The sequence below is a fragment of the Myotis myotis genome, unplaced genomic scaffold, assembly GCF_014108235.1.
Source record: "Myotis myotis isolate mMyoMyo1 unplaced genomic scaffold, mMyoMyo1.p scaffold_m19_p_2, whole genome shotgun sequence".
Classification (NCBI taxonomy): Eukaryota; Metazoa; Chordata; class Mammalia; order Chiroptera; family Vespertilionidae; genus Myotis; species Myotis myotis.
In genome coordinates, this window is record NW_023416324.1 from 64,740,556 (window position 1) to 64,812,644 (window position 72,089).

General features: G+C 38.1%; 1 long non-coding RNA gene across 2 annotated transcripts; it reads left to right on the top strand.

The window, feature by feature from the left end:
• The first annotated feature begins 13,437 nt into the window (after positions 1-13,437).
• Positions 13,438-28,791, top strand: LOC118677601. Of its 2 annotated transcripts, XR_004974429.1 has the most exons (5): positions 13,438-13,585; positions 17,464-17,529; positions 24,966-25,060; positions 26,066-26,220; positions 28,744-28,791. It is a non-coding gene; the product is annotated as an uncharacterized LOC118677601 (long non-coding RNA). The 2 variants fall into 2 exon arrangements; XR_004974430.1 differs by lacking the exon at positions 24,966-25,060.
• The last annotated feature ends 43,298 nt before the right edge of the window (positions 28,792-72,089 follow it).

The window sequence follows — 72,089 nt, forward strand, 5'->3', positions numbered from 1 at the left end:
CTCCGGAGGGTCTTCCTGTGCAATCCATAGGGGCAGCTGCGGGGTGCAGTGGGGCTCTAGCTGGGCAGTCCCTGGAGGCCATGACCCCTCTGCAGACACCACCAGGGCTATACCAGACACAGCTGCTGTCAGTTCTGCCGGTGACACTGTGGCACTTTTCATTCAGACCCTTCTGGAGACGGCATTGACAGAAAGCAACAAGAGGGGGAAAAAAAATCCCAACAGAAACCACAGCCAGTGAATTAGTGCCATGAAACTACAAGCATTAGCTGGTAATAGTTCAGGGCAAAGCACCTAAGTGATGATTCACATCTAACAATAAATATATGAATAGCTGTTGAAAGCTTGTTTGATTTTCACAAAGAGGTTTAAACAAACATTCGTTTGTTCATTAGTCTTAAGCAACACTTTTATGGCAGGGGATGCATTAAAGCTAACAGATGTCTGTGACCAAGATATTTGGTAGTTTTAAAGATGAAGACACAAAGCCATGCATATCGTTTATGCAGAGTGGCCTTGAAGTACCTGTAATAGAGTGAGATACAGTTATTATGTATTAATGCTGTGAATCTTCATCCAGCGAGAGAAAACGGATAGGCGAGAAGGAATGCCGTGTCTTTGGAGATAAAGACTTAGAGGGCCCCATTCTGCAATTGGTCCTGTGTTTGCATAAACTCATTTTGTTGTTGTTGTTGCATAATTTCTAAAAACACAAGTGGTTTAAATCTGTTCCCTGAGGTAGTTTATGCTAAACTGGCATTCTAACACCATAAATTCCCAGCTTATGGCAATCTCGGCTTGGGTGTCAGGTCGGGCTGGGTTACTGAGGAAATGGCCGCTTCAAAATTTTAGGGTAATTGCCTCTAAAACTCATTTAGCGTGGGCCCTGTCAGGAAATCTCTAATTGTCATGGAGGCCCTGTTCCCTTTTCCCTTCCCCTTGTTTTCCACACAGGTTTTGTACTGATGGCCGCTCTCTGTGAAGAATGGCATCGGGCCTTTCATCTTCTGGAGCACGTGGCTTTCGTCACTGTCAAAGCCTTTGCTCGTGACAAGACTTTGCTTGTGATGTCATCCTTGATGAGGCCCAGAGGGCAGTGGTTTGGCTGAGCACATTTTTGCCCCAGCCAGGCCCCATCCTTGCCCAAGAAACCAGCAGTTAACAGAGGATGGGTCATGGTGATGAGGTTGGTGTACAATGAAGAGCAAATGACCCTAAGCCCTATTGTCCCAAGGTTTTATGAATGTCGGGTTATTGATGTCTACCCAAACAGTGTGAGCAATTTCAGCAGCATGCTCTGATGTCCTCTCTCATCTTGTGTGCGGGAGCCTTGGTAGGAAGGGTGTCATTGGGTTTGTATATTAGCTCACAGCTTTGAGCTTCTATTGATACGCCTCTACCGATGGGGATTTTTCATCAAACTGCATTATAAAATATGTTAAATACTCAGTTCGTAAATCCAATTCATTCATTATCTTGCTTAAAATACCTTTCAAATATATCACATTTGACACCCTATGTCACTGATAGTAGAGAAAGATGATTACACATAAAAATCAAAAAATGTTTTGAATTTATTTTACTTATTATCGTTGTTGTAATATTTTGACACGGAGGGCTGACATGCCAACAGTGCCATTGTCACCATGTGAACCAATGGGATTGAACTGTCTCACCTTCTTTCCGTGCTGCTGTTGCAGGGTAAAATGGGCCCCAGAGAGAATACAGCTAGATCGCCACGGAAGCCTCTGCTTAAGGAGTCAGTTCAGATCATCCCTGAATAAAGCAGCCTCACGTGAAACAAAAGCTGGGGGGAAAGTCCACAGTCTAATCTGAGACCTGGCTCCCAGTGGCCTCAAAAATAATAGCAGCTAAAGTGTCTGGAGTGCTTTCTATGTGCCAGACCTTGGGCAAAGTGCTTCAGGTATTTTATCTCATTTCAACCTTTGAGGTGAGGTGCATTCACCCTGATTTAGAGATGAGAAAACAGAGGCTCCCAAAGGAACATGTACAAGGTCACAAATCTCATAGGTGGCAAGGCCGGGGTTTGGATGGGTCAATGATTGGCTCGTCTCAGACACCAAAGCCACCACTGTTCTGTGTGGTTTAGAACTAAAGTTGATTCTGGCTCCTGGCTCATCCTGACTTCCCACCAGAATTCTGTCTCTTGCCCAGGTTCTCACCTGGGAATCATACATCAGTCATGATTCTGCAGTAGCACTTGCATGTGGACAGTGGGTTGGAGTTTACAGAATGCTTTCATACCCCTGGAGAAGATAGGCTTGGAGGCAGTCTACACTCTTCTCTTCGTCTCCAAGCTTTAGAGGTTAAAGGCAGGTTCAAAGAAAACTTCAAGAAAGGAGGTTTTGAGAGCCATGTTTTTCCTGTTATTTAGGACACAGGCAAAGCCAGATTTTTTAAAAGGCTAAATGTAGGTTTGACCCTGCGTGAACTAAGCACCAAAGCAATGGGTAATAGATGTGACTTGGAATCATTCGCAGCAGCGGTATTCTCTATGCCCAGCTAATTAAAGTCCAGCAAAGAGCTCCCGGTGGGCAGGGCTGATGTCTTCTCAACTCAGTCTCCGTTTTGTGCAGAGTGGGTGCCCAACCAATATTTGTTGAATGTGGTTATTCATCCACAGCCAGAGATCAGCAACGTGTTACTTTCTTAACCCCTCTCTTCTCAGCTATTGATTTGTTTATAGTGTGTTTTTGTTTTTATCAGCAGGCCTACACTAACATCTGAACAATTAGCCTTGGCAACTAAAAACTAGTCATTTGTTCAACTAATATGTATTTACTATTATTTTTATGGACAAAGCTCTGTGTTACTCACTGGAAACATAGCAGAAGTGAATAAAATAGACAATTGTGGGAGATATACGTTAGTCATAAATAATCCAATTAGTGATTATTTAATTATCATGGTGGCAAGTCTTACAAAGTATAAGTGGCATGGGTGCACATAATAACAACTTGATCTAGATTGAGAGCTTTCTTGGAGAAATGATGTTTGAGCTGAATTGTTAAGGGTGAATGCGAATGAACCGGGCAGGCAGAGTAGGGAAATGATCGGAGGAAAGGTGCTGAGCAAATAGTCCAGGGAAAGAGAGTGCATCGGTGAGAACAGTGCAAGCGGAAGCTCAGTAGTGTTCTGAAACAGAAGCCAGGTCAGTTTGACTGGAATGGGGGCTAAGGAAGTAGGGAAAGTACAGCAAAATATGACTTTCTTTTTTTGACTAGTGAAGACGTTTTGGTTGCAATAATAAAGGAAATGTATAGGCTGAGTAAAAAGGAAAATCCAGAGGTAGGATGGCACCAGTCATAACTTTATTAGAACTCTTTATTCCTCTTTAGTTTTCTTGGCTCTAATCTTCCTCACATATTGACTTGTGACCCCTAAGGTAGTGAAGTAGTTGCTGCAGCTCCAGCCCTCACAACTGCCTTCCACATCAAATTTGTCACAGCGTTCCTATCAGAGGCCTGAGATTTAACCTGACAGGAGCAGTGGAGTCACATGCCCTGCCCCGAACACAATATTGAGAAGGCAGAAAGGGTCTGCTTACCTTGGCCTGGGCCAGGTGGTCTGTCTCCGGAGCTGGAGCCAAGGGAAGAGTGAGCTATCCTGGAAGCACAGAGATTATAAAACAGAAATCAGGGCTTCAGGGGAGATAGAATTGGTGATGGAGAGGCCACAGTGTCCTCTACAAGGCTGAAGAGAAGATAGGCCTGTGCTATCTTCTGTGGATTTGGGGCTTATTATAACCACAGGGAGTCATTAAAGATTATTTATTTTTATGATTATTTTTTAAAAGATATATTTTTATTGATTTCAGAGAGGAAGAGAGAGGGAGAGAAAGATGGGAACATCAATGATGAGAGATGCCTCGCACTAGAGATCAAACCTGCAACCTGGGCATGTGCCCTGACCAGGAATCGAACCATGATCTCCGGGTTCATAGGTCAATACTCAACCACTGAGCCACATCGGCTGGGCCATTAAAGGATTTTTGAACAGGTCAGTAAGGCCATTAAACTAAAATTACACATTTAAAAACATCACTAGGAACTCTACCTTGTATCTATAGCTCCCAAGAAGACAATCATTGTCAGGTAAATATACAAAACACTACTTGGTAGGTTAGGACCCAAAATGTAAATCATTTTTCTAGTCTTCCTAATAGTATTAATAGCTAATTCTTATTTAATCTTAAACATAGCTAATGATACAAATGCCACTCTGAAAATAGTTTTATAAGCATTATCTCGTACAATTTAGGAGGTAGGTCCCACTCTTATTCCCATGTTACTGATGGGGAAGTTGAGGTATAGTTTAACTTAGCCAAGGTTATAGAACTAGTAAATAGCACGACTTCTAGCTGCCTGAATTGAAATATTGTGTTATTTTCATTAAACTCTGGAATATCATAGAGGTAGGGAAAATTCTGTCTTTATTTAATTTGTAAACAATTATTGAACAAAGCCTTGTGCCAAGATTCAGGAATCTCAACTGGCCAGCCAAATCGTGTGGAACCTGCCAGCATTAAAAAAAAAAATTATTGTGGTAAAATTATATATATATAATATAAAATTTGTCTTTTTAACCTTTTTAAGTGTACAATTCAGTGGCATTAATTACATTTACAACATTGTATAACCATCACCACTATCTATTTCCCAAACTTTTTAAACACTACAAACAGAAACAATTCAGCAACTACTAATTCCCCATTCCCTCTCCCCCTAGCCTCTGATAAACTCTGTGTTTATGAATTTCTCTATTCTAGATACTTTATATAAATGCAACTGTACAGTATCTGTTCTTTTGTGTCTTATTTTATTTTGTACTTATTTCATTTAGCATAATTAAAAAAAATTTCTTTATCTTTTTTTTTAGCACAATATTTTCAAGGTTTATCCACGTTGTAATATATTTGAGAACTTCATTCCTTCTCAAGGATGAATAATCTACCAGAAATTTGACAAAACTGTTCTTGTTAGTACAATGGTTACAAAATATTTGAAGCTGAATAATTACATTTTTATGCAAGCATTGCATCCTCTAATTTCCACTATCCCTGTGGTACTTTATTGCCCTAAAATCAGGAGCCCACTTCCATTTAATAACGTTTTCTGCCTGGCTCACAAGGCATTTGCAACTGCACACATTGCCCTTGTAATCCGTGGTGATGGAGCTCGAGGAGACTGATAGACTGAGTTCTCTCCTCAAGAAGGTAGCGACTTGTCTCTATACCTTTTTGCCATTACCTATTAGCATGGTGACTCATATAGTAGGTGCTTAATATATATATTTGTGAATTCGAATTTGAATTCAATGTAGCATATCTTAATCCAACATGTATAATGTTCCCGGCACTGTGCTGAGGGACATGGGCACAAAGAAAGCAAAAGAAATGTGGTTGCTGTTCTGTTGAAGAGAATGCTCCAGGTAAAATAAAAAAGATGATAAGAGCCAATGATCTTAAACATACTGATGTCTGCTACTTTTATGGTTTTTTGTTTCCAAAGAATGTTCACATATATTAGCTCATTTAGTGCTATGGTGTTTGGCATACATTTACTTTGGAAAATGAATGGCTATTTCTTAGTATATTTCAAATGGAACAAGTTGGAAGAGGTTATTGGTTAACCAAGATTTTAAGGTTTCATTTAATGGGTGGTAAGTGATGAATTAATTCTTTAAGAAAAAGATTTCTTTAACTCTAAAAATAGTTTGTACAAAGTACATTGTTCCTCAGCCAAGTTGGGAAAGGTGCCAATTTTTGCCATGCTCTAAGAATCCTCACCAACTTTCATGCCATTTCATGAACTTAACTCTCTGGATAGCTCTGGGATTTAAGTTAAAAGGGTGACTTAAAACAAAATCCAGAGCACATTACCCTTGTCTCTTCATGTGTACAGTATGTCCCTGGCTCCGCCGGGAAGGCTTTTAGAGAGTGAATAATTTCAGAGTTTCCTTAAGCGGGTTTCCTGAATTCACCAGACTTGTCACCTGGACCTGTCCCACTTTTTTGGTTGTCAACAACATGCTAATGGGAAAGGGGATAATGCAGCAAGAGCGGCCACGCAGATCTCAACAACTTTCCGTCTTGCGATGGAGCTGACAGTGTGGGTCTCTGTCTTCATTTGTCACAAGCCTCCCCACCCCAGGGATCTGTGGGAAGAACATAAGCGGAGAGAGCCAGCATTTAGTTAGTACGATGACTAGAGGAGATGGTGTCTTTCTGAATCTTCTATTAAGCACTTATAAGGATAAAAGGGGCCCATGAAGAGCAGTGGACTAGCATCCCTCAAAGAATCCGCATGCAAATCACAGTTACAGAAAGTGCTGTTTGTCAAATATTAGGGAAGAACATTGCTACATTCCAACAAACCTACCTAAGAACACTGTAGGAGGCAGGGAAGGAGACTCTTGGAATGGGAGGAAATTCCAGTTCAGTCTGGTTTATAGAAACTTCAACCACAAGCTCCTTTCAAAAGGATATCAGGATTCAAGCATTACATCACTTAAAGAAATTCTCATTGGTGTTCAGACCCTGACTGGCTGGAATCTGGGTCTCTGTATTTAATCCCGTCTCAGCAGAGGCATTGCCTGTTTAACTTTGGGAATATACTTTTCCTGTTGTTGCCACAGCAGTTAGCATTGGAAGGAAGTTACTTTCTATACTTACTCATCTCAGAGTAAGTTTTTATATTTAGAGTGTCAAAAGTTATTTCAAATGCTTTGTAACTATATAATGTAAAAGCAGCATTACCAAGAGAAATGCTTCAATAAAAGCCTTTGAAAAATAGAGAACACAAGTCATTGTATGATTAACTTTCCCACACCTCAGTCCTCTTTCTCTTAATCCCCCTGATTTATTGAGATATAAGTGACACATAATATTGTCTAAGTTTAAGGTATACAATGTGATGGTTTGATATACGTATTTATTGCAAAATGATGATTGAAGTTTAGTTAATGCTCCATTATTTCACTTAACTACCATTTTCTTTTTGTAGTGAGAATATTTAAGAGTTATTCTAGTAACTTTAAAGTATATAATATACTAGAGGCCTGGTGCACAAAATCTGTGCACGGGTGGAGTCCCTAGGCTTGGCTGATGATCAGAGCCAATTGGGGCCTTCCTGCCAGCCGCCAGCTGCTGGCCGGGGCCTTCCTGCCTGCTGCTGGCTGGGGAGGGACCAGGGAGGTTGGCTGGCCTGGGAGGTTGGCAGTAGGAGCACACTGACCATGAGGGGACAGCTCCTGTGTTGAGCATCTGCCCCCTGGTGGTCAGTACATGTCATAGCAACTGGTCGTTCCAGTTGTTCCAGCGTTCTGGTTGCTTAGGCATATATATATATATATATATATATATATATATATATATATATATATATATATATTATAGTTAACTATAGTTACCCTGCTGTACTTAGCACCCCAGAACTTATTCATCTTGTAACTGGAAGTTTATACCCTTTGGCCAACAACTCCCAATTCCCCCTACTCTCCTGTAACTGGAAACCATCATTCTATTCCTTGTTTCCATACCTCCGCTATTGTGAGTAATGAATGCTGCAATAAACATGGGAGTGCAAATATCTCTTCAAGATAGGGATTTCATTTCCTTCAGATGCATAGCCAGAGGTGAGATTGTTGGATCAAATGGTAGTTCTATTTTTAATGTTTTAGGGAACTTCTATACTGTTTTTCATAATGGCTATGACAATTTACACTCCCACCAACAGTACAAAAGGGTTACCTTTTCTCCACATATTCACCAACACTTACTTCTTGTATTTTTTATGACTGCCATTATAGCAGGTGTGAGGTGATATCTCATTGTTGTTTTGATGTATATTTCCTTGATTACACTGAAGCTGAGCATCTTTTCATGTGTACATTGGCCATTTGTATGTCTCTTAGAAAAATGTATATCCAGGTTCTCTGCCCATTTTAAAACTGGACTATTTGTTGTTGTTTTTTGCTAGTGAGTTGTATGGGCTCCTTATATATTTTGGATATTAACCTTGTATCAGATATATGGTTCACAAATATTTTCTCCCATCCATAGGTTAACTTTTCATTTCGTTGATTGTTTCCTTTGCTGCATAGAAGTTTTTAGTTTGATATAGTCCCACTTGTTTATTTTTACTTTTATTGCTTATGCTTTTGGTATCTTATTCAAAAAATTGTTGCCAAGATCAATGCAAGGAGATTTTTTCCCCTATATTTTCTTCTAGGAGTCTTATAGTTTCAGGTCTTACATCTAAGTATTTGATTTTTTTCAATTTAATTTTTGCAGGTGAATATCCAGTTATCTCAGCACCATTTATTGAAGAGACTATTCTTTGCCCATTGAGTATTCTTGGCTTCCTTGTGAAATATTAGTTGGCCATGTATAAATGGGCTTATTTCTGGATTCTTGATTCTGTTCCATTGCTCTATGTGTCTGTTTTTATGCCAGTACCATACTGTTTTTATTACTATAGCATTGTGATATTGTTTGAAATCAGGAAGTGTGATGCTTCTAGATTTGGTCTTCTTTCTCAGGATTGCTTTGGCTATTTGTGGTCCTATGTAGTTCCCCACAAATTTTAAGATTCTTTTTTCCATTTCTATGAAAAATGCCTTTAAAATTTTGATAGGGATTGCACTGAATCTATAGATAACTTTAGGTAGTATAATCAGTCCCTTTCTGTTATAATCATACTCTTAACATTTGGATCAACAGGTATGTTAGATTGTTGCTTTACCCTGTCATTATGGAAGAATATTAAAATTATAGGCTTATAACTAAGCAGCCATCTACAAAAATGGAAGTAACATACCATGGCCACCAAAGAGACATGTAAGTATTTTGGCTAAATGGTGACAATATTATTTCAGTATTTTCCACTTTATCTAGAAAAGGGCATTGATATAGTTAATGGTTTAAAAAATATACCATTCTGGAATTGGCTTGTAGTCTTTCCACTGGATTCTTGAATGGAACCAGATAGATACAGATAGTAATTGTGGGTCAGAGTGGTAAAATGACTCATAGCAGCTTGGGAATTGTGAAACTGTTATCTTGATTTCATATCTCTGTCCCTTATTTCTAATGGTGATGTAGATAATATATGTTTTCCAGTAAACAAATTAAAACCCTTTCTAGTTCAAACATTTTTGTTCTTTATAACATCCCTGGAGATAAATGGAGACAATACCAGAGGAAGGAAACATAGGCATAGAGAAATGAAGAATTATAAAGGATAGAGGAACATAGGGAAGAGAACATGGGCCCCCATTTGCAGGAGGAATGGGGCGGAGACATAACTACCAGCCAGTACATTAGGGAGCAAGGAGGTACTTCTTGGGCTTCTCAAACCTGATGTGCTTATTCTCTCTTCTGGTTCTATTACTCCCCCCATAAATAATAAGATTTTTTACTTCCTTAGTCAGGATTTTGTCTCTAAAGATATGAAAGGGAGGGCAGTGTAAAACCCCCAAATGGCTGACCGTCAGAGAAGGCAGGAAGTTCATAAAAAGAGTGCATATGAGTAGCTGAGGCGTATTAGCTCTCTCTTTACCCATTGCACACAAGGACCTACATTTCAACTGGTACAGAATTGGCAGTTGACTCCAAATGATATACTGGTTAATACTGTAAAATTAGTTGTATTTCAAAGAGTAACACATATATTTCTTACCTAGCTCACCAATGTTCCCTTGTCACTTTTTAAACCATTTTCTAGAATGAAGGCTCTCTCTAGCTCAAAGCTCAAAATTATCAGTCACATTGAAAAGAAGAGTAAAAACAAGCCAACAAACTGTGCAGTATCTTTCAAATATCCATACTGTAAGTCAGGTTCCTCAGGACTCAGAGAAGGGCCTGCCTTTGGGGGAAAAGAAAAGTCTGGGGGAAGTCAAACCGTGGTGCAGTTCCACCAACAAAGGCCTCAGGATCCTGTGACCCTTATCATGTGGCCCTTTAAGGATCTCTAATACTGGCTTAGACTTGCAGAGAGGGCCTCAGCTGAGAGCTGTAGCGCTCAACACCGCTGGTCGATGAGGGAATGAATCTTTCAGTCTCAGATCTGGGCAGCACACCACAGCACCCACTACAATGCAGATAAAAGGTCTCAGCAAAATGGACTTCTAAGATTATCCATTTCTTTGAAAGATTGCCAAAGTAAACTTAGGATGATAAAGATTTCAAAGACAGCCCTCACTGGGCCAGTGATGGCAGATTCTTTACAAGTTTTGAGGCAAGGCTCTTGCTTGGTGCCTCATCACTGAGGTCATCCCAGGAGCTGCTTTTCCATATATCAGTAATAGCAGCGAGGACACAGGGGCTGCTCTGATTTTTGATGTGCAGGATGGTGGGCATAGGGGTAGGAGTGTTGCCACCTTCATCTCAATCTACTTGAAAGATTGACCTTAACCTTCTCCACTCCAGTTTGAGCCCACATTCTTACAGGATGAGGGAACGGTTGCATTTCGAATCTTTCTGTGTAAGAGAGGGCTCAAATTTGCTGCCAAGTACAGGAGCATCAGAGCCCTGAAATGGTACCTAAGAACTGGTTGTGCGTTTGGAACAATGCCTAATGTGGCATCATTGCTCAGAGCCACTTCAGGGAGCTGGGGGATCACCGTGGCATTGCCCGTGATAATCAAGGGCTGTCTGAGATTCAGGAGGTGAAGCAAGAAGATATGTGTGCCTAATGTTGAAGAAAAGCATTTTTATGTCTGTTAACATTTATGGTGTCCGATTGAGTGGGTTAGCAAAATAAAGACAGATGGCAACAGATTAATGCGAACACTTACAATACCTACAATATTGCACCCGCTCCAGCTGAAGCTCTCCTGCTCAACTTCCTCTACAACTCACAGTCAAATGTCGCTTAGTGACCCTGAAGAGAAGAGCAGTTTATGATGGATCAGGAATCAGGATTAACCACGCATTTATCATGGAATGAAGAATCAGAAACTTTATTTAATGTATAACTGTGATGTTTGTCTGGGTCTGGTGGATCATTACTTTGCAATCACTCCTTGTGTTAGGAAGCAGGAATTGATTAGCCTAGGGTCATTAAGTCCATCCCCTGCCTCCAGGCTGTACAGTCGGTGTAAATGGTTCCAGCTGGATATGCCCTTATGCTATTCTTAAGGAGCTCCTGAAGAGGAAATTACGAGATGTCCCAGCAGAGCACATTGTGAGGGTCTCACAGCCTCAAGCTTTAAGAAGTTCTTTTCCATATTTAAGGAGCACTGGACTAGGGAGTCATGGAACCTGGGCTCTTCTGTCAGCCCTAATTCTTAGCAGTGGTTATACCTTGGCATAGCCATTTTTTGACTTTTTTTTTTTTCAACAGAAGAGGAGAACAATAGTATTTCTCCTGACACGGCTGACACCTCCCACAAGACTGTCAGAGGATCAAAGGAGACAGTGATAGGTAGAGCGCTGTTGCGTTTCTGAATTAAGTTGTGATTTACCAGTTCTAGGGGACAAATTGAGATCAGTTAGACACAATTAAGGCCTGATGAGGACATGGAGAAGCAGATGCGATTAAGAGTTTAAAGCCTCAGTGAGTTTAGATGGAGAGAATAGGTATAAGGTGGAATCTATCCTGCTTATGGTTGAACATAAACTTCATTTGACTAGGTCATGTTCAAGCCTATTGCCCTCATCACAATGCAATACCAACAGTTAAGTTGTCTGATATGGGGGTTTCAGTTTTCATTGTATTTAAGTAGCATTTGGAATGATTTTTGTTTCTAGCTTTAAGATGTTTGATGACCTGGAGTGCCCTGTCCTGTATTTGGCTGAACCCAATTACTAGTAGTCTAGTGTGGATTTGATGTTGTAGAGAAACCCACCCACTCGTTGCACATGTGTTTCCATATCACATAATGAAAAATACATTGTAGCTTCAAGCTTCTGATTAGTGATGATAAATTTTTTCCAATGTTGGAATTTTTTAATGTGTGATAAATGTCTTTCATAATTCACCCAAGCTTTCTGAGTACAAGAGAACATCCATTATCAAGCAGAGATATGAATTTTCCTTGTATATGCCTTCTGCCATGATCCCACCTTTGCTTTGGGGGTGTTTGAGTTGAGGTCGGTTTGTTGTTGCTGCCCCATGGGTTACGTGGCTGCACTGGAAGAGTTGTGACCCTTTCTCCCTCCACACTCGGACACAATTTGTCCTGTGTCTTTCACCCTGGGAGAGCCTCACAGCTGGTCTGCATGATACCGATATCATTTTTATGATAAATGAAGGCCTTTTGAAAAGCATAGTGTCTCTATCCTGCTATGGTGAATGAAATGCCTCCTCCAAGGACAATGCACTGCCTATTAGTTGCAGCAGTTGCACAGCCATTTCTGCTCTTTGATTTTTGCCTCTCTGATTTGGGTATGTTTCTTTCCTTCCTTTTCTATTTGATTCCTGGGGCTTTCCAGAAGAGTTTGCTTGAGACTCCTGTCCTTCAGAGGCTTTTTAAAGTTTTTGTTTGTTTTGTTTTTTAAGTAGTGAATGGAGGCTATGGCTCAATGAACTCACTGTTTTGTTTATTTTCATATTTCTAGCAAGTAATGGTGCCAGGATTCAAACTCAAGTCTTCTGATTATTCATCCCATATCCTTTGAACTTGAACACAGTGTTTAGCACAAACTAAAACTTATAATAACGTTTATTTGACACATTTAACTACATAACTACATGAATATTGGTGATTGGGCTGCCTAGCCATTAGGCATCCATGGTAGGTTATAGAAATGAAAAGGGTGAATATGTTTGAGGCACAAAGTCAACATTTGTAGGCTGAGGGGTGAGCAGAGAAGGAGAATAAAGAGATTGTGGTTCCCCACAGGGCTTCCCTGCAGGCACCAGGGGCTCATTTTAGGGAGGTGTTGTCCTGCAGGCTTGGGGCCTCAGGCTTGGGAAGTGAGACAAGGCAGAGGCTGGGAGTGGCGAACATCTTCCTTTTCACAGCACCTGCTCTGGGACGCCATCATTAAGTTCTAGGGGAAAAAAAGAAAGTATGGTAAATGCCTCAGAGAAGCAATAAGCTAAAACAATGAATATTTAGGCAGGTGGCTAAGGTGACAAGTTCATACTGTGCTGATTAGTTTTACCTGTCAACTTGACTGGGCCACCGAGTACCCAGATACTGGGTTAAACGTTATTCTGGGTGTGTCTATGTTATAGTTATGATTGTATGAGTATGTAGTGACCCCCATATTTCAATATTAAGTTGTAACCCAATGTGAGACCCACAAAACCCGAATGTGCTTTCCCAAATGAGTGAAGGCCCAGAACTTGTACCCTAGACCCATATCGCACCAGTACAGCACACCACAGCTGGCGGCCACCGATAAGGACCGTCGTGTTTACTTGACCACATAAAAAGCCCGGACTTTTGACACTCAGTGTCCCCTGCCCCAAGAGAAGAGCACTCCACATCACTCTGCAAGATGACCCCGAGACGCTCCGCCGAGACGGAGACCGGCTGCTCCCGTTTTCATCTTCGTCCTTGTTGGTGTGCATCGCCGGGTGGCCGCACTGGTGCTAGGGTCCACTAGGAACTGGTAATAAACCCCTGTGTGGTGGCAGATTGACGCCTGCCTCTGTGTGTTGATGTTTATGACTTGGCTCTGTTGCCTTAGGCCTTAAAGATCTGAGGGGGTCGTTGTTATCCTGACCCTCGGACACCTGAGCTTGTCCCGACCAGGCTAAGGCAGAATAAGAAATTAATAGAATTTGGGGTCAACTGGGATAGTCTATGAGGGTGTTTTGAGGTAAAATTAACATTTGAATCATAAGACTGAGTAAGGCAGATTGCTCTCCTGAATAAGGGTGGGCCTCATTCAATCAGTCAAAGAACTGAATAGAACAAAAACGCTGCCCCTGCCCCTAGTAAGAGGAGTAAGAGAGAATGCACCCTGCCAGACCGCCTTCACACTGGGACCCCAGCTTTTGCCTGTCTTTAGACTTGATGTGAAACATCAGCTCTTCCTGGGTCTCAAGCCTGCAGTCTTCTAACTGAATGTATATCATCACTTCTCCTGGTTTTCAAGCCCTCAGACTTGGACTGGACTGGAATTACACTATCAGCTCCCCTGAATCCCCTGCTCTCTGACTGCAGATGTGGGGACTTCTCAGTGTCACACTCACATGAGCCAATTCTCATATTTAATATTTTTCTCTATCTACATCCTACTGGTTCTATTTCTTTGGAGAACCCTGAGTCATATAACATCCCTCCTGTAAGGTAAGTGGTAAATAGCGAATGATAAGGCAGAAGAGGAAGTAGTGCATAGGCTATGGAGATCTGGGGGAGAGAAGTTGGGGTCCTGGCAGAGAAAACACTCCAGAAACAGGTCACAAAAATACAGGATGAGCTATATTCTTCCTACAATGTATGGGAGTGATTTCTTAACTTTGCTATGACCTTTCAGGACAGGAAATGTAATGGGGAGGGGGTAAATGGAAGGGGCTAAAGAGTGAAGGCAATCTGGGAGCTTGATAAGAAAATCTGGGCCAGAGTGTAAGACAAGGGTTTTGAGCAATCATACAACTATGTGAAATGTGCTGGGGAACAAAGAATGAGAGAAAACTCGAGAGGCAGGGAGGGTGAGGGAGAGACATTCTGAGAGGGTAAGAGAAGGGCATACAGAGAGGACATCTCAAAGACTAAGAACGATGCCTTCAGCCAGTCTTGCTTGCTCCTCTCTAAAGATGAAAACAAGTGCCATTTCACTTTATTACATAAAATTTTGCCTATTTTTAACTCACTCCAGCCAACATTTCTTATTCATTTATTCAACAAATATTTATTGAGTGCTTACTCTGTACCAGGCCCTGGTCAAAAGTGCACAGGATATAGCTGTAAACCAAACAGTCAAAATTCCCTGCCCTCCTGACTGTCAGATCGTGCCTCCTGCTCTAGTAAAACCAAAATTTTGAACAAAAAAGACAATCCCTGTTCTGAAGGAGCTTATTGTCCAAGAGGATGATTTACACGTGCACAATTAATGATAACAGGACAATGTGACACACGGGAAAAGGCTTCAGGAAATGAGAATTACTCCTTCCTAATTTTTTTGATCCACTTTGAGATCCTGCCATTAAACCACATGATTATTTAGTGCCTAACAAATTACAAACTGCATCTGACATATATTACCTTACTTCATGCTCTGAAAATAATTTCAAGTGAGATAAAAACAGATTATTAATTGCAAATTTGAGAAGATAAAAGCTCAATTGTTTAAAAATATGTTTTTATTGATTTTTAGAGAGAGAAAGGGAGAGGGATAGTGAGAAACATCGATGAGAGAGAAACATCATCTATAGGCTGCCTCCTGCATACTCCACACTGGGGATTGAGCCTGCAACTGGGCATGTTTACTGACTGGGAATAAAACAGGTGACCCGTTGGGTCCTGGATTGACCCTCAACCTCTGAGCAACACCAGCCGGGCTCAATTATTGACAGACCTGTTTTTATGGAGAATTCTATATTTCTCTTTCCATTTATGGCAAGCCACATGTCCTGCCTTTTCTAACCTCTCCTACTGGTGGGAGAAGTGAAGTATTGAGTGCACGGGGCTGGGTAGCCAGTGGCAGAGCTGGTTGTGAGTGGTTATGAATCAAGGATAACCAGGTAGTTGCAAAAGGAAGTATGGGGTGGTGGATACAGGAGTGGTATTTTGTACTAGAATTGACCATGCATGTCCAATTTATGTGTAATGCCATGTGAGGACGAGTGTTACATGATATTAAAAATTTCTAGGGAACATTTCCCCTGTATCTACAGACAACTTTACTGTGCACAGATGTATGTTTTTCCTGCCTGTCAAGCTGGTCTCACAAAGGGGAGGCTGAATAGAGGGAATGGAAGGCACCCACCAGAAAGGGGGCAGGTTTCTTAGCAGTCTTCTCTCAGGAAACTCAGCCAGCCTTTCCAAAAATGCTGGATAAGAGGACCCGTTCTCCCAGGATACTTACAGGACAGAACCAAGGAATTGCTGCAGGCCCAAAGTCAAGGGGACTGCAGAACAAAGCCTCAGATTTTCCTCTAGCAGCATGTATTTAGAAGAGTTTGTCAGTCCTTTTCATCTTCATCCTCCCCCTGAGAGGTGGGCAGGGTAAGTACTGATGTTCTCACTCTATGGATGAGGAACCAAGGCTGACATGTTTAGTATTTATGGAGATTACAAACAAGTGACATGTGGAGTAGAGTTTTGATTTCAAGTATGTTTGATTTTTTAAATCACAGGTTTCTTTTTCTATGATACAATTTTCCCCCATGAATAAAAAGTGAGGGGGAAATTGAAGTTTATATATATACTTCAATTTCCCCCTCACTTTATCACTTTATATATATATATATATATATATAATAAATTTAACGATGTAGCCAGCCAGTCAGTGGAGCTTACTTACAGTACTGTTTTTATTCTTCACAATTAATTCTTCACAATTAAGACTGCATGCACAGTCTTAACATAACAAATCTCAGCCTTGTTTTTCATCTAAACTTTTCAAAAACATAGATATGTCATCTCTGTGTGTGCATGTGTGCATGTGGGGGTGTGGTGGAGGGAGTTAGCTATATATTCTATATTGAATCAGAATATCTAGGAGTTAGACTACAGGAATTTCCAGGTTATTCTGAGGGGTAGCCAGGGTTGGAAACTACTATTAGGTCTTCTGCTTAAGCAGAGTCTGGTTCTGATGGCGTAACTTGACCTGGTCTCTTCGAATGGTGTCCAAACACTGATCATGCTTGCATATGGTTATAACTTCACAAGGTTCCTATTGGTTGGCATACATGGAACAATCTATTTATGAGAGTCAGAATTATGTGATAACCCAATAACCTATATCCTCTATATTTCTCTTGAGTAAGATCATGGTTTTTTTAAATACATTCTGCCAATCTTTGTCTTTTTATTGGAATGTTTAATTCATTTACATTTAATGTACTAACTGATAATGTAGGATTTCCATTTTTCTATTTGTTTTCTATATGTCTTATATTTTTTCTGTTCCTATGTTATTTTCACTAATAAATTCTGAGTTACATAGTTTCAAGTGTGGCATCTTAATCCCTTTGCTCCTTTTGCTATATTTTGGAGTTATTTTCTTAATGTTTTCCATGGGAATTACACTTAACATCATAATTTATCACAATTTAGTTTATTTTAATACCCACTTAATTTCAATAATTTATAAAAACTTTGTTCCTAGCTGAATTTCCTCCTTTCTCCTTTGTCATATTATTGTTATACAAATTACTCCATTATACATTATTTATCTATCAAAAGATTTATAATTATTACTTTATACACTTGTATTTAAAATGTTATAGAAGAAAATAATTACAAAGACTTTATAATGCCTTTATATTTACCTCTGTACCTATATTTATCTTTACTAATGCTCTCCATTTCTTCATGTAGGTTTTATTTACTGTCAAGTGTCCTTTAATTTTCTCATGAAGAACTCTCTCTAGTATTTCTTATAAGGTAGGTCAGCTAGTGACAAATTCTCAGTTTTTGTCCACCTGGGAATGTTTTATTTATTTACTTTTCTCTCTCTCTCTCTCTCTTTTTTTTTAAAGGATAGTTTGGCTGGGTATAGAATTCTTACTTAATATGCCTGAGTCAGTTCAAATAAAGACAACCCTTCACATGAGAGTTGGTAGAAAACTGAACTGGTCAAATAATAACAGCTCTCTGGGAACCCACCAGTAGCTGCTAGACTGCTCATATTTACTGAAATTGTGAGGCTGTTAGTTTTCAAGTGTATATCAGCACTGAGAAGAAAGGGATGGAACTTAAAACACCATATAGTTTGTTTTTCTTATAGAGATTATTGAGTAAAAATTCCTTGTTGCAAGCTTTCGATTAATTTCCAGATTCCTGAAAAGTTTTTGCTTTTTGTTCTGTTGGCTTTTATGAAGGAGCAGATTTTTCGAAGTCCTTATTCTGCCTTTTTCTCTAACATTATCTTCCTTAGCTTATGTTAATTCTTCAAACAAGTTTTAAAAGATTCTTTACATTATCTCTTTGAAAGTGGAATAATAATATCTGACCTGTCTCATTTTAGTTTATGGTAAGAACTAAAAGGGATAATATAGCTAAAACATAAGTAAGCAAAATAAGGGCAAATTGAAATGAAATATATACTGTTAGAGTTCTTTTGTTAAGATATATACCAGTATTAGTCTAATGTTCTGGCAGAGATGCCTGGCTCTCCTCAACATTTGTGCTTCCTCTTCCAACATGTAAAGTTATTGCTGAGAGATGATTTTCTAGCCATGAACTATATCTTTAGCTCTCTACCCCTTACTAGTATATCTAGGAGGGATCATGCAATTGGTTTTCACCAATGGATTGTACACGGATGTTAATGCTTAGTCAGAGGGGTTAAGGAATGTTTGTACATCTCTTTTCCCTTCTTTCAGTTTGATGCAAAAGGGCATGGTGACCTTGGGGGCCATGTGTTGAAGGCAATAGAGCTGTTAAGATGGAAATCCTTACTCAAAAGAGCACCATTCTAGATTTATTTATTTATTTATTTATTTATTTATTTATTTATTTATTTATTTGAATGAGAAGTAAACTTCTGTTATGCTTGATCTAAATGCAAGAGGCACTCCTACAAGATAAGGTTAACATCTGGGTTAATATATTATCCTGTATGCAATAGCAAGACTTTGGGTAAAATTTTTTCACTTGGCCATGTTAATTTGAGGATCTGAGAGTAAGAGCTTCTACTAAAGTCAGCCAATGTGGGCTTACCTCGATATGACAATCTGGGCTGGCACAAATAGCTGATGAAATGCTCTGTGGTCAGAAGAGACAATTTATAGCTGTCAGGTTGGGGGTTGATGATGTGTCCCCTAAGGAGTAGACCCTCCAATGAATAAGTGACTAGCCTTTAACTTCCTAGATAATATGTTAGACTGGAAAAGTCTGGGTTCCTTTTATGTAGGTCGGGGAAAACTTCCACAGGCCAAGGTCAGACTCTTAAAAGAGGCTATTCGGGTAGAAATATCTGGCTTGAACATTGATGTCAGTTATAACATCTGGAGAGTCATTCTGGGAGTCAGGAATGACAGAGAAAACACCATACTATGGAAACAGAGGACACTTGCAGTGATTTTGGACACATGATATACCCCAGGAACCCTTTGATTCAGAAAATGGGCTAGGGAATCTTGAAATTTTGCCAGTGACTGTTCTATAAAGGATAGTTCTTTAGTTGCTCCATTGTGGCATACATTTATCATTGAACCATCAGACTTTTGAAACCTGAGGAAATGCAGCCTACACACATATGCTATGATGAGCTGGGCTATGCAGCTTATAATGGAGGCAGAAAAAGATGCTGTGATTTGCGTCTCTCCCTTGCTCATTCTCTTTTACTGTCTGAATTTCACTTTTTTTTTTCCTCCCTAATTGTATGACCACTGGGACTGGAGACCCTGTGGATGGAGTTCTGAGAAATCGAGGGGAATGTTGTAATGAGAAACTGTTTCCCATTGATCTTCTTCTCTCCCAGTAAGCTCTATGTTTGGACTGCTTTGGGCGTGGGGGGAATCGGGCAAGGGCAAACATCCAGGAACTTACATTGTCAGGAGCTTTGTGGTTTAGACTCAGAAATGCAGTGAACTGATAATGATGGCAAGCAGAGGTTAAATCTCCATCTCATCATCAAACTGGGAAGAATAAAGGATTTGTATTCAGTCACACAATGTGGAATGAGGGCAGCTCTTAAAATGATTGCTTAGGGTTCTTTTTAGCACAGCTTCTGTTTAGCTGTATGTGACAAAGTCTGCTCAAAAAAAAAAACTTTTGACTAGATATATAATAAATGAGAGATGCCCTTGGGAAAAGAGAAACACCTGTTTTCCCCTCACTTAGTTCAATTCCTACCCATTAATTACTTAGGAATATTTAGGTGGCAGGCACGCAAAACACAGACCCCCGAGCCCTAGCCTTTGCCCCAACAAAACTCCCTTTGGCATTTTAAAATTAAGGGTTATTTTTTTTCTCTCCTTTGGCTAACTGGTTTGCTTTTATACTACCTCTGTGGGGCCTGGGGAATACCCATCCCTGAACATACACAAATCCAACTTTGAAAAGCCTGGTGTGAGAATGATCCACAGAAACAGGAGAAGGCCTTTGCTTTTGACCATACATGGACCTTGGCACTGTGATGTGGGGAATTTGCACGGGCTCTTACACAACTTCTGCCCTGTGCCCTCACCGGGCAGCTGTGCTTTCTTTAGCATGGATGCTTCCGGAGAGTGACAGCCCCTAAACCTTGGGAAGTTTCCCCCTCAACAGAAGAGCCCTGTCCAGGACGTTAGCCAGAGCAGACATCACTCAAAAGGAGATGTTTCCTGAACATCTTCTCCTCTTAAATCCACTCCACTCCTCACCAGAGCTTTGCAAGAACCCCTTTTATTGCCACCTCTCACAAAAGTTTTTAGAATGTTTCTTTTCCACTTAATTGACTTTCCAATTTCTTACTCACACTTGGCTTCTGTCTTTGTTTTACTTCTGTGCTAGTTGAAAGCAGTATTATTTAATAGTCACATATATACCTTCCCGTAGGGCTACATCCTTGTTACAAGTCCACAGCTCCCTATTTTATTCCTTGAAATCAAGAGGAAATCCCCCACCAAAACGAGTTAGATAATTAGCTTGGCTACTGTTTGCTGCAGAAAGCATTTTGGGTTGGCTCTGGTCATTGTGCCTCAGCTTTAGGGCTGGGCCTCCCTTTCGGTGCAAGGGGCAGTCAGCACTAGTGCCAGCCAACCCCTGCTCCCCTGCTCCCTCACCACAAGCCCCTAATTGTTTATTAATGAAGCTTTCGCCAACCAAATCTACACATTGTCTAAACCTTCTTCCCCCAGAGAACATTCCAGCCCGCCCACGAAAGTGCATGGTGGGGCCGCGCTCCAAAAAGCCTCATTCTGTCCTTGGTAGAGTTGGTTAGAATTCAAACTTTTTTTTTTTTTTTTTTTTTACTTTTATTGGCAGCACCAACTACATATGAGATCATTTCTGACCCCTTCTAACTGGCAGCACAGGTGTCACCACTCAAAGCTGCGCTCGCTTCTCTGCCCAGTGCCCCCTAAGGACCGTGTCCCTCTCCTCTCCACAGCTGGCCTCCCGGCCTAGGAGACAGGACAGCCCTGGTGGAAACTCCTCCCAAACACCCAGTGGATGGAGCAGCCCAGCAGGAATAAGCCAACAGTTTCTGCTTGGTATTTGAACATCATTTAATGAGTGCCCAGAATTCATCTGTAAATGCACATTGTTAATTTAGGGCCTGCTATTCATTAATTAGGGCTTTAGTGGCAAGTGCCATTGAGCTATCTGCAATGTTTAAGGTTATGTCAAGCCCTAGTAAACGGCTTGCTGATAACAAGCTGCATCCATCTTCATTACTCCGCCACTCCTGTCTGACTTTGCTCAGCATCTTCGAAGGGCTATGCCTCTTGGAACTGAAGAATTAAACTTTTATCCAAACCAGATTCTGCTCTTTCACCTCTTCTGATTCCCTGAGTACTTCCCATTTATTTTGCCTAAATGACATCTGATTACCTAACATGGAATGGAGCAAGGTCTTAACCTAAAACAGCCTGCAGACCTCGGTTCTCAGCTGCAGAATTCCAGTGGGTTCACGCTAAGGAAATCCTTACATTTCCATTTCATCTGATACTGGGCTCAGTGTAAAAGAAATAGTTTCTGATTTTTTTTCCTCTCATAAGGTTGCAGTTTCAACAGATTTTTTTTTTTTTAAAGCCAGAGAAATACAGGAAATTAATTTTAAGCCTAGAGAATAAATGTCTCTGTTGGTTTGAGTTTACTTTTGCAGTGTTTTTCTCTCTGAAAATATGTATCATTTGAGGCAATCACGGTGCCAAATGAAATAATTCCAACCATCTAAAGGGCCCGGCATGGCAAGTCTCAGCTGCACATTCGCCGTCACGTTGGAGGTACCAGAGGGGCCCCGCCCTGGGCTTGTTTCGCCCACGAGGAAGCAGGCAGCTAGCACGGGCATTTAGGGAAATACTGCTTTTAAGGAAAAGTATGCAAGTGCAAGTTTGTTTATCCTTCAAATGCGAGGTTAGGGGACTTGCATAAAAACTAACTTCCATTGACAGATGGTCTCCATAAGTAGTCGATTCTGAGAAGGCAGAGCGCTACCTGGCATGGCTGTTTAACACATGAGGGTGCTTGCAGGGAGGACCTACTGCTCCCCTGAACCATGGTTCAATTTTAAGCATCACTGGCCGGGATGGGTTATTGTAACGATGTTGAGAAGTGAGCCCGAGAGCCTGATGCTCAGCGTGTGCGAGGGGCGTGGGGGAGGAGGAGGAGACTGATAGCCCAAGGGAGGGTATCTGAAAACCTGTGCACCACTGAGCTGGCACACTTATCACAGGGTGACAGTCCATACAGCGGCCTGCAGTGCATCGCTGTTTGGGGCGCCTGCTGCCAACTGGCTTAGAAAATGCAGATCCCCTTTCAGATAGAGAAAGCAGGAGGCAGAATGTCAGCTGACTGACATTCCCAACAATAGGTCTTCCTGAGCTCCGGGCGCAGGAGGGTGGCTCTGAGGCACGTCCAGGTCCGAGGGGTCAGGAGTGGCTCCTCCTGGGGAAGGGCCTCCTCTCCTTCTCCCAGCTCTCACCAGGAGCCCGCCGACCTGGCATTGGGCTGGAGGCCAGCCTCCTACCCCATCTCACAGGCTGGCAGGAATGCCATCTTGCCATTTTTTTCCTTTTAATTTTTTAATTAAACAGCACAATACAGATTTTTTTAAGTGAATTTATTTGTGGATGATGTTGTCCTACATCTTACCACACTCAATATAGCAAATGCCCCAGAAAACCCCCCACAAAACAAACAAAAGGCTGGGTTTACACCAGTTAGTGATGAAGTTATCTACATGCTATGTGATTGAAAGAGACAATCGTAGGCTGAGGATTTCTTAACTTTACCATAACGATGCACTGGGCACTTGAAGCAAGAGCCCTCAGAAGTGGACGTGCTGCAGGAGAAAGCACACGCTCTCTTTGGAAGAGAGAAAGCCAGGATATTGTGGTGGCAGGAGGAACAATGGAGCCAATGAAACAGAGGTCAAAGCTGAAGGTTTCTGCTAGAATCCAGCTCTATACAGGTATTTTAATTATTTTATTCCAGCAGAAAGCCTGCTGTAGCGCTTGGAGTACCGCATGCAGACCGCTGGGAAGAAAAGCACTCAATTGTTCAATTTTTATTATTCAATATTGTATTAAAAATTTTTTAGGCTCTTTGGGTCAAGGCTACTTTTAAAAGGTTAAAAGCTATTCAGAAGGGTTACCATATCCATAAAAGCAAATGAGATTAAGCCTAAAGACCGATGGAGAAAAAACAGTAATTTAGATAAACTGCTACCATCTAAAAAGTGTTTTGACTTTTACAGGAGAAAGAGAATTCAGAGATTCTTGGATTGGTTGTCATATCAAAGAAAGATTCATTAAATTTGAAGCAATTATTTTTGTGCTTTTTATTGTTTGGTGTGTTTTAGTCCAGCGTCTACCTTTCTTCGGTTACATTCTTTAAAATGGTTTGGGAATTGTAATTACGTGGCTCCAAGCATCCATCTGTCAACTCTTGACCTTGCTGGTTGGGCATCTGTAACATCAGACACTGTTGTCATGGAAAGAATTATGATGTTTCAATCGAATGTATCGCAAAGTTAACAAATCCATAACATGATCCGGATCACATGGAAGAGTTTAAAAAATGTGTTTCAGAGACCTCAGGGGGAAGTGAATAGGTTATTCACATTAATGTTTATCTCCAGCGCTGGCCATTAATTGGGATAGTTTTCTATTACAACAGAAGAGCTAAATTTCAACCTCGAGCTTGAAGTGAGTACTCCAGATCAAAACGTGGGGTTCAGCAATTGAGACAAAAGCCATTATATGCTTCTAATGTCAAGTTGTGCTTTCATTTATCATTGATTGACTTGGTGGCAACTTTGGAATGTCTGCCTTCTTGGATCGCTTTAGTTTTTGCTTAAAATACCCAGAGATATGCTTTAGTCTGGTTTTGTTGTTGAAGTCAGAAAACTGAACCTGCCAAAGGATGGATGGGACTCTCAGAGCTGGTAGGTCCGTGAAAGAGGTGATTATAGCAATCAGGACTGGCTGAAATTTACTTAAAAGTCTAAAAAGCATATAGAACAGAAAATTTCTTGACATTAAAGTGAGTAGTGAGTTGATATAAAAGTTTAATTTTATCTTTTATGGAAACGGTTTGGCTTGACAAAATTAAAATTAATAGAAATAAAGTAATATTCTGGACTCTTATACTTTATTTTCACTGTCCTGTGTCTGAACAAATAAGCATTCCAAGCAAGTAAGAGGAGCTAACATCTCCATTTTGTGAGAAATATTCTCTAACAAAGAGTTTTTGTGCCGCATACCTTTCATTTTTGCACACTCTAAAAGGAGAACGGTTGTTGTAATAATCAGATTTCTTGGATCACAGTGTCAAAGCAATGCAGATGCATCTGAGAAGAGCTAAAACAACATGATTCAAGGTGGCCGTGTCTGAAGAAAATCTGTAAAATGAAGAAATTCATTTTACAGATGAATAAATTAGGGGGTGATTATTCATATTGTGAAGGAGTCTTTAAAGGATTCCCCTAGGATCCTTTTAAAGGCTGAGCTCCACTAGTTCACATAAGTGTTTGCGTGCAGATCATTAACTATTTGACAGGCAGGCCGGAAATGCAGGTAGAGCCAAGGGGAAGAGAGAGAATGTTCAAGAGGTAGAGGAATCATTGACACTTGAGGCTCACCTACTCTCAAGATAGAAGTTGATGAAACAATAATGATAGTCAAAGTAAAAATACGATACTTACTTACAAGATATGCTTTTTACACTAGAGTTCTTGGGACAGACTGCTTGGGTTTAAACGCCATCTCCACCACTTCTTTAGCTGTGTGACTTTGGATATTAACCAAATCTACCTTTCCTAAAGGTAGGCCCCTCTGTACATTAACCTTCTAGGAATGTATGAGTATTATATGAGTTAGTATATGTAAGTATTTAGGGTACTGGCATGTAGTAAATGCTGAGCTCATGTTTCTAAGATGATTCTGGAACACGCTATTATAAAATACCAGGTGCTCTCCAAAGCAGAAAATTATTGGTGTTAATGTAAGACTTAAGACTGGAAGGGATTTAATAAACCAAATACATTTTATCCCCCCAAAAGAAAAAACAAACTAACATTGATAAATACAAATAAATACTGCTTTCTTTTTGGGGTTCCCAAGGAAGTCAATCTGAAATTTGACCTTCTTTGAAATTATTGTCCTAATTTTAGTTTTCTAGTGGTTTGGTAAAATTTCCAAAATCGGGAAGCACATAGAGGCAATTAGCAATCTAATATCTGTTGACTTTTTAAATGTTAAATGTCTTTGATTCACCTATTATTAAATTTGCATTTCAAGAACAATAGTGTACTGGTTGAAATAACTTTATTTGTGGGATAAATTTCTTGCTTAGTTGACTTTGCTTGGATGGCACAAGAATAAACTCGTTCCATGTATTCTATCCAGTGAATCTGTACCTATAGACTTTTGGGGTTGAAATAGACATTAATTGATACTTTCCAAAGGAACAACCAGTCAGAAAGTGTCCCAGTCTGATTAAATGCATGAACTTAAGAGGTTGCCAATCCAGAACCACTGAGAATGGGCATGAAAGCTGGGGAGTGTGTGAGTGCAGACAGGATGGCATAGGAATCTCAGTTGGGTAGATGTAAGGAGGGTGCTGTCGGTTCATTGTATGCAATGAGTTTTCCATTCTGGGGTCCCAGTAGGTGACAATTGGCTTGACCATCTTAATTTTGCCATGGCACCTAAGAAAACCCAGACTGTTTTAAGGGCCAGTAATGACAGTTCTATTACATTATAAAATGGTCTTCTAACTATCTAATGTACTCTCCTTTTGTGCCCCTTGAAACTCCTCTTCTGCTCAGGTCAGGCCTCCCTGGCTGGCCAGCCCTCTGGTCACATCAGAAGACCCACAGCTCTCTCACACTCTATTCCATATCCCAGTTGGATACAGGTTGAATAAAAATGTGCTTTCTGGCCCTCACACTTAGTTTATGTGAGTGAATGCTGATGGAAATGGGTAAGTAAATAGTTTTTAAGTGCAGGAGATCAAATTACTTCCTTCACAACTTGAAGTTCTTGACAGCTCTGAAAAAATCTGCTTTTTTTTTTTAATGTTAAAGTGGGTTGATCTTCACCTTGCCTCACAGCAGATTGCCAAATTGTCAGCTTTCAATATATTATTTTTTGGAAAAAATTTTTTAAGTGATTTGATTCATTTGGGGGAGAAATTTCTAAAGTTCAGAAAACTTAAAACAATGAAAATCTGTAAATGCTTTTATTTCTGACTTGAGTTATATTGAATAAAAGACAGAACTTAGCTTAAGTGGGAGCTATTTTAGTTGCCTTTAGTTGAACATTTGTGTCTCTTACTGATTATTTTCTGTGGATCCAATAGCCTTTATATGTCAGTACCAAGAAATCAAATTTTGTTATACTGCTTATGATACAACTTTGCCCAAAGCAGTCTGGTCTCTCAGGTTTAAATTACCATTATATTTTCTCATTATACACATATTCTTTACCGTATATAACACAAGTATATGAACAATTACTTGTGTAATTATTTATTTAATGTCTGTCTTTATTGGTAGACAATAAGCTCTATCATGATAAGCTCTACCATGTTTGGCTCAATGTTATAGACCCAGTGCTTAGCATAAGAGCACACATAGTAGATGCTCAAAAAATGTACTGAATCAACCAAATTACTAGTAAATTTTCTGTCCTTATTCGGCTTAGTGGTAACTACATATCTAATATATGTAAATATTACATATGTAATGGTTAAAATATTCAAACTTGTAGAGATGGGAAATGGATAAAACGTAAATTTATCCCCACTGTCCTCTACTGATCTCCAAAGGTTTCCAAAGACAACTTTGATTGCTTTTCTTTTTAGCTATTCTGATATTTAGCATCATATTTCTAAATAACATTGTACTCTTGGTTTTGTTAAGACTTCAGACAATATCTGCTGGTTTCCAGATGAAAGATAAAAACTTTAATACATTCGTACTCTTACTTTTCCCCTCTGTCTCAGGTGTGTTTTGGTTTTGGTGTTGTTATTGTTTGTTTTAGCTTTTCTATTAGTTATCTTTACTGCTTGATATTATCCTCTATGGTTTTCAATCACCAGCTTTAGACTGGCTCCATTTCCTCTATACTAGACGAAATGAAGAAATCAGTGCACCTACAATTTTTCTTTTTTTCTTATCCCCACCGACTTCTCTCGCAACTGAATCATTGTATTTTATATTTTTACAGTTTAGAGCAAAATATACATAAATATCATTATTATTATCATCATAATTTGCACTTATGCACTGGTATCATTCCATTTGTACCATTTACATTTTAGTTATGTATTCAATGTGTTTTATGAATTGTATAAGTTTGATAAAAATATAAGTTTATGAAATAATCAGTATTTAAAAATGAAGAATATTACTTTTTCTAGAATCGTGTATGACAAGGCACATAGAGAAAGCAATGTAATCCTATGTAGTTCTAAGCACTAAAGTCCAAAAGGATTAATATATAATATAACTTATTAATTATGAATATAATAATAAAGAAACAAAATTTATATTATACATATTATATATATCAATAATTATTCAAAACAATATCACATTTTAGCTTGCTTAATATTTACCATGACTTTCTTTTACATCTGTTTTCCCATGCACACTACCATCTAATGTGCATGGGAAAACCCACCTCCAACTAATATAAATCTTTTTTTATGCTCATTACTTTTGTGGCCTACTGTTCATGCTGAAATTTCTTTCAGTGTACCACTGGATTATATTAAACTGTTCTTAGATGCATTTTCTTCCTCTTTCTTAGATTATTTTTTCATATTACTGAAGTATATTCTAATAATACTTCCTTTAGAAAAGGTATATGAGAGGAAAATTTTTTGAGTCCTTTCATGTCTAAAAATGCCTTTATTCTTCAATTAAGTCCTATTTATAACTACATTTGATATAGAATTCTAGGTTTAAAGTTGCTTTATAGTTTTTAATAGCCTATGTTGTTAATAAGATATTGATACCAGTCTGGTGATCATGACTTTTTGAGGAAACACTCTTTTTCCTCTCTGAAAGTTTTTAGAATTTTTCTCTTCATGCTTAGTGTTCTGAAATTTTACAAAGATGTGTCTACTATTGTTGTTTCCTTCTCTTGATTTTTAGATGGGTTTGTGAATTTGGGGGTTGACATTTTTTCCAGTTTGAGAAAATGTTATTATCTATTTTCTTTTGTTATTTCTTTGGTTATTCTAACTCCTTCATTGTTTATATTGTTTTCTTATAAATCACCTTTTTGATAAGTTTTGGACCTTCTGGATCTATGCACTATATCAGTGCTTCTCAAATTTTAATGCGTACAAACACCTGGGATCTTATTAAAATTAAGATTATGATTCAATAGATCTGGGGGAGGCCTATGATTTTGCTGATTCTGCTGGTGTGTGGACCACATTTTGAGCATTGAGGCTTTACATTTCATTTTTAAAATGTGTTTTTATTGATTTCAGAGAGAGAGCACGAAAGAAATATCGATGAGAGAAACACCGATGGGAGAGAAACATCAATCAGCTGCCGCCTGCACCCCTGCTACTGGGGATTGAGCCCGAAACCCAGGTATGTGCTCGGATCAGGAATTCAGCCCGTGATCTCTTGGTGCATGAAATGATGCTCAGTCCACTGAGCCACACTTGCTAGGCAGCTTTATATTTCTTGAAATAACTTTTTGCTCACACTTTTTTCCCATTATGAAAAATTTTATTAATTCCATCTTCTAAATTAAACTTTAGTCTTTGCTTGCTAATGTTTAGTCCACTGTTTAATTTATTTTTAGATGATTGTATTTTTTTATTTTCAAAAACTCATAGCAGTCTTTTTAAATATTACAAATATACTATATTCTTGAAATTTTGAGGATATTAATAGAAATTTTTAATGTTTTCTTTTATTGGTTCTATTGTAACTGTCTCTTTTGTGGTCAATTTTGTTTATTCGCCATTGTCCTTTTTTTTCTACTCAGTTTCTCTTAACTGTCTGCTAATTTTAGGTTGACAACTAAAATTTGAGCACAGGGTTATGTTTATTAATTTAGATAGCTGGCATGAGTATCCTTTCAGGTCAAAAGGACCATTTTAAACAAAGGTCGCTGTACTGAATGGGGGAGCTGCCTCTAGGCTCTGTGTAGAGGTATGAACCCGGTTGACAAGTGGCTTTTTATAAACAGGCTTGGGGCACTACAACCGCCAAATAAGCCAGCTGCTCCATATCCAGAGAAAAGAGAGAAGTTGCCTAGTCCAGCTGCTTTTACGATGGTCTTCCAGTTACAAACCCTTATTGCTGTCCCTGGTCAACTTCTAGCTGTCCCTGTTTGGAGTCTCTCAAGAGATCTTTTAAGAAAAGTGATTATACCTCTGCTACTATTTTCTATGCGTGTACTTTGAGTTGTGATTTACTCTTCTGGAGTTTATCGAACAATAAAGTCCAATCTGCCTCCTACCTTCTAAGATTTCATCAAACTTTCTGGTGTACTAATGTCCACCCCTTTTCTCCTCCCTTTTTCTGGTTTGTTTCAAGTGCTGCCAAGGATTTATTTATTTTTATATGTGTGGTCATTTCAATCGGAATTTAGAATGGAGAGAAGGCAATGTAGTTCATATCTATCACCCTGAACTAAGAAACTATATAGCCATTTTAGAGTTGCTCTAAATGCTTACCTGAATTTGCTTAATACTTCATCTGGCTGTTCACAAACAGGCAGACCTAACTGTAAATAGATAAATTCCCATACAAGTTCCCACGACCTTGCTAATTATTCTTCATGGATCAAATAGGATTTAGCAGTGTTAAGAGCTTTAGATGAGTTTAAATTGTTCCCTGAGCCTCTTGGCAGTTTCATGTGTGTTAGAAGTGCCTGATCATAAAACAAAGTAACTATAGAGAGGTGCCTAAACTAAGAAGACTAAGATAAAAGTTAAAGTGACAGCAGAATTTGAACTGGCCTACAATTTACTTCGGAGTGTTACATATTTTGTGTTAGTTGAGCTTGACCAACTCTACCTTGGATTTGCCAAAAAAATAATTGATGTAATCACAGAGCCAAGAATGATAACATGTGAATATCTGTGGAGGATTGGCAGGACCCCAGATCACTGGGAAAAATCTAACAGAGTACCTATTTTTAAAAAGCAATAAAAAGTTGCTTGAGAATTAATGACCTTTTATAGAGTGAAAAAGCAGTGCATACTTATTACCTTGACCCAAATAGGTTTTAGACAGTCTTATACTGTAATGGCAATAATGAGTAGAAGAAGAATGTATTTATGTATTGCACCAACATAACATTAATTATTCAAAATTGGATAAACGGTTTTTGATATAAAACTATTAGATTTTTATTTATGGCTATCATTTTATTAGAATTTAAATCCATATCTTACCAAACATCAATATAATTCAAGACATCTGCATTTTGGCCACATGTCTCCATTTTTACTCACATATATGTTATCATTTAGATGTTCCGAGTAACACAGATGTATAATATTAAATTAGGAATATTAACAGTCATTATTCAGATGCCAAATCCTTCTTTGATGTGTGTGTAGGATGTATGTTGAAAACCTGCCTTACTCTTGAATTTAAAATTAAATTAGAAATGATTTCAATAAACGAAGTTATTGTTCTAAAAATCAAGCAAATTAAAAAGAAACAAGTGCTGATATAGGATGCTTTAATTAAGAGGGAGAAAAGAACTCTCACATTTCTGAAGTGGGCAAAAGCTATTTAGATAACAATGAGCCAGAAGAAAAAGAGCAGGAGTCCCTACGAGTGCCTGAGCAGCAGCGCCATGGACTCAATCATTTGCTGAGATCTTTCAGGCCTCTGACCTTGGTCTATAACGCTTCCACTTCTGACATCTACTATTTTTCCTTCTTTATCTTGCCAGTTCTCCTCTTATCCTTCCAGTCTGAACGCTGTGAAGCCTTTCTTGCCTTACATTTTTACTTAGTTCTCTGTTTTCTTTGTTTCCTTAGTATTTTGTAGATCTGGATGCAGCCAACATTTGTTGAGTGCCTACTAACTACCACGCACTACATTATGAAATAATAGCTGTATCACAGGGGCATGACCTCAGTGTGATCATATTTATTTAACCAGTTGAAGAAGCTGAGACCTTGAGAAGGTATATGAGTTGTCCAAGGAATTCCTGCCTCCATACTTTACTCTGATTTTGGTTTAGGTAGGAGCATGCTGATGGTTTGTTTAAATACCCCATACAATATTGAGAAATAATTTTGGCCACATTTCTCCATTTTTACTCATATATATGTTATCATTTAGATGTTCTCAGTAACATAGATGTATATTAAGTTGAAGATATTAGTTTTACTTGTTAATAAATAAAATCTATTAGATATTTATTTATATAAGGCACATCATCAGTCATTATGGGGTAATAAAGTATAAAGGCACAGTCTCTGACTTTGAGTCCTTGACTTCAGCATAAGACAAGAGGTAAGAGAGGAATATCCATAATGACAATACAAGGTAGTATGTATCAGTGCTACAGGAGTCAGAAAATAATGTGCCAAGTGATGAGGGAAGAGTCTATAAAGGGTTGGTATGTGAGTCGGGCCTTCGACAAGGTTTGTTAGGTGGTAGAGGTGCTCAATGTTTGCAGAGTGTTGAGTGGTATTTTGAAAGTTGACGTTTAGGGGAAGGTTGTACTCATTAATTTATTCATTCACTCAACACATTTTTGAATACATACTAGATGCCAGACATTCTCCCAGAAACTGGGAAATTATTTATTAACCCAGGTATGGATCTGTCTTCAAATACATTCTCATTGTGTTAGAGTCTTAAATAAGAATCAAATTTCAGGGTTGGCACGGATTTTTAAAAATTATGAGGCCCACCTGGTCTTTAGTTCTAACTTCTAGAATAATAGTAGCTCCTAGAAAATTAATATAACCCTGGATTTTAAGCATGCATTCTTCACTCCCTTTTTACCAAAACAGCAATAAGAGATAAACCACAAATATGACCTAGTGCTCTCTTTCACACACTTCCAGCCCCATAAATAACCGCCATAAGTGAGAAATTAAAGCTGAAATAGAGGATCAGCTGTACACTAATAAATGAATTGACAACTTTCTTTTGATATTAGGTCCTGGTGACGAGGTAAATAAATTTAAAAAGAATCATCTGTCACATTGAGAGAATTTGAAAAATATTAATATGTAGCCAAGATGATTTTAAGGCAATGATGAGAATATCATCCATCAGTTCTAGCTATTTCCTGACTGGAAATGAGAATGACTGGCTGAATGTGAGAAGGTCCCACTGCATCAGGATGACTCAAACACCACAGACATTTTGAGAGAGGGTAGAGGCTCTGGAAGAATTGGGATAAAGTCACCACTGAGTTTGAGACTCTCTTTATGAGAGCTCATATAGCCACAGTTTCTGATGTTGGGCTGGGAGTAAACACTCTAATTTCTTTCTACCATCAACATTCATAAAAGAAAAAGAGTTTTTGATGCCTCAAAACAAGGCTTATCTAACAAAAATTATTTTGTGAAAATAAATGTTTATGTTTAGACTGAAAACCTGCCTCGTTTCACATTAGCCCAGTATGTCTTTAAAGTAGCAAAATACGTGACAATTGAAAAATGATTACCAAGTAGGAAAATGCTTATTGAACCACTTCTCTGTGGAGCATTGTACAGGAGGGGTGGATGTATTTGAAAGCCCAGGTCAAAATGTCTGTCAATTGTTTTAGTTATTCTGTGGACAACTATTGAGGAAAAAGCACCCAACGTCTGTGTCCACTTGGCTTCATTTCTTTTACTTTTCTTAGAGGGATACTATGAATCTCCTGGTTACTATGTTCATTCTGTGGCCAGTTCCTCCCTCTTTTCACAAAAGAGCTGGTCCTGCTGTCACCCTAGTACGGTGCTCCCCTTCCCACCTGCACCCCCAAGAGGTTATTCCTTTTCCCTACTCCAACATTCAGAAAGGAGCAGCTCATTGCTTATGCTGCAATTTTGATAACCTAACTGGCAGAACAGTTATTCAAATTTTAGCTTCTGAATGCAGCAAGATCAACTTGGCCTATCCACATAAATAATTTTGACACGATAAGTATGCGAGAGCGATGATAACCGATAAGTGAAGCAATTACCTTGCTTTTTTGGATTATATTAAATGAAGATTCTGAGAGAGTAATGAAAAGAGACAAAGCAGACAAAAAGTCGGCTGCAAAGCTTTTGGGCACTGTGTTATCTCTATTATACCATATTGAAATAGAGAAGCTATCACCAATCATGCATTTTTATGTAACTTCTGGCTTCTAACAGTGAACAATGAATAAATTGTCACAAGACAGTAACTGATAAATTGGGATTGGCAGTGCTTTTTAAAAAGCATAAATAAACTTACTAGTCACCTTTTTCTTTCTCAAATCAGTTTTTAGGGGACTCTGGAGGGGGGATCCCTTGTAAGTTATGTTCCCTTCTGTTTCCTCCCTCTGCCCCAGCCCTTTCCCGGCCACTGGTCTTTGTTTAGTAATCGGAGTTAAAGACTGTGCTTTGGCATTATCACCAAATTTCACCAATCTGTGGCTCTTTGGTTTTGGAATGTGGCTTGACTGTCTGGAATTCACAACAACATCAAGTTCTTTTAAAAAGTTTACTTTTGGTAAATCAAGTTTTATAAATAAGGGTACGTATAAAATATGGACAATTCGTTCCATGAGCTGAAGGCTCCAGCAGAATGAAAGTTCTTTAACAACCTACAAACATTTTAATGATGGCGCAGTCCTGTATTTGCAGATTGTGTAGAAACAATATTCCCCTTGTTGCAGGCAGTAGCAATACGCACTTCTACCATCATAAACCCCTTGGGTGTGAGCAAACGAATAGCTTTCTAATGCAAACTATTCCAACTCAGTATTCTGGCTAAGTTTGTTCACCCAGCAGTTTGCAGGTTTAATGATGACTTGCTTATTTACTTATATTTTCTTTTTCAAATGGACAGCGGTAGGAGAGGGTATGATTTAGAATTCAATCCTTTCACAATTACAGCTTGGGCCACTAACATTAATTATATGAACACATCACACACCATGGTGCAGAGGCAGGAACTTGAATGTGGAGGTGACAGTACAGGATTCAAGTGGCAGTGACATACTTACTTATGGGGTGACACTGGGCAAGTACGTGTTTCTTCTTGTTTTCTATCCAGTCCTAAAGATTTCCTTGCCTTGCTTTCTCCCGCCTCTTTAATCTACACCAATGGCTTTCATGTACCTTATGCTTTCTCCTTTGAGAGTAATGCAACAAGTAACGGCTTCTGGGCATGTCCTAAAAAAACTGGCCTAAATGAATTCTTGTAAAACTTTTCTAAAGGTTTGAGCATTGTTTCATCTACAGGGTTTAAAAGAGCACATGCTAGTGAAAATGCTCTGCAAACCATTAGGCACAGTGTGAATGTTAGTGAGTCTTGACCTGACTGGGGGAAGCCCTCAAGGTTCAGAGAAAGGCCCAGGCCCAGTGCTGTCATTGGTTTTATCAAGATTGGAGTTTCAGGCCAATCGCGTGTCATGGCCGCATCTGCTGACTTAGTTCCATGAAACAGAGTGTGGGAATAAGCATCATTAGTCTCCTGCTCCTACAAGCAGGATCATTTATTTCCTCCCTTGTTAAAAATGCAAAAGCAAACTATTCACATGGCCACTTTTCAAAATGAAACGGCCAATAAAGTTATTAAAAGCAAATCACATTTGATTAAATTATTATCATTATGGTGTTTAAAATAGCATTTGTTCTGTTTATCAAGTTCCACTCTTACAGCATCAGTAAAGAATTTGCCTTTAAAGACCAGAAAAACAACAACACAGAAATGAAGCCCAGTGTGTGCTCTGAAGCTGGATCTTGGGTTGTTTTTCACGAGGTCTTTACGACAAGCCTGTGCTGCTAGCGCTCAGACTTCCAGACGGCCAGCCACACACATTAAGGGCAGTTGGGTTGAGATCATCAAAGGATGTGAAGGAGATGGAAGGAGGAGAAAAGGAAATACAGATATTGTGAACCCCAAAGCAAAGTCTGGTTTTACATTTGCCTGGCAGTTGTTTCACTTTAATGACGTACTTAGCAAGCTGACTTCACATATCTATATGTTATGTGGTCTTCTTAAATGTATAATTTCTTCCCGACAACAAACAAGATTGGTTGTAGGCATTACTCGAAATAAAGGCAAAGAAAGTTTTTCAATTTGCACATGGCCAACATCAGCTTTATCTCTAAAGTTTAGGAATTGGCAATCTTAAAGTATGTTACAATGAGCTTGACTATGGTCATAACTGGAGAGACAGGTATTCATCAGATGTGGACCCGATATGTGCCTAGAGACACCATGCCAATTGTGATGACTGGTCAAGAAGGGCAGCTAGGAGCTCCAAAAGCACTCCTTCTACTAGGTGTACCAGTTAATAACACGAATTTCTTTCAATAGATGGAGTTACACATATGTTGATATATATACAAATTGGTGTGTATGCTGTTTTGTTGTATTGACAGCAAGCTTCAAAACTTCATATGACAAATTTGCTGAAGGTGTTAACATCATAGATATTTTTACGCTTAAAAATGTCGAATTTTGTGCCAACAAAAGAGCATTTGCGGGAAGTTTTAATTCATTATTTTGAAGGAAAGTGCTGCTGAAAGTTATCATATACTTCGAGAAGCTTATGGTGAACATGCTCCATCTCAAGATACTTGTGAACGCTGGTTTAAATGCTTTAAAGGTGATGATTTTGACAAAGGTGATGTGAAAGACAAAGAACGTCCAGGTCAACTGAAAAAGTTTGAAGACCAACAATTACAAGCATTATTGGATGAAGATGCATGTCAAACTCAAAAACAACTTGCAGAAAGATTAAACGTTGCTCAGCAAACAATTTCTGATCATTTACAAGCAGTGGGAAAGATTTTAAAGGAAGGAAAATGGGTGCTACATCAACTGAGTGAAAGACAAATGGAAAAGCGAAAAGTCATCGGTAATATGTTGCTTCAACGGCACGAAAGAAAGTCTTTTTTTGCATTGAATTGTGACTAGTGATGAAAAGTGGATTTATTTTGAGAATCCCAAATGCACAAAATCATGGGTTGATCCATGTCAACCATCAACATCGACTGCAAGGCCAAATCGCTTTGGAAAGAAGACAATGCTCTGCGTTTGGTGGGATCAGGAAGGTGTGGTGTATTATGAGCTTCTAAAACCAGGTGAAACTGTTAATACTGATGCCTACCAACAACAAATAATCAATTTGAACCACACTTTGATTGTAAAATGACCAGAATGTGCCAGAAGACACGGCAAAGTAATTTTGCTTCATAATGATGCACCATCACACACTTCAAAACCAGTTAAAGACACATTAAAAGATCTTGCCTGGGAAGTATTAACCCACTTGTTGTATTCACCAGACCTTGCTCCTTCAGATTACCACTTGTTCTGATCGATGGCACACACACTTTCTGAGCAGCACTTCAAAGCATACGAAGAAGTGGAAAATTGGGTTTCTGAATGGTTTGCTTCCAAACAAGAAAAGTTCTATTGAGACGATATCCACAAATTACCTGAAAAATAGGGGAAATGTGTAGCTAGTGATGGACATTACTTTGAATAAAGCACTTTTGATGTTTCTCTTGAAATTATCATGTTTTCTTTGATTACAAAATCCACATTATTATCCGGTACACATGGTATACACACCATCTTGACCACCGGAACACCTCCCCATGTCTTTTCCAGAACTCCTTGCCACCCAACAACTAAAAGTTGATGACTGGCACTCCTAGGTGTATCCATATATCCATTTGGATTAGTCAGGACCTGTGTCCCACTCATTGTTAAGTATTTGAATATCATAGATATCTATTTAGTATTACAAAGTCAAGTAAAAAGAATAGAGAGCTGTATTTCAGTCTATGGAAATGAATTTATGTCTATAACCCTTAAAAGATGTCAAAATAAGCCTAATAAAATTCAAGCAGAAATTTAGGAACATTTAATACTTTTTAATCTATGTATTCTATTTATGCTTTTATAAATTAGTTTACTCTGGATATATTTGATAAAAATTTCATAAGGTTGCCTCTTTGGATGGCTGCTATACACATGGAGAAACTCCAAGTCATAGTGTTTTGACACCCACTGACGAAGGCCCTTGAACTAGCCAAACATCTTGTGAATGTCTTATGGTATTATACCTTTGACAGCCAGCCTTAAAAATATGAGGTAGATAGAAAAAAATGGAGCTTGACTCAGCCCATGCCATTTAGAAGAACACTGATATGTTTATAAGACCTGCAAAAACTATGCCAGGCCTATACATGTCCCAGGACCAAATTATGCTTTCCATAAATCCTAGAAAGTATTCAGTACATTCTGGGATTCCAAATAGTAACATTACTTATTATTCTTTCTTTTTTGAGCACTTTACTTGGGAAAGAGGAATAGGAAGAGGGCTTCTGATGAGATGGTCACTAGGGATTTGGCCACTATCAAATGAGTGTATTTGAGGTCTGAGCTGTGGACTTCAGCAGCCCAGCAGAAGCCACTGGCTCACAGTCTCACTGAGTTCACCACCTTTGATTTTGTCCCTCGGAAAATGGTAGCTGTACTGATGTTTGTATGATTAGGACATAGGAGTTAGATGAGGCAGACATATTCTCTCTCCTACTCCTTTTAGGCTCTATGCTACTTATCCCTAGTGTCTAGCATGTAGTGGACATTTAGTAAATATCTGTTGAAATGATAAATATACTTAGAGATGAAATGTTAAGTCCTTTTTTCAAACCTCATGCTGATTCTTCTCCTTGGAGTGATTTTCTTTTTATTCTCTTTATGCAAACTCCTTCTTACTTTTCATTTGTTTATTCATCAGTTATTTACCGAGTGCCTACTATAAGCCATACACCATGCCAGGCACTGGGATCCAGCTCTGAACAAGGCTTGGCTCAGAAGTCACTGCCTCTGAGAAGCTTTTCCTGGGTCTCTTAAGCAGAAGTTGCTAGGTCCCATACTGTCTCCGCTGTTATAATATTTATTACATTGCATTCTAATCAGCTTCTCGTTTTTCCTTTACTCTAAACTATAATTTCTTAGAGGAGAGGATTAAATCTTGGTTATCACTATATTCTCCCAGCCATCAACATATTATTTGTGATTGTAGTAAATTGATTGCAAAAAAAATGACCATAATTCTTCACATTTCCCTGTAGCCATGGCCTCTGCCATTTGATCTTACAGCTCCTACCACCAAGAAGTAGATCTTATTTTCCAACTCCTGGAATCTAGGATGGCCTTGTGACTTGCTCTGGCCAATAGAACATGGTATACCAGATATGAGTCTTGTGACTTGCTCTGGCCAATAGAACATGGTATACCAGATATGAGCCTACATCTCAAGGAAGGACAGCCCTGATCCAGCTGGATGGATGATCAGGGGCCCTTGGCTTGATTGCTGTTGTTTCCCCAGCTAATAGCCAAATGCTAAATATGTGAGGAAGGCTATCTTATACCAACAGACTTCAGCCTACTCACCAGATGAACACAAATAGATGCTTGTGCCCTGATAAGATATGCTGAGGCTGGCTCAGATCAACCAACTATTCAACTGATCCATTAAACTCATGAACAATAATAATATTGTTTGAAGCCACTGAGTTTTGGTGTGATTTGTTTCACAGCAATAACTGATAGATTGGCATTCCTTCTTTTAATTTGTGCTTTCTCCTTGCACATAAACAACAACAACAACAAAAGGTTGTTTATACAGTTGACTAGAAAACTTAGCACTTCGGGGAAAAGCAGTTAATTCCTTGACTTTCTGAAATTAGCTACTACCAGACTGGGCCCTGATAAAGATGATGGACTGACTGAATGTTAGAGCTGAAAATGCTATAGTGGTTATCTTACCTATACACCCCTTCCCCAATTTCTTAAAAAGAAAACTGAGCCAAGAGAGGTGGTGTAACTTACATGTGGTTACTTAACCTTTTACAAAGTGCAGTGTCAATCCCAGTCCATTTTGGTGCGGTGCCAGAAGAGAACCATAGGTCTCCACAGCTACAGCACATTTCTCACCTCTCAACCAAGCTTTGATAACTGAAGTCTTTCATTTATCTTCTTTTTCTTAAAGGTACAATTGGCACAAAACGTTCATAAGCATAGTCAAACTTAATGAGGAATGCTATAAGCATCCAAGAATGAGATTATCTAATTGCTTCAATTACTAAAAAAATGCAGTATGTGTATTTTCTTCTGCCCCATTTATAATGTTTTTGGACCCTCACTGCAGCCTAAACTGATGCCAAGAGTTCCCCAACAGACAGCTGTGTGTTCATGCACAGCCCCTCAGCTTGAAGCTTATTAGTCTTACAAAAAAACACCAATTCCTCAACTGACCGCGTGATTATTAAACTCTGATTTGAAGGATATGATCACTCCTGAGGTTTGTTTGCTAGAGTAATTTCATTTGTTGTGTATCATGTAATTCTTGGATGATCATAATCAAATAGTGCTCAGGCCTAGGAGCTCTTCAAGGAACATCATTTTTCTAGCAAGAAAGCTAACACCTTCATCAACAAAGAATATTCGAGGCCTAGCACGTTTTTGTTTGGTTTAGTAGAAAATAAGGTAAACCTTCTTTGCTGAGTAGGTAAAGGAACCATGGATTGAGGTTTGGGAAGAAAAAGCTGAGGGTTGTAGCTGAAGCATTTAGGTGTTGATACAGTGCTTTTCCAATAAAAGTCAATAGTTGGGAAACTGATATGTGTCCCAGCCTAAATTTACAATCATCAACAGCTAGGAAGACAAAGCATTTGGTATTGATCTACTCTTAGTCAGAAATCAAATGGTACCTAATCTCATGACAAAGGAAAATTAACTCTTTTGTTAATTACTATAATTATCTTCCCCACATTTATTTTAACAGCAATGTCAGTGGTAGAAAACTATCTCTTTAAGTTGCCTCTTGCTTATTATGAATTACAAATCCATACAATTTTGATAAATGATTTTATTCTCTCCTTTACACTTGCTTTGGGGTCTTTTGCAACAGATGATTTTTCAGAGAAATGCCTTGGTGACTTAAAAATAAAGAAATGAGAAGAAAGGTCATATCAAAAAGATTAACTATGTGAAGAGACATCAGGCCTTAGAACTACCTATCAATCACAGGGAGTCTCATCTTTCCTTTGATTTTTATTCCAAGGGTGTTCCAGAGCCCTGGAATGTTACAAGCAAAAATTAAGAGGTCATTGTGAGAGGTTTAGAAGTTTTCAGTCAAGGACGACCTCAAATGTGACTTTTGGCTTAAGGCCTGAGTTTTTTCCAATGTTACATCACAGTTAAGATCCACTGTGAAGGAAGTAGAAGAAAATGCTCAGGTTACCACGAACAATCAAGTCTAAAAAATAAAGGTTGTTGCTTTGCTGTCCAGACAAATCTCCATTAGTTGCCACAGAGATCTCAGACCTCCCTGACTACTTCTGTTCCTCTCGTGGGCTTTACAAGCCATCTTTTGTCTCCCTCTTTCTGGTTCCTTCAGAAGCCAAGAGAGCTTGGATAAGAGAAAAAGCAATGAATTCTGTCAGGACCAAACAGACAAACAAACAAGAAAAGCCATATTATTTGTTAATTTAAGCATTTTGGGGGGGGGTCTGGAAATACATAACTTCTCCAAAGAGTTGGCTGTTGGCAGCATTTTCCCAAAACAAAATTCTTCACAAAAAGTGCTAATCATCTGAAAAGACATTGCTCCACCAAACTTTTGAAGTAGATGGAATGAAGGTAAACATCAAACATTATTGCTATTTTACCATGGTTATCAGAGTATAAGGAAATTCATTCATTCATGCCTTCATTCATCAGTTATTAGGCATCATATTAGGCATGTGCCAGACCCACACTTTGCCTTCTAATGCTCAGAGACCAGTAGGTGAGGCAGGCCTGTAAACAGATCATAAACTTTACTAAGGACATTTTTTCAGCTCTAATATTGGGTCTCTTTTAGTAAAACAGCTTTTGTGTCTTACCAGGTGTTCATGGGAAAATCAAATCCTTTACACTGGAAATTTGTAGATTGGAAAGAATGACAACAAAAAAGTGAAGAGTTAAGCTAGAGGCAGGCACATGTTGCCACAGGAGAACACAGAAGGTGATTTGGGAACGGGAGTGGGAGGACTAGAAAAGGCTTGCTGGGAGATGGTTTCTAGGATAAATCCTGATGTAAATTGTCTAAAACAGTTTCATTAACATAGAACATTAGAGAGGGACTAACTCTGCATCTTCCCCATGAAATCTCTGTCATTAGTGATCAACTATTCATGAGACCATTTGGATCAACTGAACTGTCTTTCAAGGTTGCCCATTATATACTTGGGCAAGACAATGGAGAAGTTTCTATGCATTGTTCAGCTCGTTCATGCTGGCAAGTCAATGAATTGCTCTGGCCTATGCAACCGGGGATGTAACGTGGTTTGAACTGTGTTTTGTGGTTCATGTCCATTTGGGTTATTATTACTGATGTTATCTATTGTGGATGCTCTAGTGAAACACGTTTTTACTTCCTTCCCAGTGGCTCAAAGAAAAGGAGAATTTTACGAACAAATAGATAAACTTAAAAATTCCCAACAAATAGAAAGTGTAAAGAGATCTGTTTCTTGATAAACACATTGGCATTTTCATTTGGAAGTTTTTTGTTTCCTAATGAATGGCTTTCCTGTTGTTTTCAAGTAGTTCTACAGTACTTGATACTAGACCACAAAATATTGAAAAGATAGGTAATTTTCTCAGTTAAATTGAGGCTTTAAAATTTCCTTGGACTTCTTAGTAATTTTTTCTTGCACATTTTGCACATTTTCCATTGAATACTCTCATGAAGGCAGTTCTGGCTTGTCTATGAGTAACTAGGCACTACCTTGGCTCAGACATTCCTAAATCCATCTATTTTAAGAATTTTAAAGTACCTCTTATCATTTTAGAATTCAGATTCAAAGTCAGGAAAGAAAGATAGATATTTGTTCTTGGCCTCAGTCCCATTCTGAACAATATGAGGTTGATATGGTTGATAGCTTGGAGGATGAATTTGGGATGTGTATAGATTTTATTTTAAAACTACTTCCTCTTTCACGAACAAGTAAATGGTGGTTTTGCAACCGTTTTCCCCAACTAAGGAGACATCTATTGTGAAAAGAACACTCTCTTAGCTCTCACTGGGTTTTTTTTTTTCTCTTTTAAATAAAAATAAAACTATATCTTGTTTGTTGAAGATTAAGATACTTTGGTTAGAAAACCTCCATGGAGAGAGAAAGCCAATAAAAACCATGAGACTATTTGTCTCATGAGTTCTTGGAAATATAGGTACCTTGATAGGAAAGGTGAAGCAGGAGTCAAGTTCGATTTCCAGTTCATAATGAAAATGAGCTGGGGAAAGTGAGGCTTCTAGACTCCTTCAGGCCTGGAGAAAATCTAACAGGAATTCTTTAGCCCATTGATTTTGCTTTGAGTTTTTCTAGAAATAACTAAGATGACTCCACAGTGAGATTATCAAGACCACATAGACTTTACTTCTTAGACACCATGGTTCCATTGCCAACACCCTAGTCCTCTTCAGAACAGGAAGGACAGCATAATGTAGACACTTGTGGAATCTCCTCACTTCCCTCCTAATGTCCTGAGATACTAAAAGTTAGACCTAAGAATCAGTCTTACCTGGGGAACTGACGAGTGTTAGCCTCTTACTCTCCCTCTGCGGGACCCATGGCTGTGTCCTGTTGGATCTCTCAGAGTCTGTGGATCTCACTCACTCTTTCTGGCAAAGCTGCACATGCTACCATCCTAATAATTTCTTTCATTCTCTAACTTTTCTATTTCATTATGGCTCTTCCTCCATGGGCTCTTGTTTCCAATCAAGTTTTTCTTTAGTGAGAGGTGAGAAAGGCTCCTTTGGTTTTCTTTGCTGTTTGTGCTTTTCTTCCCCATCACCAGAGGCCATTCCAAACTATCATTTTTAGAGGTCACTTGTTTTGTTCTCCAAGCAGTCCAGCCTGACAATGGGTTAATGACACCCAAACGAGCCATATTAAAATGACGTGCTGTATGATCATAAACAACTAGTGAGTAAAAGGAGAAGAAAGCAAAGAAGCTCCCTTCCAAGAAAGCAACACAGAAATTATTAGTTAAAATGTTAAAGTATATTAGCCAATTACATAAAACCCTTTTATATTGCCTTGCTTCATTTCAAACATGGCATGGGCTATTTTGTCTGTGAACTCAAGTGGAACAAGAAGCTACAGAATGCAATTTGTGTCAGGAGCTGGACTACAGAAGGACAACTAATTCTAATTAGTACAAATTCCCCATGGGCCAGAGGGAGGCCAAGTGCAGGAACCAACTGCCTAATGTTGTTTCTGTCTTGCAACAGGTGGGCCAAGGCCTTCTAAAGGTTGTCATGGCAATAGCTAATGGTAGACCTTTAGCTGGACACCAGTAATTAATTGCGGGGCATGTCTAGCCTTTGAATGTTATATCTTTTAATACATTTCTGAACGAAAAGAAGATTGGCCCTTCTAATTGGTTAAAATTAAAACAGCAGAAGGCTTTGCCAAGAACGACTGCGATATAGTGCAAGTCTGACTTCAGCTTCTCAAACTCAGATTCCTTGCCTATCGCTACATGAAGGAGTAAAGAGAAAGGTATTTACTTCTGATAACATAAATAGTCAGATGAATGTGGGCTGGAGAGCACAATATTCATGCAGTAACCTGTGTGACCAGGTTGTAGGCCTTTTCAGAAGCACACCTTCTAAATACTGACAAATTATTAGAAATATTTATATGATTTCCTCGTCCCGCAGGGCAGCTAGCACTTAGTTTGTAGTGATCTGTGACAGCCCGCCCTTGAGGGGTGGCCCCTGAGCACTGCAGGGTTTGGGGATGAGGCTGAGGACTGGGAAGTGGCGGCGCCGCTAGGATGAGGGGACTGAAAGGAGACAGCTGCACCTGCGCTCCACAGGAGGCCCCTGCATGCCCAGCTGCAGACCCTGGGCGCCCCCTCCAGCAGTTGTAAGCAGCCCTGACAACTAGTTGAGCCTGCTTTGCCTGGCTGCTTGAGAAACAGGGCACAGCCCAGTTTTAACAAAGTGCCCGAGAAAAAATAAAAAGAGAGAGCAGGTTCTTCCCTTTGGGTGTGGAATTGTGCTGTTGCATATTCTGAAATTATAGAAGAACAACCATAATTGGAATAGTAGATAACATGTATTGAGTATTACTGTGTACCAGGCATTGGGCTAAGTCCTTTACGTGCATGAGCTTATTTGATTCTCCTAGTAACATTAGGAATGGGTACTATTATTATTCCAATCTTAAGGATTAGGAAACTGAGATGCAGACAGGTTGTCTTGTCTAATGTCTCCCAGATAGTAAGGGAGCGAGATGATTTGAATCCAAGCCTGATGCCAAGGCTTGAACTGTTCACAAAAGAGAAAGCCATCAAAACAGTGAGTTGAGTTGTGTTTATTTACTGTATAAAACAACCTTCCTGTAAATGATTCAGTCGGACCCTGAACATGAATTCCTCAACCATGACCCCATTTATTGAAAGGATTTTTTTTTCAAGAAACCTTTTAATAATGCTTATATTTCTAATTACAGATTCGTTCTGACGTCTTCCCTTTCTGTTGGGAAATGCAACTATTTTTTCCCTTGTTTCTAGCAATTTTTTTAAAAAAAGTAAATAAGAAAAGAGCCTCCTCATTGTATCAGCCAAAAACACATTTTAAATATTCCAGCCACTTCTCTTTTATTTTTTTTTTGAATGTTTTAGTGAAAAACACTCAGATTCAATCCATTTTAAGAAAGGGATGTTTTCAAAATATGAGGTTCTAAGCAAAATGATGCTGAATTATATATTCATATGGATTAACTTGTTTTCATTGATAGTACAGTTTTCCTGGGTAAACAATATACATATGAGTGAAGGGGTTTTTGCTTTTTTTTTTTTTTAGATCTTAGTTCTTTAGGTGAACACTTGAGTTTGAAATATTTACTCGTTACTCTCCAAGTGTGAGTGAATAAGTATATGAGGAAAAAGAAAACTAAAGCATCTTTAGGAATACAGTTCCCTGAAAAAAGTCTGAGCACAGTTTTTTGACCATCTTATCATGATATGTTACATGGGCAACAACCCCGCCCCCCCCCCCCCCCAACTGTGTGGTGACAAGTCCTCTATGTTCATATATGTATGTGGCTGTGTACATCACCTTTACCTATACATGTTCAAAGCAGAACAGATTTTTTAATTCGTTGTAACAGATGGAAAATTTCTGGGCTGTGGACCACAAAAGGAGAAAGATTTTAGAGAACGTTATTGCTTTAATACTATTCTTTTATCAGGCCCTATTGCTTGGTAAATAATGCAACATTGGATTCTCCATGGATTTATTGCACCAAACAATTGCATTGAAAATGCTCCAGAGAGTTATGAACCCCCGATCCTGTTACTAGAATTGTTTTATTAAAAAAATGCTTTTAACATGACCTCCCAAGATTTCTGACTCTTATTTCTTGGGTGACACTAGAGGCTGAAATGAGGTTCCTTTTAATAACACATTTGCATAAGTTGATCTGAAAGATCCCCATGCGATTACATGACTCCAGGGTTGGCCTGTCATCTCAGAAAAGCCTGAGGTACTCGTCCCAAAGAGATCAAAACTCAAGAATTAACTAGTCTTCATAAAACGAGAACATCTCTAGGAACAGTAAAACAAATGATTATCATTTCTTTTTGGCGTTGGACTCTGCCAAGCTAGAGAAAAACAGAGCTTTCAAACGTTGACAATCTGGTATATTGAAGTATGACCATTATTTTTTATTTTCCACATTTTTGGTCCAAAGACAGTTCTGAGTAATTGATTCCCATAATGAGCTATGGTTCGTTAGTCAATTTAATTTATAATTGAATTGGATGGATGTAACTCTGTGTAAAATTGTCTCTGAAGAATCTGTTTTGTTCGTCTGTTCAACTTCTGACAGGGATGGAAGAAAATCTAAATTATTCTTTCCTGCAAGGGGGAAAAATTCAGTCTCAGCCTCCCTGGTGAAATTAAGAGAAAAAAAATATTTTTAATAGTTGCCATGCAAAAATATTATGGCTTTACTAAAATTTATACAAGCATGTCAATTAACACATTCATGGCGAGGCCGGTGGATTCAGGCATCTGAGTAAATGCCTCAGGCAAAGACCTTTCCTGAGCACCGAGAAGGGTTTCTCATTATTAGCGTGAACACCAGGTCCCTGCATTTATTTACATCAGTTATTGATAAAGATGGTCTTATTGCTACATAAATATGCCCAGAAAACAATAGCTCTAATTTTCCAGGTGTTTTGCAATCACCACAACTTGTATTTTCTATACATTTCTGATAATGGTGTAATTTGGGAAACAATCATTAAAATAACTGTGTATCTTTTTTTCTGAAGTTTTGAAAGACTGTCAGGAAATTTTTAACTTTAATTGTTAACAACAGGCTTGCATTTTTGTTCAAAGACTTTTCTCTTATTCCCCAAGCCCTTCACATTTAAAACTTTTACAACCATCTTAGCACACACTCAAAACAAAGCCATAATTATGTAAAAAGAAATGTTTTACAGTTAATGCCATCTAAGACACTCACCAAGTGCCAAAATGCATAGGATTTTGGTAAAAAGCAATCTGTTCTTTGAGGATAATGCATGCAAACTACTCTTGTGCAAAACCTGAGGCAGGAATAGTATACCGCCTCAGATCGCACCTATGGAGCTGCCTTTGATACTATGCCCAGAAGTGGGTTACAGGCTGTGATTTGAATGAAGTTTAATCATTTTTAGAAGCGAAGGGCCTTTAGGGTACTCTTGTTCCATAAGACTTATTATATCTAAGAAAGACGAAGGCATAGGCTTCATTCTTCCTTGTTAACAATAGTAATACAGTAATGATCTCTAATGATGGACTGTTGTGTGAAATAGACGGACTGGGGAGAAAAGCTAGATGAAAACAGCTGTCATTTTACATCGTCAAACCCAATCTTATGTGCACAAAGAGATCATGAATTCCCATCCCATAATCTGATGAAGGCGGCATTATATTACTGTATGTCCACTGCCATTTGTATGGGCTTTAATCTAATCCTGTGCAAATGCTAAAAACATACATTTCAGTTAGCTACAATGATATGAATAAATAAGGTTGAATTACTGTGGGTCAGAATATAAAGTTCAAATGTTACAATTCCCAAGAGAAGGGTCTTTTGTTGTTTCTTTCTGCTCACATACTCCTGACTACTCTCATACCCTCATACCTTGACCTTCCTAGGATTTTTACCAGTTTTTTTTTCTTTTTTTCTGACACAGATCCCCCCCGCCCCCCCAAAAAAGATATTTCATTGGGAAAAAGACTTCCCCAAGGAGGCAGGCTTGACTTCAGCTCTCTGGTTCTAAACAAAGCAGGAATTAGCTTTATCTGGCAAACAAAACCAGCAGAGATCACTTAAATTCATAATTGTTACATTCCTCCTGAAGAATTTTTCAAGAGATCTCATCTTTTATGTAAGTCAGCTGTGTAAAATGGATTGAAAGGTGAATCTAAGAAAATATTCAAACCCACATCAATCATTCATACATAATGCACAGTTCAATGAGGGCCGACTCCGGAGCCCAGATAAGCAGTGTCACAGTAAGTTATGTTTTATGGCAGCAAAATCAGTTGTGATCAATCACCTAGTAACCAGGAGAAGTTACAGTTTTACTTTAGTCCTTAAACTCTTTTGGGTGTACTTTGAAAAGTATTGTTTTTATCTAAAGTAGTAGATCAATACCGGTGATCAATAAGCATTCATTTCCAACTAACAAAGACAATGGTAAGTGAATTCCTTTAAGCATTTTCATAGAAAGGACTGTTGGGTTGAATAGTAGATCGTTAATATGTCAAATTTTAAGCAGGGTATCTTAAAAATCTCCTCTAGGACAACTCTCAAAGAATGCCCTTGTTCTTTGAGACAAACTGTTCCATTTTTAGGATTTCCAGTAAAATCATCAAAACCTCATCTATTGATAGGTCCTGCAGTTTCAATCCAGATCCAATAAAGTGTAAATCATTATTTATTGATAGTTTTGGCCTTTGTGAAATTTTATAAGGCATTTGGGGTGCTTGAGGCGAAAGCCCTTGCAATGGCACTAGTGAATATCAGAATGGAAAATAGTGGGGTTCTGTTCATGGGCCCACGCTTACTGCCAGGCATGAAATCATGGAAGGAGGCCCGCTTACTGGTCCTGCGATCAGGAGAAAAAGGAAGATTTGGACATTAGTAGCAATGGGCAATCTTTTCTAATTGTTCATTGGTTTGCATGCTTTCTCTTTAACCACTTTTTTGAGGGTAGGGACTGTGGCTTTATACTTCATTGTATTCAGAAATTGCTAGTGTATATTTTGCACTGACAAAGATAGTAAGGAATTATCCACTGTAAATATTTCTCCAGTCCCTTATATGTTTGACTTAAAAGCCACAGCTATCATTGATTCAGTGACTTAACTTCTAGACAACAGAGGGTTGGCCGGGGTGAGAGACAGATGAAAACCGATAGGCGTTGCAGGATCAGCGGGACCATAAAGTGGCCTTTAAGTGAGTAATAGGCTGCAGGCTGAAAGTGGAGAAAAACAGGGTGGAAAGTGAAATGGGAAAGAAGGAAGGGACTCGCTCATTTCTGGACAAATGTTCTTCAAGCTCTTTGGACTAAACACCCGTAAATGAAAAAAACCTTTGACCATATCTCTATGGATATTTATTAGTTACATACATGTGCCATTATTACCAGTTAATATCACAAGCATGGCACCCTGAGTTAAATATCATTTATGACAATGAATGTGGCTGCCTTAATTTTTTTATTTTTGGTTGACTTATTGTCATAGACAATTATATTATCCTTTAATATAAGGTGGTAAGGTGGCTTTTGAGGAGCTCACGATAGAAGAATACATGTCTCAGCTCATGCTTTCATTGCTGGTGTCATCTTTGATCTATCATTTTTATAATCTGCATTAATTGCAATCTATAGTTTTGAGCAATTTAAAAACATAAGGTGTCCACTTTGTGAGATTAGTATGTAACTACAGTTAGATAACAGACTCCATGAATCCATTTTATCAGTACATGTAACCTCCTGCCGTCTGAATCCACTGGTTGCTGCTCAAGGCTGTCCCACATTCACACACATCAGCATGGGCTGGAGTGTCAATTCATACAGCAAATACTTGTAAAGCTTACTTTTTACATGAATGTAAGTGAACATCCCAATATTTCCTCCTGCCTACAAAAAAGATCATTCTGCACAGCCCATTTTAGAGAACACGGAGCTAGACTATGGGGAAAATGCCCCAATGTTCTCTGGGCATTAACACACGTTGTCTGACATGAACACCAGGATACTGAATTCCACACTTCCTTTTGGGGGAAGGCAGGCTTATATTATAGACAAAGAGACTCACTTCTGCCTGCTCTCCCTTAAGCAATACATAGGGTTAGGAATTTATCCACTTATTAATTCTATAAATATTTACTGGGAACAAGCTGTAAGTCTGGCATTCAGTCTTTCTGTCCTTATGGAATGTATGGTCTAATGGAGGTGATATTTATTTATTTATTGGAATAAATACTTAATAAATAAATATTTATTTATACATTGAAATAAATACACTAATGGCATCAAACACAGTTGCTCTATGCACCAGGAGGGACAGAGCTGAGATGTGTAAGGTCAAGAAAAGCTCCCTAGAAGAAGTGATGTGGAAGTTGAGATGAATTCATTGAGCACTAAAGACTGCACATTTCTTTAGCTATGTAAATATTAACACACGTATTGTTAACGGTGTTGCTGATGATTTTGAAGATCATCTCTCTTTGTGACATTAACATAAGCATAGAGAAATTGAAAGAGACTGCTTTTCTTTGCTGTCCTCAAGCTGCCATCTTGTGAAAAGAAAGCAGCCCCAAACCTTCCTTCTGTTTGTTAGTCTCAGTTCAAAAACTGTCCAAATGAATACAGATGTGGAGTTTCGTATTCTTAGTAGGGAAGACGGGCTATGGAAAATTATCTTAGAAATAGTCAGAGGAGTCCATAAAAAGCACCATTTTTAAAGAAACAGGCACTGGCTGTTAAGGGGATAAAGGACTGGATGCTGTAAAAACCTAGCTGTTTTAGGCATTTCATCATACAAGGAAACAGGCGGCTTATTCCCATTTTTGGATACACTAATACCTGCTGTGCTGAAATTAAACATTGCATGAAACAGGTATTTAGAATGCCCATCAGAAAAAAGATTAAAAACAGTAAATCTCAGGCCCATGAGGCCCAGACGAAACCTGGCAAGCAGCCTATTCTGCAAAAGACTCCCTACTTTTGAAGACAGCAAACTTCAGCCTGGCCAGGCAAGACCACGTACAAACAACGTAAAAGAATCTTTTCTTTTCATTTGTATAAAGGGTACTGATGCCTCAACTGTTTCTCAGCTAAGGCAAAATTTATTCCCAAATGAGAGAACTTAATCTCCAGAGACAAGAGTGTGAAAAACCTACCAAAGGGAATAATGTGCAAGGAGAATACTTCTTGGGAGGATGCAGGGGAAGTCCACATGGAGATGCCTGAAGGAGCTGGTCTGCATGTGGAACAGACTATCTCCATCTCTCAAAGTGTGTGCTTCTGTGAACCCACCACCTTCACTGATTTCACCACAACGAGAGTTGATTTTCCTCCAAGTAAACAGCAAAACAAATATTAGTTTGTGATTCTGCTTAACAAGTCTGAAAATGCATGAGAAAGTCAAACATAATTTAAAGTTGGCATTAGAAAGCTAAGGGTATATAATTTGGAACAGATGATATTTTTGTGCACAATGTCAAGTTGTAGTTTATCTTTGACTTTTATGTGTGTTTTCCCTTTTGGGTGTATTTTTATCCAATACTGTTCCAGATTTATATATGTAATATAACCTAGAGAATGATGTACAGTATGCAATACTGGTATTGTTGGTACAATCCATTTACAATAATAAAAAGTTAAAAAGACAAAATGTAATGGTAATAGTAAACAAAAGAAATCAATGCTTTTCCAGTTTCTCATTTCTAACTTTTCATTCTTTAGCATTTCCTCTAGTGAGTATCAGTTACCTGTTTTAAACCCTTTCTCTTTTTACCTTCCCTTCCATTTATTCTCCTTGACATTGAATTCTTCTAGAACCCTAATTCCCCAAACATTTCTTCTTGTTTTCATATTTATAAGCTTTAAAATTATGTTTTTCATTTTTAAATATTCAATTTTCCATATTTTTCTTGTCATTACCTTTAGTTTTTCTCTCTCAATTTTCAGTGTTTTTGAAGCATCATTTTTTGTCTCCACACTTTCTTCCCCCTTCTCATATTCTTTCTTTCTCTAGTTTCTACCTCAACTTGTCTCTTCTCTTTACCTGTTTCACTCTTCAATTATGCCCTTTTCTTTAGTTTTTCATCAGCTTCTTTCCTCCTCCCTTATTCCTTTTGTTTTCTTCCTTCCTTCTATAAATTTATCTCTACTTCTTTCTCTGTGTTTTTTTTTTTTGCCTTAAAATGTATTCCATTATAAGTGCTACAAGTATAAAATTGGTTTTCTTTGAAATACCGAGAGCACAAAAATGTATAAGGAAATAAATCATTCATAGAAATAATATTATATCAGAAATAAGTATGTTCTGCAATATTAGAACAAGCCTTAGAATTGTACTGATCATAACCTTTTATAAGTTTATAGATACTAGATCACTGAACTGAAGGAGCTTTTAGCTTATAAATATGTCATTTTATCCCAATCTATACATATCTAAGAAGGTTATTAGAACCTATCAACTACGTATTGTAAACTCACCAAATTTACTTGTACTCATAGAATGTTTATGCTTTGGAAATTTGTAGGTTTTCTGCTTGGGCTGCTAATGGCCTTCTGACCTTAAAACATCGTAGGTACATATCAAAGGTAGCTACTTGTTAGAGTTGAGAAAGTAGCTCAGATCCAAAGAATGGGCATTGGAAACACTTGATATTAACCTTGGGGACTACAGTCAGGCCCCACTCAAAGAATCGGTAGAGGAATTGAGCAAATTGCTCCCTTCATTTGAGGTGTGGAGGTGAGGAAAATCAAGAAGCTACTGACGTTAATTGCAATGTTTTAAAAGTAAAATAAAGAAATCCTAGTAGGTTGAACAGAGATTGCTAAATCAAAAGGGAATTACCAGGTACTTTTTTGTCATGTTTTTCTAAATTTAGGTTGATAGATCTACCGTATTGACTCCTTTTAAAATTTGTTCTTTATACAAGGGAGAAATAAGTTGGGAAGTGCGCCTTCATTTCCTACAGAGAATTTAGAATGTGTGTGTGTGTGTGTGAATGAAGTTTACTTTAAGGCAGTGGTTCTCAACCTTCCTAATGCCACGACCCTTTAATACAGTTCCTCATGTTGTGGTGACCCCCAACCGTAAAATTATTTTCGTTGCTACTTCATAACTGTAATTTGCTACTGTTATGAATTGTAATGTAAATATCTGATATGCAGGATGTATTTTCATTTTTACAAATTGAACATAATTAAGCATAGTGATTAATCACAAAAACAATATGTAATGATATATGTGTTTTCCGATGGTCTTAGGTTTCCCCTGTGAAAGGTTCGTTCGACCCCCAAAGGGGGCGCGATCCACAGGTTGAGAACCGCTGCTTTAAGGACTCAAACTTATTGTGGCTTCTCTGACACCCTCTTAGTTTATAAATCAGTGTTAAAGAACTAGTGAGTGGTCCAGATTGCAAATGCCTTGAGGACAGAGACCACAGTCCTCTCACTAATTCTTAGGAGTGGGGCTCAGACCTCTGGTATTTAATCCGTCAGTAGCTTTCACTAGGTTAGGCTCTCACCACTCAGGCTTGCTTCTCACTTGGCTTTGGCTCTCTTCTGCTCCATATGACATTTTCATTTCAGAATCTAGGATCAGAAGTAGCAAAAACCCTCTGGAATATGCCTTTTTTTTCTGGCAGAGACAAAAAATACAGGAGAGAGATAGAGAAAACATATGTAATGATCCTTAAAGATTTTACTCAGAACAGGTGTACCAGACATTCACTCTCATTTCATTGGCCAAAGCTAATCATATGATCAAGCCTAATGCTTCTCCCAGGGAAGGTGTTGTAAGTCACATAGCAACAGAATATTCTTACAGGGAAAGGAAAGTAAATAACTGTCAACAATGATATGATTTCCATACATAATCAATTCTATTGAATTGAATCATAATCAGAAGCAGTTAATGCCCACTATATTCTATTGAAAGTTTTAAGAATTTTTTCTTTACTTATCTTCCTCAGCAAGATCCTTCACTTACAAGAGCAGTTGAATAACATCATCAGACTGAGTGCTTACTAGTGATTAAACAGGCATATATGATTGAGAAATGGTTAAACAATAAAGATAATATGACACAGGAAGAATTATAGAATTATTATGTATTTTTAAGAACTGGGGAAAGATGTTTGGTGGAGTACTCAGGTCAGAAATTGCTGTATTCCCACTCAAATCCAGAGGAATTTTTAAAAGTTCCCTTCATTACAACCACCATAGAGGGAAGGAACCATGTGATTTCCTAGACTGTTAACCCTGACAAATATGCACCAGTCTTTGCATGGGTAGCTGCGGCAGCTCATCAAAGCATATTGTTATAGCCAAATGTGGTTGAGAAAAGACCCAGGACTCAAAAGCCTGAACTTTCTCTGACTTCCCTAACAAGGACACGTTATAGCCCAGGTTCCTGTCCTTCCTGGCCCCAGCACAGTTCCTGAATGTGTTTGTTCTTAGATTACTTTTCCTGCTCCACCAGACTGTGTTAGGGCTGGCGCCCCGACACAAGGTAGGTGCTCAGTAAGTATTTGTTAAATGAATCAATAAATGTTGAGCAGTTGCTGACATAGAGGCTGAGAATTCTCTATAATTAGCATATCAGTCTAGATAAAAGGAAATGTTTGACTTGGGTTAAACTCCTGTGGACTGTACATTAGCCTAAGTGATATTGCAATAGACGGAAACCTGACATACCAGCTTCCAAATACAAGGAAACTTTCCTTTATCCCAGGTCCATATTGTGGTTTGATTTGTATCTTAATTGTAGCCTGTTGTCAATGGCCATATCTATATTTAAATTATTTAGCTTACTCTGTATATTTCATTGCATAACCTGTCATTAGACATTCTAAATAATTTCCATTTTTATTACATTTTTAAAAATAAATTTAAAAGAAATCTTTTCTGTCTAAGAAGTTCTAAAATGGATGGCACTAAACAGACCTTCATCATGTATCCAGGGTGTCAGAGAAGAAAGATCTTAAGGAACATAATATCCCTCCCACAGCAAGGCCTGAGCCCCTTCAGGTGGTCCCCCACCACGCAAAAACCTTGCACCCAATAAGCACCCAATAAATATGTGCTGAATTAAATGGGAAAGTTAGAGACAGGTCAGGGTGATCAGATAGAAAGGCTAACTCACATCTGGTCCCAGAAATCCCAAGACTGATCACCAGCTAAATATGTCTGAGCAACTCATTAAAAACCAGGGGAAATGCAGGAGAGCATTTCTTCCTTACCCCATTACTCTATGGGAAATATAAATGAAATAGATCATTTACATAACGGCATAATGTGCCTAGATATAACAGATTATTTGCATAACTGCATAATGCCACTAATCAGGAAAAAGCCTTAAATATTTCTGGGCTATGAACATACTGAATTATATAAGGTATGCATATCAACCAATAATCAAAGTCTTCTCTTTTTTGTAACTTGTATCCCAACAGGGAGAAACAAATCTACTACACAGCAATGAATGAACCTCCTAGCACCATTAAATGAGGAAGAGAGTGCTTGTGAGACAGAAGATTGCAGGATCTGGGTTCAATTTCCCCAAACCCACGTAATTTTCCAGCATCAGGAGCAACTGATAAGGAACTGTACTCATTGGAGCACAAGCACAAGGCCATTTGAAAATGATTTTAGAGTGAATAATGAGGAAGGAAGGACAAGGCTATTCTCTTAGGTATCAAATGTCTTAACTTTCTTGTTAACAATGATAGCACTTGGAGGCTCTAACAGGACGAGGGAAGAGAGGAAAGGCAGCATGGTTTAGTGGGCTGTAAGAATCTTTTCTTTCAGAGTAGCTATGCCAGGTTATGTATTTGTTACCTTAGTGCAAAAATTTTTTAGTGTGTACAACTCTGCTGAGTTCATTATATTTTTTAATGTACCTCAGACTCATTTGAGATCCTGATTTCCCAGTACAAACTAGAGTAACAAATATATAATTATTCTCATAAATAACTCAGCACCTTATATTTCAAACAAGTTTTCCCAGAAGGCACAAGTGCCCTATATTAAATTCTTTTAAGTGTAAGTTGATTAAGGTAAAAATTAGTTGTTATTACCTTATGGACATTTTAGTTTTAGCAGCAATTCAAAGCCAGGTCTATCACAAGTAGATTTGTTGCCGCCCACAGGTATAATCATCAGGAAAATTAATAATCATGTTCAGTGTGACTATAAATCATTGTGGTTTAGGCAATTAATTTCTGTAGAAAAATGAAAGATCTATAAGTATTATTACTGTGCAAACTACATGTTGTGAAAACCCAGATCCAACACAGTCCAATTGCAAATGCAGGGTTTCTAATTTCAGAGTGTGATAATGTGGGGGTCATCAGAGGCAGGGAAGTTGACGATTCTGAATAAATAATGTGGTAATTTTTTGCAGTTTATGACTGTAGCTTTCAGTGCATATAGTGTACAGAATCTCTAAACCAGATGCAATAGAAAGAGTTGGTAAATTTTAGTAAAGGCAGAGAAAGAGACAAGAAGAAAATGCCCATGGGGCTACTTGAAAGAGCCCACCCTCAAGGCTGGGCAAATATGCCGAGATCCTTAGTGTGAGGCACACTGCTGGCAGACTTGCTTCCACAAGACTTTTATTCTGGCTCCTCTGTTCAGTGTGCAAAGTCAAATGAGGAAAACAAAGGCCTCTCATAAAAAGATAATACTCATTTGTGAATACTAATGATGTACCAGTTTCCTGGGCACTTATTATCTCATTTAATTCTCATAACTACTTTATAAAGTGTGTATGATTATCTACATTAACAGATGAGAAAAGAAACTCCAAATGGTTAAATAAATTGTTCAAGGACAGAAAGCTGGGGGATGGTGGAGTCAGGAAACCCATCTAAGTTGACCTCCAAAGTCTATGGCCTTCTGCTCTAATGTCATTCTCTGCTTTTATTCCTTAACTTTTCCTCTTTTTCTTTCTTTCTCTTGCAAACTTATAGTGCTATTATGTGACTTCCTTTGTCATATTTTTCTCTATATTTTTATGCCTTTCCCTTGTTGATGTTTGAGGTTTCCTACTGATGCCTCAGAGTGTTTCTTAGACAATTAAATGGTGTCTCAGCTCAAAAGATTGCTGCCCCTTTGTGTAACGGTGACATTGGTAGGTGTGAGGATTTGAAGAACAGTATGTATTTTTTTTTTATAGTTGTAGGTATTCTTTTTCCAAGCCTAACTTAGTCTGTATATTCTTTGTCCCATTCCATCCTAATTTAGTACAATTTCTTTCCTAACAAACACTAAATCTTTTTTTTGTTTGGTTGTATCCTGTGTTTTCTAACATAAGTTATGTCCTACTTCATGGTTTAAAGAAACCATACAGATAATATAAAGGTCAAAAAAGAAATGGAGAAAGAAAGGAAGGAAGGAAGAATAAAGAGAACAGGAAGGAGAAAGAAAAAAGAAAAAAAATGTTGCAGAATTACTGTTCATATTAAAAAAGACTTGTCACTTTTTGTAAGATTCACCATAGTTTTTTTTAAATAACAAATTAATTCAAAATGGTGACTATTTGATTTGTGCAACTTTTTGGAAAATCACTCATTGCATTAAATGTGCCACCTCTATAATTAGTTCAGCAATACCTCATTTTATAGAACACAATTTATGGTTAACAATGTAATTTTACAAACCCAACTCATTTGACTCTCAGAAAAACTACATGGGTTTGTAATACAGCTTGTTATCTGGTATTGCGATCCCTCCTACTTTGTTCTTCTTTCTCAGGATTGCTGCAGCTATTCAGGGTCTTCTTTTATTCCAGATGAATTTTTGGAGAGTTTGTTCTAGGTCTGTGAAATATGTTGTTGGTATTTCAATGGGGAGTGCATTGAATCTATAAATTGCTTTGGAGAGTATGGATATTTTAATGATGTTGATTCTACCAATCCATGAACACTGTATGTTCTTCCATTTGTTTATGTCTTCCTCTGTCTCTTTTTTCAGTGTCCTGTAGTTTTTCGCATATAAGTCTTTTACCTCCTTAGTTAAGTTTATTCCTAGGTATCTTAATTTTTTTGATGCGATGGTAAATGAAATTGTTTATTTAATCTCTCTTTCTGTAAGTTCACTATTTGGTGTATAAAAATGCCACAGAGCCCTAACTGGTTTGGCTCAGTGGATAGAGTGTCAGCCTGTGGACTGAAAGGTCCCAGGTTTGATTCCGGTCAAGGGCATGTACCTTGGTTGCGGGCACATCCCCAGTGGGGGGTGTGCAGGAGGCAGCTGATCAATGTTTCTCTCTTATCGATGTTTCTAACTGTCTATCCCTCTCCCTTCCTCTCTGTAAAAAATCAATGAAATATATTTTAAAAAATGCCACAGATTTCTTGGCATTAATTTTGTATCCTGCTACATTGCCGAATTCATTTATTAAGTCTAATAATTTTTTTGTTGGAGTCTTTAGGGTTTTCTATGTACAGTATCATGTCATCTGCGAATAATGACAGTTTTGCGTCTTCTTTTCCAATTTGGATGCCTTTTGTTTCTTCTTGCTGTCTAATTGCTATGGCTAGCACTTCCAGAACTGTGTTCAACAGGAGTGGTGAAAGTGGGCATCCCTGTCTCATTCCTGTTCTTAGGTGAAATGATTTTAGTTTTTGCCCATTGACATGATGTTGGCTGTAGGTTTGTCATATAAGGCTTTTATTATGCTGAGGTATGATCCCTCTATTCCTACTTTGCTGAGGGTTTTTATCAAGAAAGGGTGTTGGATTTTGTCAAATGCTTTTTCTGCATCAATTGATATGGCTATGTGATTTTTATCTCTCAATTTGTTTATGTGATGTATCACATTTATTGATTTGCAGATATTGTACCATCCTTGCATCCCTGGGGTAAATCCTACTTGGTCAGGGTGTATGATCTTTCTGATGTAATGCTGGATCTGATTTGTTAGAACTTTGTTGAGAATTTTGGCATCTATGTTCATGAGGGATATTGGCCTGTAATTCTCTTTCATTGTGTTGTCTTTATCTGGTTTTGGTATTAGGGTGATGCTGGCTTCATAGAATGAGCTTGGAAGTATTCCTTCCTCTTCAATTTTTTGGAATAGTCTGAGGAGGATAGGTTTTAGTTCTTCCTTGAATGTTTGATAAAACTCCCCTGTAAAACCATTTAGCTCCAGGCTTTTGTTTGCTGGAAGCTTTTTGATGACGGCTTCAATTTCCTCCATAGTTATCAGCCTATTGAGATTTTAGATTCTTCCTGATTGAGTTTTGGAAGGTTGTATTTTTCTAGGAATATGTCCATTTCCTCCAGGTTATCTAGTTTGTTGGAGTAGAGCTGTTCATAGTATTTTTTTAACAATCCTTTGTATTTCTGTGGGGTCTGTTGTTATTTCTCCTCTTTCATTTCTGATTTTGTTTACTTGGGTCCTCTCTCTTTGCTTCTGGGTGAGCCTGACTAGAGGTTCATCAATCTTGTTTAGCCTTTCAAAAAACCAACTCTTGGTTTCATTGATCTTTTGTACTTTTTTTTTTTTTTGGTCTCTATGTCATTTATTTCTGTTCTGATCTTTACTATCTCCTTCTTTCTGCTCACTCTCGGCTTTTTTTGTTGCTCTCTTTCTAATTATTCCTGCCTGGTACCAGCACAAGAACAGACATATAGACCAATGGAATAGAATAGAGAACCCAGAAATCAACCTAAACCGCTATGCTAATTAACATTTGACAAAGGAGGGAAGAACATACAATGGAGTCAAGACAGTCTCTTCAATAAATGGTGTTGGGAAAATTGGACAGATACATGTAAAAAAATGAAACTAGACCACCAACTTACACCATACACAAAAATATGGATAAAGAACTTAAACATAAAATGAAAAACCATAAAAATATTAGAGGAACCCACAGGCAGCAAAATTTCAGACATATGCCAACGCAATAGCTTCACTGATATAGCTAGGGCAATGGAAACTAAAGAGAAAATAAACAAATGGGACTACATCAAAGTAAAAAGCTTCTGCACAGCAAAAGAAACCATCAACAAAACAACAAGAAAGCCCACTGCATGGGAGAACATATTTGCCTATGTTATCACCAATAAGGGTTTAATCTCCAACATTTACAGGGAACTCATAGAACTTAACAAAAGGAAGATAACCCAATCACAAAATGGGCAATGGACCTAAAATAGATACTTTCTGAAAGAAGACAGAAGGAAGGCCAAGAGACATATGAAAACATGCTCAAAGTCACTAATCATCTGAGAGATGCAAATCAAAACAACAATGCAGTACCATCTCACACCTGTCAGAATGGCTATCATCAACAAATCAACAAATGACTAATGCTGGTGAAGATGCGGAGAAAAAGGAATCCTTGTGCACTGCTGGTGGGAGCGCAGATTGGTGCAGCCACTGTGGAGAACAGTATGGAATTTCCTCCAAAAACTAAAAATGGAACTCCCATTTGACCCAGTAATCCCACTTCTAGGAATATATCCCAAGAAACTAGAAACACCAATCAGAAAGGATATGTGCACCCCTATGTTCATAGCAGCACAATTCACCATAGCTAAGATTTGGAAACAGCCTAAGTGCCCATCAGCAGATAGAGGATTAAAAAACCTTGGTACATCTACACAATGGAATACTACATTGCAGTAAAAAAGAAGGAATTCTTACCATTTGCAACAGCATGGATGGACCTGGAGAGCATTATGCTAAGTGAAATAAGCCAGTCAGAGAAAGGTCAATATCACATGATCTCACTCATTTGTGGACTATAAGGAACAACATAAACTGATGAACAAAAGCAGATCCAGAGACAGAGAAGCATTGATCAGACCATAAAACCTCTGAGGGAAGGTAGGGAGGGTGGGGGTCAAGGAGAGAGATCAACCAAAGGACTTGTATGCATGCATATATGCCTATCCAATGGACACAGACACCAGGAGAGTGAGGGCATGAGTGGGGGGTGGGGGCAATGGGGGAATAAGGACACATATGTAATACCTTAATCAATAAAGAAAAAAAAGCCTACATGGGCTGGGTGGAGGAAAAGTCTTATTTCTGGTTTTCACTCGAAAAACCGTAGATCCGTGAGGGATGAAGTGACTTTCTTAAATCATACACCAAGAGGTGACAGAGGATAGGACTCAAACCCAGGTCTCTGATTCTAAAGCCAATGTTCTTTAAATTGCATGCATGAACTTTTTCTTTCAGACTTTTACTCCTTTAGGTTATAAATTAAACCATATTCTGTTTCTGTCTTTCTGTTGGAATTACTCTGGTTAATGCAACCAGCACTCTCCCAGTTATTCAATCCAATGGACACTGTTCCTTCCTACTGACCTTAACTGATCTCCAGACATTTTTGATAGCATTGAAATTTCTTCTGTGTTTTCAGAGACATTTTCTCCTCCAACCTCTCATAACATTCTTTAGCACTCATTTCTACCTGTCCTTTCTTCTTCTTCTTCACACATTTAATTGGTAACTTGGTTTTGGCCCATTTCTCACTTTAAGCACTCTCCTTGTACAATTTTCTTTCCTCTCCTGGCTAAATCATGCTTTTCTTTAAGAATGACTTGAATAGAAGTCCTCTGATGCTATCTATGACCTCCTATCCCAATGTGCACAATTATATTTTTTCATTTAAGTTTTACTTTATTTCAAAGAGATTCAAGTAGGGACCTTCTTTTAGACCTCCGGCTGTATAAGGCTCACAGAATCATTTAGTCTGTCCTTGCTAAAGCATTAGGGGTGAATTAATTAAATGTTTGACCAAATATAACAGGCTAATTTTTAAGTTGATAATTTTGTATGGCCCGTGAATGATGTTATAAATATCCAAATGGCACTTGGCAGAAAAAAGGTTCCCCACCCCTGTTTTAGACTCTCACAACATTTTGAAATGCCTTTATTTACACTTTCATCCTTGTATTGTATTAGTTAAATTTTTGTTACAAGATTGTCCTTGAGAGTAAGGACTCTAGATATATTTACTATGACACTTTAAGATCTAGAAAATGTTCAGCACGCAGTACTTGGTAGACACATAATTGTTTAATGAATAATGAGTAACAAAAAGGAACCTAAAGTACCAAACCATCCAATATGAGTCCAACTCACTGGATTACAAAGTGAATGTGGAAGTGATTCTTCTGATTGTTCGGTGCAAGTAAATGTATAAACAGACCATTTTTTACAATGTTTATTAGCTAAAAATATAAACAGTCCAATGGTGTTAAACCACCTAGAGAAGAAAATGAACAAATAAAGGATGTACCATATTTTTCCATGTATAAGATGCCCTCAAGTATAAGACGCCTCCCAATTTTCCAAACCAAAATTAATAAATCAATATTTTAAACATTTTGCTGGTTTTCCTCCTAAGGCCTTCTTTTTTGACATCTTAAGCAGTTGCTCTTTCTGTTTTCCCCACTGGCTGATCATACCCTCAGTGGGAGGAGGTCCAAATGGTTTCTCTGCAGCTCTATTTCCATGCGCTTTTGCATAGCTGATTACATTAGGTTTGAATTTTGCTGAGTAAGACAATCATTTACTGGTATTTATCTTTTTATTTTTTCACATCTTTATGGGCTCTGAACGCTCAGGTCCCTGTTGCATCTGTGCATTCTCCACCTCCAGCCCCAATTATGGTATCTGCTGATGTCAGTAACAATAAGGCTCGTGAATGGAGGAAGCCGCTTGACAAGATATGTGCAGCTCCCTCCTCCGCTCACCTCTGTGTATAAGATGTCCCTAGATTTTCAGTCTAATGATGTTAGAAAAAAATAGCGTCTTATACATGGAAAAATATGGTAGATTTTAATATAGCACCAAGGTGTACCTAATCTCATATATTTAAAACACTCTGTCAATTATAAATCATTATACAAATATTAAAGGCTTATCATCATAATTAGTCATCATCACCTGGTAAGAGATACCAGGTGAAATGATAAATATTTACAATGAGGGTGGACCAATTTTAGCCTGAAATATTTCCACTTTTCCTGGCTTTTGTGTTTTTCATTTGTTACCTGAAAATTTGATAGAATGGTTTGCCTTCTGAAGATTAAGTAGACTCCTGTCATGGGGAGAAGAGGGAGAAGAAAAAATATTTTGTGAACTCAGAGAACACTTGGAGGGTAGAATTGAGGTATTTTACAAAATTTAGAGCAAGTCAGTTCTTCTCTAGTATATTTTCCTTCGCTACTTTTTATACATGTATTGTATAATTTATGTGTAATTCACACATCTTAAGTGTACAATTCTATGAACTTTGGCAAATATGTACCTACATGCAGCAAACATCCTTATCAAGAAAGAGAACATTTCCAACACTCCAGAAATTTCCCTCGTGTTCTCTTCCAGTCAATCCTCATCCCCATAGGCACCCACTGTTGTAATTTCTAATTCCATAGATTAGTTTGGTCTGTTTTTGAACTTCATATAAATGGAACTATACTGTCTTCACTTGTGTCTAGTTTATGAGTCAACACAATGGTCATGCAATTCTTCCATATTATGGTATGTTTCAGTAGTTCGTTCCTTTTAATTGTTGTGTGCTGTTGCATTATATGACTATACCACAATTGGTTTATCTACTCTCCTATTGGTGCCATTTGAGTTGTATACAGTCTTCAAGTATTACAAGTAAAGCAGCTATAAACATTCAGGTGTAAGTCTTTTCTGCAAGTATATGTTTTAATTTTTCTGTGGTAAATCTGTAAGAATGGAATTACTGGATATGTGTATATTTAAGTTTATAAGAATTCCCAAACATTTTTCCCAAATAACTATACCATTTTATACTCTCCTCAGCAATATATGAGAACTAGAGGCCCGGTGCACAAAATTTATGTTCTCAGGAGGGAGTCCCTCAGTCTGGCCTGCTCCCTCTTGCAGTCCAGGAGCCCTCAGGGGATGTCCAACTTGGGTATAGTGGGCCTAAGCCAGCAGTAGGACACCCTTAGTGCTACCGTGGAGGCGAGAGAGGATGCCGCCACCACCGCTGTGCTTGCCAGCTGTGAGTCTGGCTTCTGGCTGAGAGGCCTCCCACTGCGGGAGTGCACTGACCACCAGGGGCACTTCTGTGTTGGGCATCTGGCCCCTGGTGGTCAGTGTGTGTCATTGCAACTGGTCATTCAGCCATTTGGTCAATTTGCATATTAGCCTTTTATTATATAGGATTCCAGTTATACCACATTCTGCCAACATTTAGTGATACCAGTCTTTTTATGTTAACCATTATAGTAGATATGAAAAAGATCTAATTGAGATTTAATTTGCATTTCTTTGATGACTATTGAGTGATGTTGAATCCTTTTCATGTCTTTACTGAATTTTTGTGTAGTGTCTGTCTGTTTAAGTCCTTTTCTCTCTCTTTCTTTTTTGAAATTGAATGGTTTTTCTTATTGAGTCATAAGAATTTTTTATGTATGCTGGATACATGTCTCTTGTCAGATGCACACACACACACACACACACACACACAGTGGGAGTGGGAAAAGGAGAAAATATTGAAAGAATAACTTTCCTAACACTATCTTTTAATGAATAGATGTTTTTATTTTTGATGAAGTCCAATTTATTATTTTTTTATGATTAATCTTTTTGTGTTCTGTCTACAAATGTTTTCTGGATATGAAGATCATGAACATATTCTCCTACATTTTCTTCTAGAAAATTTATAGTTTTAGTTTTCATGATTAGGTGTAGGGTCTGTCTCAAATTACTACTTTTTTGTGGTGTAAGGTAGTGATAAATATTTATTTTACTTTTTTACATGGGTATTCAAGTGTTTCAGCACCAGTTTTTGAAAAGGCTCTATTTTCTCACTGAATGGCCTTAGCACCTTACCACATAATTGACCAAGTATCTGTGGGTCTATTTCTGGGCTCTGTATTGTGTTGCATCAACTTATTTGTCTATTCTTTCATCAATGCCACACTATCTTGATTTCTATAACTTTAGAGAAAATCTTTAAATCAGTAGACAAGTGGAGTCCTTCAACTTTGCTGTTCTTTTTTAGGTTTACTTTGTCTCTTCTAGTTTCTATGTCAGATAAATTTTAGAATCAACTTGTCTATTTCTTGGAAAAAGTGTTTGTTTTCTTGCCAACACATTTGACTATGATTGCATTGATTCTCTAGATGAGTTAGGTGAGAATTGACATCTTAATAATATTCAATATAATAATAATGATAGCATTAATAATAATATTGAATTTTAAAATTCAAGATGATGGTCTTAGTCAACTTGAGCTGCCATACCAAAATACCACAGACTGGGTGGCTTAAACAATAGAAATGTGTATTTTTCTCACAGTTCTGGAGGCTAAGTCCAAGATTAAGGTGTTGGCTGAAGCCTTTCCTCATGGTGTGATGACAGTTATCTCAGCTACGTCTTCACAATGCAGGGACACATAACTCTGGTGTCTTTTTCTCTTATAATGAGGAACCAACCCTATTAGATTAAGGCCCCAGCCTTATGACCTCAATTAACCTTAATTATTTACTATAGGCTCTATTTCCAAATATAATCTCATTGGATGTGGGAGGGCACAATTCAGTGTATAGCAACTATGTTATAGCTCTTCATTTATTTAGGTCTTGTTTAATTTCACTCAGCAATATTTTATAATGGCATATCTTTTGTTACATTTATTCCCAAGTATTTCAGGTTTTAATGTTACTTTAAGTGTAATTTAAAATTTGTTTTTCTAGGTTTTTTCCTTCTTCTAAGATTTATATAAATACAGTTGATTTTCATTTATTTCCTTTCTTAAGGAGCATTTTTTTTAGGTAGACTTGAAAGAACTTTGTAAGGTCTAGTAAATGCAAAGAAAAAGCATTTGTTCTAGCCATCACTTTAGAGTTAGGCTGAAGTAGCCACACAGTTCTTAGCTTATAACTCCCAGACACAAGGAATAAACATTGCTGTCTTTCAGTAAAGTAGGCATTCTTTCCTTTCCCCAGAGTAGTAAGTATCACCTCTGACATAATCTCTCAAGATGGCTCCTGTCCAAGATCCTGCTTCTGACACTTAGGACGAGACTGTGTTTTCATCAGTCACACATAGCTGTCTGTGGGCAGCCGTCCAGTCCAGTGGTCTAGCTTCTTAACTAAAGACAGTGTCATGGTGCCATGTATTTTGGTGACAGATACAGTTTTTAAGTGGCAGAAAATATATTGAATATAACCATTTAAAACGTTTCTAGTATATATCTATGAATATAAAGTTTCTAGGTAGCCAAGGAATGCAGCTATGCTTTTTTATTGTTCAAATGGATTAAATGCAGATTCGATAAACAGTGAACCACAACAAGGAGGAATTCTAAAAAAGCCCAACAACGTATGGAAATTTAACTCTGTGGTCACAGTATTTCTGACATCCTCACCTTGGACAATTTGGACACACCTTTGTAGAAGAAAATATATTGTTTATAGGTTGTGTATGCCTCAAAGACACTTGGCTGAGTGCAGGGGATTTATAAATCTTTAGGTTAGGGAGTAAAATTGTCTATTCCAAACAAGCTTAAAACTTTTGCCACATTCTTTTCTGAAATGTAATCATGTACTTACATTGCAAAGGAAGACCAAAGTTAGAACAATCAGGGTTTTCCTAAATAAAGCCCTACGCCTTCCTAGGAGATGTTGAACAGAAACACTGAACATTCAGCCCTTGATATTCTCATCCATTTGACAGAGGGTCAACATTTCTATTTGGGTGAACTCACCTCATGTCTTCAAATAAAGTGTCCCACTAAATACAGAAGAAGATGCTAATTCTCCTCTTCCTGTCATAAAATAACTACAAGACACACCTCAGTAAATATAATCTTCTGTGAAGTAATTCTCAGTGATTCACTTTTCATTCTCAGAGTTTGTGTTGCTGCTAGATACCTCAGGAAAGACAGAATTGCAATAGGCCATCCATTCAGTCTTGTGATGTTTATTTAGCTTCTTTTAGTTTATCCTCTGGAGAAGACTTTGTTTCTGAAGAGACAGGGGACATAAATCTATCAGTGGGGATTTAGGGCAAATTAGGTTTAATAAACCCCAGAGTAGAAATTTTGCCACTGTACTTTCTAAAAATTCATTCCAATTTGTTAATACAGCATAGATGAGTTTGAGGATGATTGCAGACTTCCCTGTTGAGAGTTTTACATATGTAAAATCTTGCTGAGGTTAGAAATTAAGTGTGCAAAGTCACAAAGGGTCTTTAACATCATATGATAATAATACAATTTTATGATCTAGTTAAAAATTCTTCTCCCAGTTATTAAGGTTGAAGAATGAATCTTGGATCCAATGAAAACGTGCTTAAAGAGTGAGAAATGTAGCTACTGTTCATATCCCATCAGCAGAGCTGCCATGGGGAAGGCAGAAGATAAAAGTAAGAAAAAGAAAACAAAAAGGCTTCCAACAGACAATTCACACATGTCACAAAAATCCACCCTCCTGTGTCTGAAGTCACACATATGTCTCTGTATTTCTATATTTAGGCTTATCTTTGCAATATCTTTGATTGTAGAAGCTGTAGAGCTTTTTATTCAAATGGGCATTTACAAACGACACGTTCCCATTTGCAACATACATCATTTCTAGTCATCCAGATACATGAGCTCTTGCTTAGTCCACTAATCCATGTGACTTCGGAATTGTCAGATTAAAGCCTAATTTGATGACTGAAATTCCTTTAAATGTAATTAGAAATACAAGGCACGAGGCAACCATAAGGCAGCTCTAGCTGAGTTAAAACTATCTATACATCCTAAAACTTTTACTCCTTTTCATTTGAATCACTCATGTCTTATATTTAGAAATGTATTTTTTGCCATCAATAATAGAATTACTTTCATGTTGTGCTGAGCTCTCTTAAAAGATAATGTCACCGAAACCGATTTGGCTCAGTGGATAGAGCTTCGGCCTGTGGACTGAAGAGTCCCAGGTTCGATTCCGGTCAAGGGCATATGCCTGGGTTGCGGGCACATCCCCGGTGGGAGATGTGCAGGAGGCAGCTGATCGATGTTTCTCTCTCATTGATGTTTCTAACTCTCTATCTCTCTCCCTTCCTCTCTGTAAAAAAAAAAAAATATATATATATATTATATATATATATATATATATATATATATTTTATATATATATATATTAAAGATAATGTCAAACCTATAGACTTTTATCAAGGTTTTTTGAAGAATGTCACATGACCACTGCAGATGGAAGAAAGCCACACTAGCATTTGCAAATGGATAAATACATTGTGTCTGAGTTTGTGTAGTAGTGAAGATACCACTAGCTGACATGGTACATATATCCCCTTATCTAAGTGGCTAATCTTGAAGGGAGGTAATTTCTCGCTTATGTGAGGTTAAAATAAGTATTCATGATGAGTGAGGTGGCTCTCTTCCAGGTGGGTGTTCAGAGGGCCAGACTCCTGAGTTTTAAGGTCACCATACTCACTTGAATTAACCTGGTGAATGTTGCAAGAATATGATGCATAGCAAGTGGGAGGTTTTTATAAGTGAAGCTGGGAGCTGGCATGCATCACTTCTCACATTTCATTGGCTGGAAGTCAATCACATGGGCACATGTAATGCAAGGAAGGTTGGGAACTGTCAGTTTTGTGCCCTGGAAAACGGGGACATGCATATAATTAAAGTTAGCTGTGCTTATTTTTTCATTACATCAAAGTAAATAACTGAACCTCTTTAAGGAAAACTGTGATAAAAATGTCTGAGGGTGAACATTTCTCTATTGGTGGGCATACCCGAATTTAAGTGGTAAGACTATATAGTTATGTTCTCTGACTCTCTTAGAAGAAATGCTCCTTAAAGAGAACTCAAGAGACCTAGATTCATAAACTTTGAATTGCTTTTGCCCATCTGCTACTAATTACTTGAGAGATCTTAGGCAAGTCACTTTCTGGGCTTCATTTTCACCCATTGGTAAAATTAGAGTATTAAATTAAATGATTGCTAGGGTTCCATCCAAATGCTAACAGTTTGTAATTTGCTGAATTTGTTGTCTTTTACTATTATATATTTATAATTAGGAGAATGCTAAGGGAATATTTAGTATGTTATTTTTGTTTTATTGTCTACTTCTTTCTAATAACTTGTAGGCCTTTTGTGAGTGTTCAATAAAAGTTTTTGCCTTTTCCCCTCTGTGCACCAAGGTTTTTAGAGATTTACCCACTTTCCAAGTTTTTCACTATTTTTTTGTGGAATAAAGGTTAACAAAGATATCACCTTTACTTATATCTACTCATTAAATCACTATAATCTTAGGTTTGCAGGATAATCTGAGTCATGAAGCTTACTGTCTGTCATCTATGAGGACAACAAGTGAGGAACTGAACCTGCATCTTTTCATTTCCCAGCTGTCCAATTGCCTCTAGACAATAGATAGAATATTGTTCAATGTTAAAATATTATCCAAACACATCATAGAAAATAGAATTTTTCAGATTGCTTCTCTTTACCCTAATTTCTTATTTTCTTTACTTCCATGAGTATGGATATGTGTGTGTGTTTAAAATAACCTACACACTCTTGAATTTCCTTCATTCTTAAGCATATTTTTGCAGCCCCAATATTCTCAATAGGAAAATGGAAACTTCTTTTTCACTTTAATTCTTCTATACTTGCCTTATCCTTCCCAATTCTTTACAAAAATCTATGTCCCCATGTTAATACAATTACATAGGACAAGATCTGGAAACTCTTCCACTGAGTGGCAGAAGACGATATGTTAGTGTGCTTCATTTTCTTGGTTAGAGAGTATATAATTGTGGCCCATGGGACTGGTAGCATTTTCTGTTTTGCTAGGGGAAGGAAAAAACAAAACAAAACAAAAACAAAGCAAAATACACCACACAAAAACTTAAGGACCTGTTTCCTTTTATAGGATAAATATCAAATTAAGGGGGCAAGGCCTCACGCCTCACAGTCCTCTGAGAGATGATAATTCTTCAATTCCCTCTGGGTTTAAGGCAATATTGATCTGGCTAAATACCTGCTTCCACATTATCTGTTTTCACCAGAAAACTTCAACGCAGTTTACCAGCACAGATTCACTCTCATCACATTTGTAAGAAGTAATATTGTCCTCATTTGCTGATGGGAAAACTGGGGCACTGAGAGTATAAGGGACAAATTCAGAGCGTGTGGTGGAGCAGAGAATTGTACCCAGGGCTCTGGAGAGCCAGGCTCCTGTTCCAACAACTAGCCACATCCTTTAAGGCTGTGGATGTGGCTCACGTGTTTTAAAAGGATGGTTTATTTCGTGTTTAAGGCACAGAGAGACTGCTGAAGAGAAAGAGGGATGAAAAAAATGTAGCAAGTCTTATTTGGAAGGTTGAATGATCCATATTGTTAGAAATCAGAACGTCTCTCCCACCTGGAATAACTGAAGACACTGAGAAGCTGTGAAAGTATTAACAAACAAAGAAATAGGACATGAAAAATATTCATAGTGTAAAGATAAAAATAGCTTGGTCTAAACACTAAATTTGAAAATGAAACGATCACAGCTTCTTTTAAATGCTGGATGTCTTCATACTGAGTCTCACGATGAAACCGTATTTGGATGCTTTCAACTCCACATATTTTCTGTGCGTTGATCTCTCCATCAGTACAGTCCCGGTGTGATCTTTGTCATTTGGTACTTGCATTTGGACAGGCATGCTTGTGCATTAAGCAGAAACCAAAATATGCCAAGTGTGATGAACTGTTCCAGTTTTGAACACATCAACTTCCTTAAGCTTTGCAACAATAAGATATTAATAATCTGCATATGATATGAAGCAAATTTTAATAATTGATTAATAGCTCTTTGATGCAAACAGTGATAATAGTGAATGTACATTTTGTTGTTGTGTAGGCAGATAAATCGTGATTCAAATAAAAATTAACCTATAATTAATAAAAAAGCACGTGCCAAAGTCAAATATTTTGTGCCTCCACCATTTAAGGCCAGTGAACATATGAAGCTTGTCAAGTATTTTTTATTTTACTGACAGAAGTAACACTGATATGATGGAGGAGAAAAAGGGTTTTGCCAGGAAATATTGTGCTTTTTAAAAGTGCCCAATATAATCATGCAAATAAGTAGATTTTGATGAGCCCCAAGCTAAAAAATAGTATGCTGGGCTTAAAAGGAATCAATCTACCTAAAAGAGATGTTTACTTTGCTTCTGTTAGTTTCTTCTCATTCAAAAGTGTGTGTTGACAAAGTTTTGAGTTAGTCTCCTGCAAGGCTGATATTTGTATTCCTTGATTGTGAGAGCACTTAGAGGAATATTAGTTTAGGCCTGGCTGACCATGATGAAGCATGGGGTGGTGAGGCCCATACAAACGTTGGGGACCAGTTAGACTTTAAGGATGTTTATGGAAGTTTTCAAATCCATTGGGAAGGAAGAGGATACAGAACAGAGCTGTAGGATAGATATTTGAAGGATGTATAAAATTATAAACCTTTTAGGAATGGTGTTACTGCCAAATTATATTTTCTCTTTGTTAAATTCTAACAGTTAAATTCTAATAGTCAAGAGGAACTCAATGTAACAATCATAAAAATGATGGGTATTGCAAATTGGCAATGAGTTATCTTGTGGGTTTTGCAATGAAGTGGTTCTCAAAGTGTGGTCCCTGGACATACTAGAAATGCAGTTCCTGAGTCCTACCCCAGACCTACAGAATTCAGGAACTCTGGATGTGGGTACCAGCATTCTATACTTTATCAACCTTCCAGATGGTTCTGACTCACATTGAAGTTTGAGAACCACTGTTATAAGCATCCAGCAGGACCCCTGGGGTAACATGACCTTTTGGGAGAGCCAAACCAAATGGAATCCTCTTCAGAAGGTTTAAGTCTTGGGGCAGAGATGAAGGATTTATACCTAAGCCCTCAGGTAGGGACTTAGAACCAGGTACACTAGTTCTAAAAGGTCTTTAAATAAAATACAAATTTCTAGGTTGAGAGCTTGAATTTCCCACCTGGAAATTTTCCTCAATGTACACTCTGGGGATAAGTGGTGGTGAGGCAGGAGCAGCCCTAGCCCAGTTCCCAGTGTATATCCTGCAGAGAAACAACAGAGTCTCTTGCGATTTTTTTCTTGTTAAGGCAACAATGCAAATCCCGCAACTCAAATTCCTCTTATTCCCTTTCTAGCTGTTACTGAAACTAGAATTACAAATATGGGTTGGATTCCTTTTATACTATACTCAGCTCACTGGATATGTTTGCTTTAGGCCAGTGGTTCCCAATCATTTTTTGGCCATGCCCCACCTAAGCATCTATAAAATCCTGATGCTGCCCCTGTGACATATAATTCTTCTTATTAAAA